The sequence below is a fragment of the Phoca vitulina genome, unplaced genomic scaffold (assembly GCF_004348235.1).
Source record: "Phoca vitulina isolate PV1807 unplaced genomic scaffold, GSC_HSeal_1.0 scaffold49, whole genome shotgun sequence".
NCBI lineage: Eukaryota > Metazoa > Chordata > Mammalia > Carnivora > Phocidae > Phoca > Phoca vitulina.
In genome coordinates, this window is record NW_022589752.1 from 5,428,556 (window position 1) to 5,493,830 (window position 65,275).

The 65,275-nt window shown below is 38.9% G+C and overlaps 1 protein-coding gene across 1 annotated transcript; it reads left to right on the top strand.

Annotated features, from left to right (window-relative positions):
- Window positions 1-19,390: 19,390 nt before the first annotated feature.
- SMCO2 (single-pass membrane protein with coiled-coil domains 2) lies at window positions 19,391-47,260 on the top strand. The gene is made up of 9 exons (XM_032387470.1): window positions 19,391-19,718; window positions 23,952-24,089; window positions 26,624-26,741; window positions 32,244-32,380; window positions 33,588-33,737; window positions 36,926-37,020; window positions 41,484-41,536; window positions 42,526-42,701; window positions 46,999-47,260. The coding sequence occupies exons 2-9, from the start codon at window positions 23,962-23,964 to the stop codon at window positions 47,195-47,197; spliced, it is 1,056 nt and encodes a 351-aa protein (XP_032243361.1). The 5' UTR covers window positions 19,391-19,718; window positions 23,952-23,961; the 3' UTR covers window positions 47,198-47,260.
- Window positions 47,261-65,275: the final 18,015 nt, after the last annotated feature.

A 65,275-nucleotide genomic window follows, 5' to 3' on the forward strand; every position in this document is an offset into this window, starting at 1 on the left:
ATGAAAAAGTGCTCAACATCACTCAGCAAACACAAATCAAATACAAATACAAATCAAAATCACAATGAGATACCACCTCACACGGGTCAGAATGGCTAAAATTAACAACTCAGGGAACAAAAGATGTTGGCAAGGATGTGGAAAAAGGGGAACTGTCTTACACTGTTGGTAGGAATGCAAGCTATTGCAGCCACTCTGGAAAACAGTGTGGAGGTTCTCCAAAAAGCTAAAAATAGAGCTACCCTACGACCCTGCAATTGCACTGCTAGGTATTTATCCAAAGGATACAAACAGTGATTCGAAGGGGCACATGCGCCCCAATGTTTATAGCAACAATGTCCACAATAGCCAAAGTATGGAGAGAGCCCAGATGTCCATGGACAGATGAATGGATAAAGAGGATGTGATATATATATTCCATTCCGTATATATATGGAATATATCATATATATGATGGAATATAATGGAATATTACTCAGCCATCAAAAAGAATGAAATCTTGCCATTTGCAACAGTGTGGTTGGAGCTAGAGTGTATTATACTAAGCAAAATAAGTCAGTCAGGGAAAGACAAATACCGTATGATTTCACTCATATGTGGAATTTAAGAAACAAAGTAGATAAACATAGGGGAAGGGAAGGAAAAATAAAATAGGATGAAAACAGAGAGGGAGGCAAACCATAAAAGACTCTTAATCCTAGGAAACAAACTGAGAGTTGCTGGAGGGGAGGTGGGTGGGGGATGGGGTAACTGGGTGATGGGCATTAAGGAGGGCACTTGAAGTAATGAGCACTGGGTATTGTATGCAACTGATGAATCACTAATTTCTACTTCTGAAACCAATAATATAGTATACGTTAATTAAATTGAATTTAAATACAAAATTTTTTTAAAAAGTATAAACTGTCAGTTATAAGACGAGTAAGTTCTGGAGACCTAACATACAACATGGTGACTATAGTTCACAATGTACTGTATATTTAAATTTGCTGAGACAGTAGATCTCAAGTTCTCATCACACACACGAAAAGTGGTAATTGTGTGAGGTGATTGATATTTTAATTAGCTTGGTTATGGTAATCATATCACAATGTATATATATATCAAAACATATACACCTTAAATATATGAAATTTTTATCAAGCATAGAGCAACTAAACTAGAAAGAATTGTTGGAAATATACTAAAAATAAAACCCAAACCAAACAGTGAATCACTTAAGAAATGGTAACATGTGTAATTTACATTTTATTTTAACCTAAAAAGTGTGCCTCCATTTGTTAGTCGTCTGAGTTAGGACCATGGCATTTTGGAGGGATCTGTTAATGGGAGTTCTGCAGAAATCACACCAATGATTTCTCATTTGTGTGTCCAGTTTGAATTTCTGTAGGTGAAGCAATATGAGTGCAAAATCCTACTAGGCTTTTTCTTTTTTTTAGATCCAAATGTTTACAGTTGTGTTATCCACACCTACTTTAACAACAAAAAAGTGCAATTTGCCATTTTAAGATTTTTCCAAAGCTTAGCTTTCATAAAAAGAACGATTTTATTTTAAACTCTTATTCCATCATTTTACATTATTCAATACAATGAGCACAACCAGAATGAACAGGTCACAAAGGGAAAAGGGTTCCTTTGGCAAAAGATTCTATGCAGAGCTCCTGCCACAAGTCCATTTCCTTCCACCAAGCCTACCAGCTAACCTGCATGCACAGCCATCCCTTCCACCCTCCTTCCTGTCAAAACGATGGGGGCTCCTCTTCTTGACTGAAGAGCCCTTCTAGGCTTACATCTGGTCTCCCAACACCTCAGATTCTTCAGTCTACATCCTATTTTCAACATCTCCCTCTTTTCTACCTATTTTCTGGGATCTCATCCACTCCTAGAGCTTCCCTACCACCTAATTGCTTATGATTTTTAAACCTGTGATTCCATCCTGATCTTTCTCTTTAGTTCCAGAACTTTATCTCCAAAAGCCTACTAATTAAATCCACCTATATATTCCAAAGGGACTTTAATCTCCACATTTCCAAAATGTAATTCATCACTTTGCCCTTCGTCCCCAATCAACTCTCCCTTCAGGGTCCCCTATTTTCCTATAGGGTATCAAGATTTACCCAGTTTCCAAACCAGAAACTTTCAAGGCATCACTGACTCATCATTCCCCTTACTCTATACATCTAATCAAACACATCATCTGATAAATATTTCTTGATCTGTATTAATTTGTCACAGGTTAGAATTTCCAATTTAGTAAATAAAAATACAGGACATCCAGTAAAATTTTAATTTCAGACAAATGATGAATAATTTTTTAGAGTAATTATAACCCCTACACTATTTGGGACATACTTTTACTAAAAAGTTATTTCCTGTTAATATGAAATTCAAATTTAACTGGGCATCCTATATTTTATCTGGCAATGCTATTATAGGTTTTCAATTCCAATTACTCATACCACCCTTAGTTTAAGATAAAAAAAAAAATATATCAAACAAAAGCCACGATTGCAAAACTGATATTACAACACAAGCTATCTAGGCTCAATTTGTTATAATTAAAACTGGTTCATGCCCACAAGTTCCAAGATAAGTATTTTAACAGTAACTCCACAGTGACCCATATGTCACAGTAAGATTGCTTACTGTTCCAGAACTGTTGTAGCATAGGCTGGCTGCCATAACAAAATACCATAGACTAGGTGACTTAAACAACAGGAATTTACTGACTCACCATTCTAGAGGTTAGGAAATCCAAGATGGAGGTACCAGCATTGTCAGTTTCTGGTGCGCGCTCTCTTCTGGCTTGCAGACAGCTGCCCTATCCCTAAATACTCACATGTGATGAGAAAAGAGATCTTGCCAGCCCTCTGGTGCCTCTTCTTATAATGGCAATAATTCTATCATAAAGCCCCACCCTAATGACTTCATCTGAACTTAATTACCTCCCAAAAGCCCTACCTCCAAATACCATCACATTGAAGCTTAGGGCTCCAACATATGAATTTTGGGGGACACAATTCAGTTCATAAGACAGAAGCTTACCTAGTTTATAAATTGGACCTATCCCTGCCCAAATGTCAGTTACTAACTTCCATCCAGAAACTACTCATGACTAACCAGCATGCTAACCTCCCTGCTTTGAGACACTACTGGGATTCCATAAAGATGGTATATTCCCTTGCTCAACAAGGTTAATAAAATAAAATCTGATGTAGGGTTAAAACAGCACCATCACCTCTCTGCTTCCTAATGGTAAAGTAGTAGCCTCTTTCCCTCTCCCTACTTTTCTCCCTCTAATCTAATGGATCTCAAACATTAGCTACATCACAGTCACCTGGGAGAGCTTCTTAAAACCCAGACTGCTGGTCCCATCCTCATACCTGATTCAGTAAATGTAGGTTGGAGTTAGGGAATTTGCATTTCTAACAAGGTCCCAAGTGATACTGATGCTGCTGGTCCAAAGACCACATTTTGAGAAGCTCTGCCTTAAAGATCCTCTGTGTCTGATGTGGGGATTGAGCATTGGTATTTTTTTAAAGCTCTCAGGTGATTCTAACAAGCAACAGGGTTGAGAATATTGTCCTAAAGCATTTTCCATGCTATAGCCAGTATGCTTTTTGGAAAGCCTAAATCTGAGAAAGGAACTCATCAGTTGAAAACATTGACTGGCATCTCATTTGCCCTGAGCATTAGACATAGCTTCTTACCAAGTCTTACAGAGCCTGTATAATGTGCTTCCATCTTACTTGTTTGCTGTTGCCTCTAGTCTCATGTCAGGCTAGCTCACCATTTCATGACATATAATCCAGGCTTACTGGATCAATGGCAGTTCCCTGAAGTTGATCTTGTTCTTTTTCTCCCTGAGTCTTTGCACGTTCTGTGTCTTTCCTGGGAAAGTTCTCACCAACACACCTCTTCACCTGGTTAACCTTTCCTTTCCCTTTAGATCTTTACAACTAAGAAGTGTGATCCATAGACCAGCAGCATCAGCCTCTCCTGGGCACCTGTTAGAAATGCAGAATCTCAGGCCTTGCTCCAAACCTACTGAATCAGAATCTACATTTTAACAAGATCCCAGAGTGATTCATTTTTACATTAAAATTTGAGAAGTACTGTTTTTTAAACTCCTGTAGATGTATTTTCTCTGGCTTGATGTTTCTGAGCCCCCAACACTCTGGCAGGTGCCTCTCCTCTGCGCCTGCATGGTAGTCTTCACTAGCACCTAACACACTGCACCTGCATGCCCCATCATCCACTGGCCTGTGAGCTCTCTCGTGGCAAGACTGTATGTTTACTTATCCTTGTATTCTCTACAGTAGCACAGGACCTGGCACATAACAGATGCTCACAAATAGTTGTTGATTAAATAAAAGCTTTTTATTTAAAAGATTTATTTATTTATTTACTTACTTACTTACTTACTTATAAGAGAAAGACAGAGAGAGTGGGGGGCAGGAGAGGGAGAGAGAGAATCTTGAGCAGATTCTCTGCTGAGCAGGGAGCCGGATGCAGGGCTCGATATCAAGACCCTGAGATCAGGACATGAGCCAAAACCAAGAGTCAGACACTCAACCAACTGAACCACCCAGGTGCCCCTAAATTAAAGCAAGTAGAGAAAGCATTAGTGTTCCTAAGAGATTAGGACTTAAATTCTTGCTTTGCCACTTACTAGGTGTAGAATCTTGGACAAGTGACTCACCTTAGAACTTGCTAGCCACTGGTAAAATGAGAATCACATCAACTATCCTATAAAGTTGTTGTCAGGATTAACAGTATAATACATATAAACCCAGAACACAATTCCTGCCACAGCAGAATTGCACAGGAAGTGGGAGTGGTCTTCTCCCTTAGTTCACCCAAGTGGTCAGACTTGACTGAGCTTAGTAGAATACTACTCATTGATATAGAAAGACGGGCTATACTTGAGTGAAATGCCATTTTTCTTCCTGTTCTTTTCCCCACTGCATAAAAGCAAAAACAAGTCAGTAAAAGTGAGAATTGACCTGGAGTCAATGTTCTTCTCTGCTTTGTGTCAGAAAGACAAAACCCAAACTTGGGCCACCAGACATGCTGGTCTTTAAGGACCTACATAAGGGATCCCAGCCAGGTTCTGGGACCCCTGGGTTTAGTTATTTAACCCTCTCTCCCCATTTCTGTCCACCAATGTCCTAAAGAAAAGTAAATAAAGGAACTTTTTATAATGTGATTCAAGGTGGGGCAGCAAACAAATGACCTATAAGCAGAATACTGTGCTTTAGATATATTAGCTGGAGGTTAAAATTTGCCCTAAGAAAAGTCACCATCTTTTTGATAATCCACCCTGAGGCCACTCTTATAACCTGCTCCCTCATTCTCCAACCACATGATTCCAATCCCCTCGGTCTCTGGCTCTCAAGCTTTTTCTAATAGTTGAGCTAATAAGCACAGAGGGGTGAAATTATCAACACCAGAATCAAAGGGTTAAAAGGGCAGAGTGAATTAGAGGGGAAAGTGGATAAGAGGAGAAAGAGAAGGCAAGGAGGGAATACTTTTCATCTACCGAAGACTTGACAATACGTTGGCCATAAGGCCACCCCCAGTCTTGGCTGTGCTCTGGTTTTGTATGGGTCAGAAAACTGTAGGACCTGACCTGAAGTCACATTCTCCTGAAGTGTTGTGCTAGACTGGCTCACCTGAAGGTGGTTTTGTTGTAAATCATGCCACCCCCACTTCCACAAGAGCAGAATATAAAGCTAGAGTGACTAGATGAACCATAAATGTCTGAACAATGTTTCTTTCAACTGCTATATACAAACCAAATACTTTGCTAGGGTCTTGGCATAAACAACATTTGGATACACAAACGTTTTATGTTTTAGTTATCTTTATCTGTGTAAGGGACAAAGTAATCCATCATCCACTGCATACTTTTGAAAAATTAATGGGTAGAAACAATTTCACGAGCTTTCTCAGCTACAAAAGCATCTCTGCAAAAAGTAAGTTATTGAAATTAATTATAAATAATATAGGGTGATGGTTAATTTTAGGTGTCATCTTGACTGGCTATGAGGTGCCCAGATAAAACAATATTTTTTTTAGATTTATTTATATTTTTATTTATTTGAGAGAGAGAGGACAAATGGTTGGGGGGGCAGAGGGAGAGAGAGAAGCAGACTCCCCGCTGCGCAGGGAGCACGATGCTGGGCTCAATCTCAGGACCCTGGGATCATAACCTGAGCTGAAGACAGATGCTCAACTGACTGAGCCACCCAGGTGCCTCTAGACATTTCCAAGTGTGTCTATGAAGTGTTTCTGGATGAGACTGATATTTGGATTTGTGGACTCAATAGATTTCCCCCTCCATTGTGTGTGGGCACCATCCAATCCATTGAGGACTGAAAGGAACAAAGGTGGAAGGAGGAATTAACCCCCTTTTTCTGCCTCTCTAACCTGGACATTTCATCTCATCTTCTCCTACCCTTGGACTTGGATTTACACCGTTGGCTCCCCTGGTTCTCCGGTTTTTGGACTTAGACTGAATTACACTACAAGCTTTCCTGGGTCTCCAGCTTTGCACATGGCAGATCTTGGGTCTTCTCATCCCAAGATTTATTATGAGGAATTGGCTCATGTGATTGTGGAGGATGAGAAGACCCAAGTCTGCCATCTACAAGCTGGAGACCCAGGAAAAAAGCCAGTGGCATGATTCAGTACACCCATAGGATAAAACATATATATCCTATTGTTTCTGTTTTCTCTGAAGAACTCTGACTTATAAGACAGGAAACCGCTTATCGAGATTGGATTAAAAGACTGACAGAAGAGAATAATGAGGCTCTTCTCCCTGCTTTGCCTTCCTGGAAACTTCCTGCACAGAAGAAATTTGATTTAAAATCTATTGTGCCTTGATTGAGTTAAGTATAACTCTAGAGGATTTATGCAGACTTAGTTCTCATCTGCTTCCCTGAAGGGGGGAAATGTTAAAATCCCTGATATAAAGCCATCAAGTAATCCACCAGTGACATAAATATGTCTCACCCCCCACCCCCTTGCACATTGTAATTCCTTTTCTCTGGCTAGGTACTTCTATTCCTCCCATAGTAGAACCACATTTTTTAAGAAAAAAAATCAAAGAAGGCAATGGCCCAGTTGACTTAAATGCCTGACTGATACCTGGGTCTCACATCTCTAGACAAGCCACTTCTACAGAATTTTTCAGGCCAGAGCAGCTGGCTCCATGCTTTGCTGCCTCTTCTCTCTCACTCACCTCTGTCTTTCCTTTTATCGGCCAGCTTTGGCTCCCGGCCGGCCCCTACTCCAACCAGAACAGCCTCTTAAGGCAATCTTATCAAATGCAGCGAGGAATGAATTATGTGGACCTCGTGCAGGGACACAGTGTTCATCCAGGGCTCAGCTCTGTTCCTTTTAGGAGAGAAGTCTATGGAGGTCAGTGCCCCAGGCAGCCTCAGCCAGTGCTGTCCCGAGGGCCACTCAAGGCTGTTGAGCCTCTCTCTAGTGCTGATTTAGGCCTTATGGCTTCCTTGAGTATGAGACAAGTACCCTATTTCTTCGGTGTTGGCCAACCCCACTCCACCCCACAACCCCGCCCCTGTGGACCCGGCTGGCTTGTCTGATGGGCACCACTTGACCTGACCTCTGTTTCTTCTGATGCCTGGTTTTCACTGAAGCACTTGTGTACTCATCATAAATGTATGTTATCAATTAGCTGAGGCTTCTTGTCTAGATAAGCTTGTTAGAGTCTAACACTACAAAGTTTAGGACTGCTGCTTCAGTATAAATTGCCTGATGGATATGCGGGTCCATTCACATTCATCTACGCATGCCCCACCCCCACCCCTGGGAGTCCATACTTTAGGCCTTGTAAATTAGCACGCGCAGGACTGTAATCCGGGGCCCTCACAGAAAGAACAGCGCTTTGAATCTTCATCTATGTCTGGAACAGAGAATTCCTTAATTACTGAGGAGATATTAAAATAATGTTTATTGGTGACGGAGTATTCCTATAGTTATTTAAAAATGGCATTTCAGGCAAATTAGACTGCCATATAAATAAAATAATAAAATTTTAGGCAAATGTTAAGGTAAAATGGGCTAAATCTTTCTAGGTAGAAGTTTCTTGGTATTTTTGTATTACTGGCTTCGTACAGTAAGTACCCCAACAGGATGTCCGTGAAGGAGGTTATCCTCACAGCGAAAGAATCACTGCCCTGAACAATTCCTTGGGGGAAGTAAAAGAGAAATTTTAGAACCTTTATGAGATATTGATATATTCCAAGGAATTCTAGATTTTGATAAGCTTTACAAACAGCTACACTGAGGCTCTCAATAATCTTTTCTCATGTGAATAATAGGAAGATGCAAATACATGTCATTTATTTTATTACTAAAGATAGCTATTTACCAGTTGCTCTTTCTTCTTCCAAAATGTAAGATCCTGGTTGATTCTCATTATTTGCAGTAGTTATATTCTATAAAGTCTCTGAGAATGCAGCAATTTAACAAATACTTGACAGTTTTCCTAGGGGAAATACAGGGTTAGGTTCCTGTGAGCTTCTGGTCACAACATTTTCATCAACCAGTCAATACATAACTTTGTTTTTCGTGTGTTTCTGTTTAAAGATACCATATTTAATGTATATTATTGATTTATTCACATCGAACCAGCAGCCAACAGCACTATATAATTCATGCCTGAATGAAGTTTCCTTCACACATGTTTTTTCTCTGTAAAGTACACGACAGCCTCCTTGTGCGAAGGAACACCAGACAGCACTTTAACGCTACACTCGAGGGCCATTTAAACCATAAAATCACCAACCAAAAAAAAAAAAAATCACCAATGTAAAAATCGGCACCATTATAGTCTGCGAAAAGGACACTTCATAGTATGAGAGCTGAAACAAGAAGGTAGAGCACCACCTTGTCCATCCTCAGCTTGGAACATGTCAGGTGACTCAAAGTTTTCATTGCTCTGTGAAAACCCACAAATGACCGCAAGAGCACCAAGAAGTTGATCTGGGGGGTTACGAATAAACTTTAGTGAGTAGGTCAATTCACAAATAAGACACTTGTCAATAATGAAGACTGACTGTCTATTCTTGGTCCCCAGGCCACCTCTCCCTTAAATTTCCTCATTCTTGGACTACTCAGTGGGTTACCTGATGGATTTAAATAACTTGCTTCTGGAACCCTACTGGGCCTGCTTTCCTGAAGCAAAGTCTTTAACAGGATCTCTTCCCTTACCCCAGTTAGTCGCCTAATAACTATCACTCTCTGCAGCCAGGGAACACTTGTCAGCTAGCAGGAGTTAGATACGGTAAATTCAGTCACATTTAAGAGGTTGTAGCAGATATGACACCTGTTCCAGAGAGCACAATAAATTTGCAAAATCTGTTTGTTCCTTAATCATAGAGAATGAAACTTTAATAGGATTTCAGAGCGGTGGGTAGATAATAGAGGAAATGAAGGTAAAGAAGGCACATTTCTGATATCATATCATATAAGGGAGCACCTGCTCTGGGAACTGAAGTTTCCCTCCTAGGCTCATGGTTATAAAACATGTCCTGTGAAAGTCCGTGATTCTGGACTTCTGTTTGGTGTCAACAGTCTCAGAACATGAGAATCCACTACCAATTTTCCTGGGGTCCCATGAGTATTTCAAGCTTCCATCCCAGTGTCCAAGGATATTGGCCCCAAGTTTTCAACCAGGCTGGGGCTGAGCATCTATTATACCACAGGAGATGCCTGGCCTTGAGAGTATCTCTTCCAGGAGCTGGCTGGACAGGAAACTGTGTTCCAGGACAGCTTTCAAATGTGGTCAAGATTCTTTAGCATGGTTTGGGCCTGCCACCTATTGTTTAAAGGTTTATCATTATGAAAAGATGACTCTAACCAGAGCCTGCCGAGATAAAAGCTGCTGCCCCATCCCATGCTGGGAACTGTAAGTGGTATTTCAGTGGCTCTGTACACAGCTCTGTAAATCTATACCTTGGAATCAAGCCCAGCTAGAGAGTGAAACATTCCCTCGTAGGTTCTCCCTGAAAACCAGTCACATAGGCTCACACATGAAAGAACAGCTTGGCAGCTCCCCACCTTGCAGAATTTCAGAAATGCCTGTGGCCTCACCAAAATGAACTTCCTGAACAAAAGGAGGTAGAAAGAATGAGAGGAGACTGGATGCTGGCTGATTTCTTGGCCTCTCCTTCTTCCCGCCCCCAGCCTCCTTCGCTACAGATGTTTTTGCTGAGCTTCTGTCAAGCCTTCTTGGCTTACTCTTTGGCTTGCTCCCCGGGGAACTCTACTCAAGCGAGTACGGCAAATCTTGCATGAATCAAGAAGAAAGATTGCCCTTTCCTAGCTAAGTAACTGTAGTTTTAGTTTACTTTCCAAATAACACCGTTTTCTAATTACGAAAGTTGTCAGGCCCATTGCGAAAAAAATGTTGAAAAATGAAGATAAATAATGAAACAAATGACAGAAATCAAGTATGATCCCATTATGCAAATATAATAATTGTTGACACTTTTGTTGTTTTCTCTTAGCCTTTGTGAATCAATATGAATAAATATGTTTCCAATGGGATTATATTGGGTATAATGTCTGTATACTGCCTTTCCCCCCCACTTGGCAATACATTCTACATATTTTCCATGATATCACGTATCTTCAGACCATCATTTTTTTTTTAAATAAACTTTATACTGTAGAGCAGTTTTTAGGTTCAGAGCAAACTTGAGTGGAAGGGGCAGAGATTTATCGTATGGCCCTGTGCCCCCACATATGCGTAGACTCCCTCATTATCAGTATTCTCCAGACCACCAAGCTGCATGACCTTCTCATTTCCTAATTCTCTTAATCAATCGCTACTGTTGAGTTTTCACCTGATTTCCAGGGGTTATACTCAAAACACATAGAAGACATTTAAAACCAACAGGCATAGACCAACTAATCAGAATGACCAGCCCGTCAGACAACAGCTGGGTTCTGGAGGCCCCAGGCTGTGCCAGGCAGGAACTTCAGTTCAGTGTTTAAACAGCAGGGGTCTATAGAGCAGGATGTAGAAAGCAGAGGAGGGCTTGCAGGGAGGGCTTCAAATAGCTCTATTTATCAGCCTAACAAAAGATTTTCAATATTTTAAGAATCCATAGGTGTTAATTTCCTGAATATCAGAATATTTGTTAAAATTTGTTAAAATTACAAATACGACAGCTATGAGCATCTTTGCACAGAAATATCTTTGTATTGATCTCTGGTTACTCCTAGATGGACATCTATTGGATCAAAACATGTGATACATTCTTAGGCCCTTTAGGATATACTCCTAAATTGTTTTTCAAAAGTTAACACAATTTATACCTTTACCAAGCTTAGTATCTTTTTTTTTTTAAACTGACTTTACCATTAAAACCTGTGTGCTGTGGAGTAAATTTTTGGCCTCTTAATTCCTTTCAACCCAGTATTTCCACTTATAGATATGTATCCAAGAAAGTAGTCTTGTATGTACACAAAGAGGCATGTACAGGGACATTCACTGTAATGTTGTTCATAGCAAGAGCAACAACCCAACTTTGTTCTTCTTTCTCAAGTTCGCTTTAGCTTTTCAGGGTCTTTTGTCGTTCCATACAAATTTTAGTATTACTTGTTCTAGCTCTGCGAAAAATGTTGTTGATATTTTAATAGGAATTGCATTTAATGTGTAGATTGCTTTGGGTAGTATGGACATCTTAACAATATTTGTTCTCCCAATCCATGAATATGGAATCTCTTTCCATTTGTTTATGTCATCTTCAATTTCTTTCATCAGTGTTTTATAGTTTTCAGAGTACAGGTCTTTTACCTCCTTGATTAAGTTTATTCCTAGGTATTTTATTCTTTTTGGTGCAATTGTTAATGGGGCTATTTCCTTAATTTCTCTTTCTGCTACTTCATTATTAGTATAAAGAAATACAACAGATTTCTGTATATTAATTTTGTATCCTGTGACTTTACTGAATTTATTTATCAATTCCAGTAGTTTTTTGGTGGAGTCTTTAGAGTTCTCTCTATGTAATGTCACATCATCCACAAATAGTGAGTTTTACTTCTTCTTTACTGATTTTGATGCCTTTAATTCCTTCTTCTGGTCTGAGTGTTGTGACTAGACTTCCAGTACCATATTGAATAAAAGTGGTGAAAGTGGATGTTTTTTCTTGTTCCTTATCTTAGAGGAAAATATCTCAGTTTTTCATCATTGATTATGATCTTAGCTGTGGAGTTTTCATATTTGGCCTTCACTATGTTCCCTCTAAACCAACTTTGTTGAGAGTTTTTATCATGAATGGATATTGTACTTTGTCAAGTGCTTTTTCTGCAACTATTGAAATGATCATATAGTTTTTATTCTTTCTATTGTTGGTGTGATGTAACATACTGATTGATTTGCAAATACTGAACCACCTTTGAATCCTGGGAATAAATCCCACTTGACTGTGGTGAGTGATTTTTTAAAACATATTGTTGAATTGAGTTCGCTAATATTTTGTTGAGAATTTTTGCATCCATGTTCATGAGAGAAATTGGCCTGTACTTCTCTATTTTGTGGTGTCTTTACCTGGTTTTGTTTTCAGGGTAATGCTGGCCTCGTAGAATGAATTTGGAAGCTTTCCTTCCTCTTCTATGTTTTGGAATAGTTTGAGAAGAATCAGTATTAACTCTTCATTAAATGTTTGGTATAATTCACCTGTGAAGTCATCTTGTCCTGGACTTTTGTTTGCTGGGAGTTTTCTGATTTCAGATTCAATTTCATTGCTGGTAATAGGTCTGTTCAAATGTTCTCTTTTTTCCTGATTCAGTTTTGGAAGGTTATGTGCTTCTAGAAATTTATCCATTTCTCCTAGGTTGTCCAATTTGTTGGCATATAATTTTTCTTAATGTCCTCTTGAAAACAAATTAAATATTCAAGAATATGGAGACTGGATGGTTAAAATACTCTATGGAAGTTGATGGTATGAAATATTACACAATGATTAAAAAGAATGAGGAAGATGTACAAGACTGACTTAGAAGGTTCTGAGACATATTAAAAAAGGAAAGCATGTATGGGACATAATATACAGTATGAGCACAGTAATATTATATAAAAAGCATTTGGATATGGGGGCACCTAGGTGGCTTGGTCAGTTAAGTGTCTGACTCTTGATCTCAGGATCATGAGTTCAAGCCCAGTGTTGAGCTCTGCACTGGGCAGGGAGCCTACTTAAAAAAAAAAAAGAAAAGCATTTGAATATGTAAGGTAACGTATATATGAGTACATGAGTATCTGGAAAGAATACACATCAAAATATTGATGTCTCTAAGGAGGAGAAGGATTATAAGGCAAGTTTTCTCATTTTTAGTTTATGTTTTTTTATAGTGCTTTAATTCTTCTTTTTTAAGATTTATTTATTTATTTATTTATTTATTTATTTGAGAGAGAGAGAGTGGGATGAGAGACAGAGGGAAAGGGAGAATCTCAAGCAGACTCCATGCTGAGCATGGAGCCTGCCCTGGGGCTCAATCTCATGACCCTGAGATCATGACCTGAGCTGAAATCAAGAGTGGGACGCCTAAACGACTGAGCCACCCAGGCGCCCTGAAATCATAGCTTTTTTTTTTTTTAAGATTTTATTTATTTATTTGACAGAGAGAGACACAGCGAGAGAGGGAACACAAGCAGGGGGAGTGGGAGAGGGAGAAGCAGGCTCCCCGCCAAGCAGGGAGCCCAATGCGGGGCTCAATCCCAGGTCCCTGAGATCATGTCCTGAGCCGAAGGCAGATGCTTAACAGACTGAGCCACCCAGGTGCCCCAAGAAACCACAGCTTGAAATGACTGAGGATTGCAGGCAATATATGGGCTCTCATCTTTGCAGTCAAAGGCCTGCCAGTGCTAGAAACATCCATCCCACTTGTGTCGCACAGCCTTTCTTTCCAAATGTCTTCCTGATTTCTGTAGAAATTCCCTAAGATTACAGGTAAAGCCAAAATCTGCCTATGACATAATAAATGAAAACTCTAACTAGAAATCTTGATTAAACTTGAAATGTAATACTTTCATGTTATCTCCTCTCAGAGGAGGTAAGATGGCTGATGTTTCAGGGAGAGGATGACTAAGAGAAAATCTGCATGCTACGGTAGAATTTTTTTTTCCATTAGCAGAAAAACTAAATTTCCTTCTTATGGCTTACTTTCTGGGGCTTCCAAATGATTCAATTTTTCTCATTCTGTGTCAGTTGAATTGTTAAATGTTTGAGAGAAGATTTTGTGCACAGAAAAGATGAATTGCATCTGTCATACAAAAGGAAATGAAATGAGTCTCACAGGGCTTGTCTTGGAAAACCCACATCAGTGCCCAGAAACCACTGCTTCGTTTGCTAACAGCTTGCTTAGAAACCATCTATTCCTTTCTAAAACGCTGCCTGAAATTGCTGTGTTCCTAGAGCATGACTTGGGTCATGGCATGTCCTTTCACAGGAATCTTTGCTAATTCCCCATCACCGGCAGGCATGTCTGCCTTCCTTCCTTTCTTACCTCCTCTCTGAAATCTGCACTGGACAGAAAATCACAAAAATTCCCATTATTCCAAAAGAGCCACTTTTAACCTTTGGATGAACATCCTGTACATTATTTCTCTATGAAAAGAAAAAGTATCAATATGGCTATAAATATGTATTGACGTAAATGTGTCTTTCATCATTGCCTTCTTTTCTGTTAATTGGTTAAAACAGCAATTAAATTATATCTGGAAAAAATACAATGAAATTTGTCAGGAAAACATCTCATCAAATTCTGGTTAAGCTCGAACTCTCTGCGTTGGCATGCCAAAATGTTTAAAACAGGTCCCACTCCCTAGAAAACTTTCTTCCCTATTCTTCATTTATCTGAACAACATTTGATGCAATCACACTTATTATGGGAACCTCTTTAAAAGTAGTAGAAAAGCCACCCTACCCCTAGGTAGGCGTCCTTCCAACAATCCCTTTGTTCCGCGATGCTACAACAATTTTGTAAATGCCACTCAACTCTTGCCATTCAACATATATTAAATGTTACTGTTTTTTTCTTTCTCTAAGCTGAAGGTAAAGACTGTCTGGGACATCCTTTCTTCCCCTGCCTTACTTAGCCCAGTGCCCTAGATTCAATAAGCAGCTGATAAATATTTGATAGTAGAGATGAGGATGCTGTTACCACCATATAAGAGGACTTCACACTGATGTTTTATTCCTAAATATCTGGGAAGCTGTAGGCACTACTTTACTTAATCTTTCTCATTATATGTGTTCTCTACCACTTCCTGTAGCTCCAAATCTGACATCACTCTTGTTTAGGGTCTCATAAGAGAGTTTTGGCTTCTGAGACCTTTCCTGAATATCACAGGACACAGTAGTTTTCCTTTCTTTCTCTCTTTCTTTCAACTTTTTCTTTCTTAAAAACAGTGAGAATCATTTTATTAAAGGGCTGGGAGCCAGGGGCTTCCCAGATGTAGGATGACTAATGCTCTTCTTATCTTGGCGGTCAAGACCTTCACCACCTGAGGTTTCACATATTGTATTCCTCCAAGCTGTCATTTCTCTTTTTCAGGGCCTGCTGAATTCCAGGGACTGGACCAAATGCTTTATACACAATTATCCCGCTTCCTCCTCACAATAAGCCTGCGAGGTAGACATTTCCCTATTTTGTTCATGAGAAAAGGGAAGCTCAGAGATATTAAGTAACTCGCAGATATCTCTCTGTCCTGGCAAAGTTTAAAAAGAGGCACATTCCAGGCAGATTATTTGATCTGACTACTGGCTTCATAACAATGTTAGTGTGTTAAAATAGTACAAAACCCTCCATGGAAAGGTATTCATTAAAAGGTTCTGATTAATAAACACGTATTTACTCCTTTCTAGGTTTAATTCCTGAAATCTCTGGGTTCTCAATGAGGCCTTTTGCCAATACATTCACAGCGTAGGGTTTTCACAGCAATCTAATGCCCCACACTTTTTAAAAGATTTTATTTATTTATTTATTTGAGAGAGAGAGAGACACAGAGCATGAGCAGGGAGAGGGGCAGAAGAAAAGGGAGAGGGAGAGGGACAAGCAGACTTCCCACTGAGTGCAGAGCCTGACATGAGGCTTATCGTGAGGCTCAATTCCAGGACCCTGAGATCATGACCTGAGCTGAAATCAGATGTTTAACTGACTGAGCCACCCAGGTGCCCCTGTAACGCCCTTCTTGATGTAAGTGTCACATCTCTAGGCTGGAGGTGGCCTGGTGATGGACAGGGAGGTTAAACAAGGATCAGAACCAGAACCTCTTCCTGGGGTGGAACAAATGCTGGGCAGTTAGACCTAGCCTCAGGCCTCGGGGGAAGGCTTTTTGAGCATTTAGAGATTATGACACTGGACTAGAAATAGTTCGAGAATGCTGCCCAGTCATGATATCCAAGATGCAACAATGGGGATGCCCTATGAGGTCAGTAGTGGTTGCTACAGCTTACGAGACCTTCCTGTGTGCCTGGAACTTCACTTACATTACCTATAAGTTTTAAAAAGGACTTCCTGAAGTGTGGTCCATGAAACACAGTGCTTTGAGCATGGAAAAACCTCTGGGATCAAATAAGTGTGAAAAACAAAGTATACTATTTCCACTCATCAAAGAAATTGGATTATTAAAGTAAATGCAAAAGTAAGCATCCAGGGTACCTGGGTGGCTCAGTCAGTTAAGCAGCTGCCTTCGGCTCAGGTCATGATCCCAGGGTCCTGGGATCAAGTCCCACATCAGGCTCCTTGCTCAGCAGGGAGTCTGCTTCTCCCTCTGCCTCTCCCCCTGCTCCTTCTCTCTCGATCACTCTCTCTCTCAAATAAATAAAATCTTTAAAAAAAAATAAGCATCCACTCCACCAAAGAAATTAGATTATTAAAGTCTCTAAAAATACAAAAAAAAAAGCAAAAAAACCTTGTAATCAAGAAGCCATATTGGAAACATTTAGGGTAAGAGTATGTAACAAACAATAGAAATAGCAACTATAGTCATCAACATTTTAAGAAATTTGTGTTAAAAGGAGAGAGCTAAGATGGTAGTTCAAATACAGAGAGTGAAGGACTTTTTTTCTACAAGAGGGGAAGCAAGACAAGGTTTTCCCACAGAGACAAAGCAATACGCAGAGGCAGAGATTGATAGATAGGCAGAAGATATATGTCTGTTTCCTCAAAGAAATTGCGAGCTCCTTAGGGGAATGCCAGAAATGGAGCTCAAAAAGAGTTTTTGAGATTGCAAAAGAATGGATAATTAACGGAAGATAATCCCCAAGAAGGAACAAGGGTCTGAATCAAGGGAGCCTGAGGAAGAAGAGTGGAAAAGTACTTTCTCTGAGCTCGAAGGGCATAGGAGAGGATGAGGAAAACATACGGATGTTCTGAATGGAGACGAGGCTACACAAAGGAGCTGTTTGGCAGCGGAGAGCACTCCCATCAGGTGGCCTCCATCAATGCAGTAATGCAGGAGGCTGGGTCACTGCTCACAGAGGGAGCTGGCTGCATTTTGGGAGTGGGGCAGAGAGGGAAAGGAACCAAGCAAGACAGAAAACAGCTGTTGGCCCCATATGTCTGGGAGGCAACAAGAGATGTGTAAAGTTTTGCTGGGTAACAGTGAGAACCCAATGTGAAGAACAGTCATATACAGTGGTGCTTAAGGGTATGGTCCTTGGAGCCAAACTAACCAGGTTTGGGTTTGAATCCCACATCCTCCCTTTTTGAAAGGTGGTAAGAATTGGATTAGGTAATATATGTAAAACACTTAGAAGAGTGCCTGGCACATTAGTAAGTACTCAGTAAGTGTTAGCTGTTATTGTTGTTGTTATTAAATTGTGGTGGAGCCACTCATAAGAATCTTGTGATTTTTCTTTTTGTATCTGTTTTTTTTTTTTAAGATTTTATTTATTTATTTGAGAGAGAGAACACAAGCGGGGGGGGGGGGGGGGGGGGGGGGGGAGGGAGCAGAGGGAAAAGCAGACTCCCCCAGAGCAGAGAGCCCGATGCAGGGCTTAAACCCCAGGCCCCTGGGATCATGACCTGAGCCGAAGACAGATGCTTAACCAACTGAGCCATCCAGGCGTCTGTGATTTTTCTTAAAGAAGCATAGGGTTACTTGGGACAACCAAAGGTATGAGCGTAGTTGTGATATGAGGCAGGAACCCAAGACTGAAGATTGGCCCAGCAGGTACTATGGGAGGTTACAAGGTAATGGAGTCTGGGTTTCTAATTAGGTGGAGAGCATAGAAAGCCCAGAAGAAGAAAGGTGAGATATCTGACCTTGAGCTTTTAGCTGAGGAAATACTCAGGGTTATGACAAGGCCTAAAATACTGACATAGAAAACATGGCTACCATATATGTATTCATTTCATTTCTTTGGCAAAATTTTTTTGAGTGCCTAGTAGCAGCCACTCGCCTCGTGCTCGGGTACAGCAGTCAAAAAAGTACCAGCCATCGCTGTCTTCATAGAGTCTACATTCTGGCCAGAGCACTAGCAATCATCCATTATTGCCTTCATTATTGCCTTAATCTTCTTGACAAACCAAGTAGGCAGGTATTCTCAAACATGTTTTTTAGACAATGAAATTATATTTTGCCACAAACCAAATAGCTAATAAAGGGCAAAGCCAGGTTTGAAACACTGACCTCATTCTAAAGTTCATGCTTATAAAAGTTGTTCTGATTTCATCACCATGCTGCCGAATAATGTTGGTAGTTGTAGAGGAAAACTTTAAGAGTTGGTGGCTTAGGACCCCTGAAGTCAGAATGTTAGCCCCCTCCAATGGGTGCTGAGTTCCCCAAGAATGAGGGGAGAAGATGAGGTGCCAAGGAAAATGTGAACTTGGCACTGAAGTCTTGGAAGAAGTGAAAGTGCGTGGTAGAGAATGGTAAGAGGAAGTACGGATTTCAAAGATGAATCGATGACAGAGCCATAAAGTAGGAGTGGCTCTGGTTTGCCAGATCAATGGCTTCCTCATTCCTGCTAAGTGGGGGGAAATGGGAGAAGTCATGTCCTCTATTGCAGAAGGTCTGTGATGCCTTGTTCAGACAAGGAGGTGAAAGGAGCGGGCATGGCAGAAGCAGCTGAAGTTGGAAGAGCATCCCAGAGCATCATGTCGGTAGATAGATGGGCAGAGGGCTGGATTTAGTTTCCAAAGTGTTGACAGGAGAAGCAAGGAAGCTGGGAGACAAGCTGGAGATATAAGTTAAAAGAAAGCAGGAGAGCTCTGCACCCCTGGAACCTGGTGAGAGGGGGTTGAAGGGTCGCATGTGCCACATTCCACGTGGAATGTCAGAGAGGGCAAGTCCAACTGCAAACTCACCTGCCTAGCTGTGTACCACTCATAAATGGCCTCATCTCTGCCTTTGGCACTAGGGAAAGGCGGATCTGGCATTACCAGAACTTTCCAGGGAAACTTAACCGTTGTTAGTCTACCCCACTGAATTGAGAGGTTATTTGTGATTGCCTAATCGGGAAGAACAAGATATCACCAGGCATAGACACATTTCACAGCTCTACCATCTCACCACCACCTCACTCACCTGGCCAGAAGCCTATGGTGACATCAAATCCTTGATTATTTCAACCATGCTTTAAAATTTCTGGGAACCCAAATTGTCTGGCTAGCAGGTACTGAAGAGGGTGATCTGAGTGGTTAGGCCTGGAGAAAATCCCCCATGAAATGTAAGTTACAGATTTCACCGGCTGTCTTTTAAAATAGTTTATCTGTTCCTTTTGAAGAATGCTTGTCCAAATTTGTAATTTTATTTGTATTTTTTAAAGATTTAATTTTTTATTTTAGAAAGAGAGAGATTGAGCATGGGGTCAGGGGAGAGGCAGAAGGGCAGAGGGAGAGGGAGAGAGAGAGAGAATCCCAAGCAGACTCTGCACTGAACATGCAGCCCAACATGGGGCTCGATCTCAGGACCCTGAGATCATGACCTGAGTTGAAACCAAGAGTCAGATGTTTAATCAACTGAGCCACCCAGGTGCCCCACCAAATTTGTAATTTTAAAGGTTTTGATGAGGTTGGGGAAAGGAGAAGGGATTCATTCCAGTTGTACCAAACAATCCTAGAGGTCAATGGTGTAAACATATAGGAATGAAGAGATAGGGTGTAGGATGGAGAAGACAGATTCGAGTTTCAAAGGTCTAGAGTTTGAATACTTCCAAACTTCAATACATATATGAATCCCCTGGGATCTTGTGAAAATGCAGATGCTGATTCAGTGAGTTGAGGGTAGGACCTGAGATTCTGGGTGTTTATAGCAAGCTCCCGGATGGTGCTGATGCCGCTGGTCTGCAGACCATACTTTGAGTAGCAAGGATCAAAACTACATAACTAGTCAAGAGTTGGCTTCAGGGGCACCTGACTGGCTTGGTGAGTAGTGCATATGATTCTTGATCTCCAGGTCTTGAGTTCAAGCCCCATGCTGGGTGTAGAGATTACTAAAAAAAAAAAGGTAGCTTAAAAAGTTAGCTTGTTTTTGAGGTGAGAAGGCTATTAAGTAACCCATTAAAACATATTGGGCATCAAATGTATGTATAATAGTAGGATAATTGCCACACTTGTAGCCAAAACTTGCAGGTTTAAATCCTGATTCTACCATTTTCTAGCAACAAAACTTTGGGCAAATCATGGGCCCTCTCTGAGTCTCAGTTTCTGCATCTAAAAAATAGAGGTTATAAGATCTGCCTGGGTTGCCTGACCATTCAGGGCAGATGTGAGAATCAAATGAAACAACTTAGTGAAAGTTTTTTATAAAGTAAAGTTGCTGCATATGTGTAAGCATTATTTATTATTATTATTATTATTATTATTCTATTTAGAGCTAAAGAAACCTTACTAATAGCTCCCGTCTCTACTGTTTTTATTTTAATAGATAACATTGCTAAGTGTTTGCATCTATCTGACACTGTGTTAAGTACAATAAGAATTATTTGATTTACTCCTCACAACTCTCTTAACACTAGTGATAGTAATGTTAGCTCAATTCTACCAATGAGAAAAGTAAGACCTAGAATATTAAGATTATGCCCAGCTGCTAAGGGTTGATGCTGTGATATGAACTCAGCCTGACTCTCCAAAACTCAAATTCTTATTCACTACATCCAGTTGATTCATTGTAGAAAACACCCATCATCACAGAAGAAGGTGATGGTCTAGAACAGGGGTTGGCAAACTTTTTCCATAAAGATCAAGATCGTAACTATTTTAGGCTTTGTGTGCCAAATTTACATCCCTTGCAACCATTCAACTCTGTCTTTGCAGCACAGAAACAGTCATAGACAATAGGAAAAGGAATGGGTGTGGTTGTGTTCCAATAAAATGTTATTTAAGAAACAAGTGACTGGATGGATTTGGCCTATAGGCTATAGTTTGCTGATTCCTGGTCTAGAAAATTCTGAGTTGTTCAATATGGTAGCCACCAGCCACACATGGCTATTTGAATTTAAATTTATTCAGGTTAAATTAAAATTTCAATTCCTCAGTTGCAATAGCCACATCTCAAATGCTCAATAGACACAGGGGGCTGGTGCCTACTGTACTGAACAGTATAGAGATTTCCAACATAACAAAGTTTTATAGGGGAGCCCTGGTCTAGATCAGGGTGGAGGAGAAACCCCTCACAAGTAGCTGTGAGGACATGGAAATTCTGAGTCCTAGTTTTGCTAGTTAGCCAGCTGTATGACTCTAAGTCAATCACACCATCTCCCAGAGCTCCAGACCATACACATGTAAAACAGGAATAATACCTTCCTCACCATGTTGTTGTGGGAACTGAATAAGATAATATGTAAAAAGCACTGTAATCTATTAGGAGCTGTACAAACATAAGCCATCATTAGGATTCTGTTGTTTGAAATAAGAGAAAATGTATGGACGTAGAATTTGTGTAGGTACTTGAACTGAGAGAAACAGATTTTCTTTTAAATCACCCAATGGAAGCTATTAGGATGTCAAAAAATTACCAAAATAAGGAAATATTATTTGCACAGTATTCTAATTTTTGGACAGGAAAGAGACATGAAACCAGGCAGATTTCATGGCCATTCATCTTTCAGAGCTTGCATTTGCCTTAGTAATGCTTAACATTTTCAGGAAACAGATGAAACTGTCCAGATAGGAACAGTGATGAAATTGGGCAGGTCACAGTGTCCCTCCTGAAAGAGATCAAATTTTTATTCTTTTTTGTCACGCTCAGAGTTAAGAAGGATGGAGCTATCTCACATCAAACATTCTAGTCTTTCCCTTTCCTCCTCCTTCACAGGAGTCCCCTTTGTACTACATCCACTGCAGATCCCCACACTGGTCAAACACAAAACAGAATTTTGCCACTGAGTGATGGACCAGGCCATTAGCTGCCCAGATCGTTCCAAAATCTTGAGTTCCCCAACCCTCGATACTCCTACCATTCCTCTTCCAGGGAAATCCCTGCTATTCCTTCCTTTCCATGAGTCTATAGTCCCCTCGGTCCCTCAGGGACCCTGTCTCTTAGGGCCCTGGGGCCAGGCCACACTCCAGAGGAGAAAGTTTCCTCCTGTTTGGTGGTGGGTACTCCCTGTGATTCCTGCCAATAACTAGGAGTTATGTTTCATATGGATCCTTTCTTATAGCTTTTCATATGAGCTTTCTAGAACCTGTCTCACACCTCTCTACCCCCTTTCTATTTCCTGTCACCTTTATATCTCTCACCACTTCAGTACTCTAACAATTCACTCCTCTGCCGCCCGCTAACACTTGCCCACCTGGCTGGAACGAAAGTTCCCCTTCTCCTATACAGCTGCCGGTGGTGTATAGTGGTTGAAACTTTAGAAAAGTAATTTGGGAATATTTTTCGAAATCTTTACAGGGACACCTGGGTGGCTCAGTTGCTTGGGCATCCGACTCTTGACTTCAGCTCAGGTCATGATCTCAGGGTCATGGGATCAAGTCCTGTGTCAGGCTCCATGCTCAGGGGGGAGTCTGCTGGAGATTCTCTCTCTCCTTCTCCCTCTGCCGCTCCCCCTGCTCTAAATAAATAAATAAATAAATAAATAAATAAAATTAGAAAAGCATATACACTTTGGGGTGCCTGGGTGGCTTAGTCAAGTGACTGACTCAGTTTCAGCTCAGATCATGATCTCATTATTGTGAGATCAAGCCCTAAATTGGGCTCCATGTTGGGTGTGGATACTGCTTGGGATTCTCTCTCTCCCTCTCCCTCTACCCCTCTCCCCTACCCCACGCCCTCTCCCTCTCTAAAAAAAAAAAAAAAAAAAGCATATACACTTTGACCCAGTAGTTTTACTTCTAAAGAAGTATCCTAAGTAAATAATAGAGATGCACTGAAAATTACTAAGCAAGGATATTCATTACTGTATTATTTATATTAGTAAAAACTTAGGTATAACCTATTTGTCAACAATAGGAAAAGAATAAGGCAAATATCAAATTTAGAAATGGAAATAAATACAACACAATATCAACAGTGGTTTTGTCTGGATATCTCCCTGGTGTCTCTGGTTATCTCCAGAGTACCAATGATTTCTAGTTCCTTCTTCTTTTCTATTTTTTTACAATGTACATATATATATGATCAGAAAGAGATTATGAAAGTGAAGTTTCCCATCTCCCTAGCCTGGTTCTTTTATATTGCTCTCTAATAGTCCCATTCAAAGATTCAAAATACACATTTGCAGGCTCAGACAACCCTCATGTTCACCAGAGACGTCCTAAGGAACAGCCACACACAGAAACTTTCCTGTATATATTTGAACAGAGTAACTTAAGAACTTACTCTGGGGTCCCTTACAACTGATGGCCAGTTTGGGTAGGAGAAGGGTTAATACACCTGCTCTCAGTGTATCAGCGAAGGGAATATAGTTGCCAATCCTGCGGTGAAAGCCATCTTGTTGCCATCATTGTCCCCGCAGTGCTGAAGAAATGGCGCTCATGAAGCTAAGTGACAGGACATCTCTGCAGATGATGACAGTTGGGAAGGAACAACAGTTGACTAAGAAAAACAATGGCTTTCTCCAAAATATGGATGTGGCTGAAGGTGCAATGCAGAAGTAAGTGAAGCCTGGGCCCTGGGGGCAGTTTTTGTGGTCCTGTACGGACACTTCCTTGGGACAGCAGGATGCAAATAATGAGACTGCCAAGTTCAGGGGTGGGGTTGACCGTCTTCTCTACGATTCTTCTAATTTTGACCTCATGAATATTTTTTGTGAGACACTAAAGGGGCCTATGGTCATGAACCAGGTGGACATCAGCTGAATAGAAATGGTCAAGGCTCTAATCTCAATTTGCAAAAATACTTTGATTGTTTTGTGCCTTTATTATCTTCACCTGCAAAATATATAAACCATTTACAATGCTTTGTATAGTAGACAAAGCACAAAGTGCTCATGTAAATATACATATGCATTTGTTAGTACATGATAAAAATGTGTTCTAATATAAACCAATGGTTAACAACCTTTTTAAATAGGGTGAAATTTATTAAAGTAAAAGATTTTCCAGAACGCTTGTATGTCAAAAAAAGCTATTATGACATCAAAGATGTTTTTATTTTTATTTTTTGAAGTAGCTAAATAATCCTTTAATATAGGATTATGAATTATTAGTAATTATTTCCACAAGTGAAGATGAATCTATCAGTGTCATTAATGGTACTACATAACTTACTGCATTAGGGGAGATAATTTTTTTCATTAAAAAAATTTTTTTATTATGTTATTTTAGTCACCATACAGTACATCATTAGTTTTTGATGTAGTGTTCCATGATTCACTGTTTGTGCATAACACCCAGTGCTCCATGCAGAACGTGCCCTCCTTAATACCCATCACTGGGCTAACCCATCCCCCTACCCCCCTCCCCTCTAAAACCCTCAGTTTGTTTCTCGGAGTCCATAGTCTCTCATGGTTTGTCTCCCCCTCCGATTTCCCCCCTTCATTTTTTTTAAATGCATTTGTAATTTGTTAATAACAGTTGTATATACATTTGGAAACTTTGAGCGGTATTTATTTACGTAAGCAATATTTATTCAGTCTATAGAAATATTTATAGATTCCCAAAACCCTTTCTGTGCAGGGTAAGCGTAAAGTGCGCCCCACCTCTGGGTTGAAAACCCACAGACTGGAGACTCCACCATAGACCTCCAACACAAATTGACTATGATTCACTCAGAAGTATATGTGAGTGTGTGAGCATGTGTGTGTGTGTGTACATATACACACACACATGCCCTCCAGAAAACAACAGTGGTCCAATAGGAAATGGGCAAAGGATATTAACACACCATAGAAAACGAAATACAAATGAGTTTTATACACAGAAGCAAAGATGCTTAACCTCGCTAATAAAAAAAAAGATTAAAACTAAAATGAGATACCAGTTTAAACATATGGAATTGGCAAAGATTAAAAACTTTAATAATACATGATTGTAGAAAAAGAGTGGAAAACAGGCACACTCATCATTTTTGCTGGAAGTGTAAATGGGTTCAACCTCTTTAAGGCATAACTCGGTAGCATTTATCAAAATTTAAAATATATGTATCTATTGACCCAGCAATTCTATTTGTAGGGTTATTCAATAGATATACTTGTACACATATACATCGACACATAGATGTGTCGGGATGGTCATTACAGCATCGTTTGTAGTAGCAATTAACTGGAAAGAATCTACGTATGCATTAATAAAGAATTGATTCGCAAATTAGTGTATGGCCCCACAATGGAGTACCATATAACCATTTTTAAAATGAGGCAGGGGCACCTGGGTGGCTCAGTCAGTTAAGCGTCCTACTCTTGGTTTTGGCTCAGGTCATGATCTCAGGGTTGTGAGATCAAGCCCCACATCCCGGCTCCAGGCTCAGTGGGGAGTCTGCTGGAGATTCTCTCTTCCTCCCCCTTCCCCCACTTGTGGTCCTTCTCTCTCTCTCTCTCAAATAAATGAGTAAATCTCAAAAAAATAAAATAAAATAAAATGAGGCAGCTCTGCATGTACTGATATGAAATGGACGCCAAGAGGCTGTTAAAAAAGAAATATAGGGTACAGAATAGTGTGTATAATATTCTCTCATATAGATTTAAAAGACATATATATTTACATAAACATAGCTGCTTATTTAGGCATAGAATCTCTGTGAAAGAAGAAAGAAGAAACCAGCAAATGTTGTGGGGAGGACATCTGGGGGCTAGAGATCAAGATGGGATCACAGACTTACTCCGTTCTGCATGGTCTTTGAACTACATGGCACTTTTTAACTCTACTTTTTTTAAAAGAGTGTTTATTTATTATTTGTTTATTTTACACACACATTTCCACACACAGAGCTACACAGCTGCAATGGCTTTGGAATTTGAAATCTCACTGTTAAATCACTTCTAGATTCAGTCAGCAAATACTTACCCAGCCTCTCTATTCCCGTTTCCTGCAGCGTACTATGCCCGACGTGATTCACGCGGAGGCAGATCAGGTGGTCCTGGGGCCCGGGAAAGAGTCCAGTGTTCTCCCTCCAGAAATGTTTAGGGCAGGCCTACACTGTACTCCTAAGGCGTAATAACAGCATCTGTTTTGACTGTGTGGCTTACAGTTTGCTAAGGGATTTTACCAAAATGGACCACATCTTGGACAGATCAGATGATAAGGACAACATTTTCTCCGAGAAGCCGCAAACCGACTTCCTTCATGAGACAGAGACTACAAAATGGGTAAGGGGGAGACTTAAATGTCACGGTGGGTGAAGAGAGTAACTTGACATCTCCTACCTCAACGCGGTAAGGAAATACCTGAGGGTTTCCCTGTGGTCGGTGCAGGGTGTTCGGAGCTTGAAACCAGGAAGGAGGTAGTGTCTCCTCTGAGGGTTGCTGCTATCACATGAGGGACTTGCTAACCCTCCCACACAATGACTTGTACATTATATGTTACTTCGGGCCTTGGGATTTGTGAAAACACTGTGACCTTTTTCACCTCGGACTAAATTGCCATGTGTCAAATTGCCCCCTGCTCACAGATTGTCTTCCAACAGGAAGCATGAGAGAGATCTAGTTACTCTTCATTCAGTCTGAACATCTCTCGGTCTTTGAAATTCAGTCACCCAGCTGACGTGGAATGGAAGAAATTTCAACAAACGCCTGAGATTATCCTGGAAAGGGTTTATGTTTCCACCACCATTTAGATCAAAGCAAAGTCATGGCTGAGACAGACCAAGTTTATTATCATTGAGGAAATCTCTCCGTAAATTCCCCAGGCCATTGACCATTGGTTTCAACCAGTCCAAAAAACATGAAGGAAGGATAGTGTGGGAATGTCCACTCCCAGGCCTATGCAGCCCCAAAAGGAAGCTCAGGATCGAGCTCATTGTCTACTTGAGTACTTTGAATATATTTTGGATTCAGGGATGGCTAATTCTGTCAATCCATAGAAGGAAAGGCCACCAAAGAATATCCTAAGCTGGACCTTATCTTTAAGGATTCTTCAGTAAGCAAACAAAGAAATAGAAGGGGCTAGAAGGCATGAGGGGATGGAGTTAGAGATGTGGAGAATAGATAAAATGAGACAGACAAGAAGTGAAAGGACAGACAGACACCTTCTATGGGAAAAAAAAATAGGAACTGAATGAGAAGGGGAGACTTAGGATGGGGTTTTTAGGAAGGCTGAACATGAGAAAAGGAAATAGGGCAATTGAGGTATGAGGCCCTATGATCTTAGGGAACAAATGAAGGTATTATTCTATAAATAATATCATCTGATTTTTTGGGGGGGGGCCTTGTCCCTGGCCTCCACGCAGGGGCTGCTGCCATTAAACCCACTTTGCCAGGACACCTTCCCTGCATGCACAATGTAATGTGCCCTGCTGAATCCTGTCCATCAGTGAACATCACCTGTTGACCCAGTTCAGATCAGAGTAAGTCTAATTAGAGAATAAAATTATTCACTCTGTAAGAGTGAATTATTTTTTACCAAATAGTCCACATTCTCATGGTATAAGGCAAAAAGACTATTTCTTACAAACTTCAAGTCAGGGTATAAGGTTTACCAAAAGGCTTTTTAAAAATTTTGGCTATATTTCTTTATATCAATTTATTTATGCAGCAAATTCTACAATTATATAAAAATAAATCACGTGCAATTATATAATTAACAGAAGTATTAATAAACTAGGCTCTTTGCTAGTAAAAGGACAAATATATGACTTCTTGAGAAAGAAATGGTTTCTTATTCTCTGGAAGCAAAACAGAAGGTCTTTAATTTGTATAATCTTACATTTGTTTTTTTAATAAGACCATACGATTTAAAGGTTCAGAAAAAGGACAGAATTAACAGAAGTTTTTAAAAAAAATCATTTGGTTTAATTAACAAAATAGACTTTAGCCAGGCTGCCAAAATTGCCATAGCTAACCATCAAAGCCCCCAACATGTTTAGAAGTGAATAGTTTGCTCTGATTTCGCATTTTCCAATCTCTGGCATGGTATGTATAGTGTTGATTTCAGGTGCCCAGTGAGTGAGCAGACTTTCCTATTTCCTGCTTTTGTCTGCATCTCTCACAAGCAGAATGTATTTCCTTACTTCTGTAGTCTTTTTATTATTTTTTTTCATAACTGGAAGTTTGTACCTCTCCATCCCCTTCCCCTACTCCACTCCTGCCCTCTGGCAACCACTAGTTTTTTCTCTGTATTTATAAATCTGTTTCTGTTTTGTTTTGTTTATTCATTTGTTTTGTTTTTTAGATTCTACATGTAAGTGAAATCATATGGTATTTGTCTTTCTCTGACTTATTTCTCCTAGCATAATACCCTCTAGGTCCATCCATGTTGTCACAATTGGCCAGGTCTCATTCTTTTTCATGGTTGAGTAATATTCCAGTGTATATGTGTGTGTGTGTGTGTGTATACACACACATATATACACACATATATATGTGTATATGTGTATATATATATACATATATATATATACACACACCACATCTTCTTTATCCATTCATATATTGATGTATGCTTAAGTTGCTTCCATATTTTGGCTATTGTAAATAGTGCTGCAGTGAACACTGAAGTCTATTTATCCTAATACCACGTATTGAGCAACCACTATGTTCTAAGCGCTGTAAAGTGTTGAGGATATCTCTGTCTAAAATCCTTTGCCCTCAGTGAGCTCACACACCAGTAGGGACTGAGACCAGACAATGGCTCTGCCTGATAAATCCACGCTAGAAGTAGCAGGTGTGCTACAAAGTACATGGCGGTGCTCTACAGGCAGGGAACGAGGAATATGAAAACTGGGTTTTGAAGGATAAACTGGATAGAAGAAAAACATTTTAGAAAGAAGGGACAGTACATGCAAAGGCAAAGAGGCCAAAGGGAACTTGTGTTCTGAGAGGAAGTGTGAAAGAAAAGGCGTGATGAGCAAGCAAGCAGCAAGGACCCTAAGGAGGTGGAGATAGCACAGGATGCAGGCTGGAAACCAGGATGTCACTAGCAGGCAAGAAGTGATGAGGACCGCAGCAAGGACTGACTGACGGCCATGGAGATGGAGAGAAGAGTATACAGGTTTAAAAGATAGGTGCTATTGGGCTTGGACACCAAGTAGATGTGACATGAGTAATGAAGAGGGAAAAGAATATCTGCCATGCAAACTCAAGGACTCCTTTCCAGGTTCCTGCAGAAGCATCTGGATAAATCGGGGAAACATATGTAAGGATGGGGACCTGGACAAGGTAGAGGGGAAATATGATGAATTCAGTTCTCTGCTTGCTGAGTTTGAGGTACCTATGGAACACTCAGAGACATATGAGCTTTTCAAAGAGCTGCACAAAAATGGAAAGTAATGCCCTTAGGCTTTGTATTTCATGCAAGCACACTTTTAGTTTGTTAGCACACGCAACTCTTTATTTGTTCAATCCTGAAGCTTTTAAAAAATATTTTATTTCTACTTCCTGACTTTTGACTCTTTTGCAGTGTACTAACCATTATGGTAAACTGACTGATGAAAACAAGAAATGTCATTGTAGATTTTTTGGACATAGACAGAACTCTGGAGATGATCTGGTTCCCTTTTCTTCTTACAGAACAGGAAACTGAGCTTTAGGGTGGTTAGGTGGCTCAAGATCCACAGGAATAGAACTAGGCTTAGAACTCAGGTTCTCCATACCCGATAAAGTGTTTTTCCTCTATATCACAGAGTTCCTGCTGCCTTGGTAAAAGATAAGGTGGGAAGAAATTGAAATTGTGAATGCTGTTTATTCACAAAGAAGTAAGATATAGTGGAGTCATCTAGTACTTGGAAAATCTAGCCTTAATTTCTTCATCTGTAAGTGTGATAATAAACCTTACCTCACTAGTAAAGTGCCACTGGGTTGTGGAAGTGACAGTGGTAGGGACTAGATATTTCTTAACGTGAATCCAAGGACTAGATAAGATGAAAATAGTCACGGTCTTGGAATCAGAAAATCTACTCCAAGCTCTAGTCCACACCCTTCCTGGCCATATGTACTGGTTACCCAAGGCTGCTGTAACAAATGGCCACAAATTTGGTGACTTAAAACAACACAAAATGTATTCTCTCATAGCTCTAGAGACCAGAAGAAATCAAAGACTCAGCGGGGCCACGCTCCCTCTGAAGACTCTATAGGAGAATCCTTCCTTGCCTCTTCCAGCTTTTGGTGGCTCCAGACATTCCTTGGCACGTGACTGCCTCTGTCTTCACATGACCTCCCCCTCTGTGTAGGTGCTTTCTGTCTCTCATTAGGACACTTGTCATTGGATTTAGGACCCAGGTAATTCAAGATAATCTCATCTTAGACCCTTAACTCAATTACATCCACAAAGACTCTTCCAAATAAGGTCACATTCTCAGGGTCTTAGCATTAGGACATGGGCATATCTTTTTTGGAGTGACCACTTAACCCACTACACCATATGACCTTCGACCAATCATTAATGTGACTGAGCTAGGGGATTTCAACACCTGACTTTATCCACCTCAAGTCTATCATGGGAATTAAAAGAAAGAAGGCACATGAAAGAAGTTTGTAAAGAGTTACATAAATGTTAGTTATTCCTGGTGATGTGGCCAGTAATTTATCCAGACATTTCAATAACAGACTGATCTGCACTCCAACTTTTTCTCCTTCCAGTTTAAAAATAGTTTTGCTGAAACACAAGGATTTCAGACCAAACTTCTTCAAAGGACAGAGAAATATTTCACAATGTCATTACTAAAGAAGAGAAATGTTCAAAGATAAATTATTGTCAATTGTGTGCATGCATAGAAGTGAAATACCAGAAAATGCCTTGAATATTTTTCTAGAACAAGCCAAAGAATAAAGAAACAAAAAATAAATTTTGTGGGTCAAGCTGATAGAGTAGGCTTTCCCTCCCTTATTACTTATTATGAAAAATTTTAAATAAAAAGAAAACTCAAGTGAATTATATGAAGATCAATCATATTCTCACACTTAGATTTTAAAATTGTTACCATTTGTCACATTTGCTTTATCTTTACATATGTAAATAGATGGAATTTTTTGAACCATTTAAAAGTAGGTCAAAGACAGCATGAGACTTTATCCCTGTTTATTTTCAGACAGCATTTTTAAAAATAAAGACTTTCTTCTACATAGCCAAGATTCCATCATCACATCAGGGCAACTAACAATAATTCCATGATGTAACCTAATATCCTCAATTTTTTGAGAAATCTAATTTTTTCAAGTGTCCCTCAAATGCCCATACTTTTATTTATTTATTTATTTAAATTTTTTTTGGTGCCAAAACCCAGGAAATGCCTGTACTTTTAAAATCAGCATCGAAACAAGATCTATGCAATGTATTTAGCTGTTCTATCTCTTTAGACTCTCTTAACATGAAACAGTTCCTTCCCCTTTTATTTTCCCTCACATTGACTTTTTGGGAAACCAGTCATCTGGAGTGGAGTGCTAGAGTCCATGGTCAGGTGGAATTCTGTTACTCATCAGCACTGAAAAGAGCTCTGCACGAGGACACTGATGTTCTATGCATCCCCACCCCAGCCTTCCTCTGTCAGCGGAGCAGGAGGGCATGTCTACTTATTTTATAAATGCCGTAGAAAACTCCAGCCTCAGAGAGGGCTGTGTGCTTGCCCCCAGAGAAAGGGGCATAAATAAGCTAAAGAGATCATCACCTCTTGTTATAACCCTTTTTTCCTGCTTTGCTTCTTTCATGATCTTTATCAGAATATGTTGGAGCTGGAGGCTGAGCATCACCAGGACCTACAGAATGAACAGGATGAACAAGAAACAAATCAGGTTCAACATGAGGATCCTCATGTATCCACATCTTTGCAGTTTTCCAAGGAGAACATCCCTGAACTGTAAGCCTTGACACATGCAAAAGGAATCATTTAATAATATTTTGTGGGTACAATGCTACGTGAAATAAGCCAGAGAAAGACAAATACCATAGGATTTCACTTATATGTAAAATTTAAGAAAAAAAACAAATGAACAAACAAACAAAAAAGACTCTTGAGTACAGGGAACAAACTGGTAGTTGTCAGAAGAGAGGTGAGTGGGGGGCTGAGTAAAATAGATAAATGGGATTAAGGGTACACTTATTGTGATGAGCACTGAATAACACATAGAACTCTTGAATCATTATATTGTACACTTGAAACTAATATAACACTGTATGTTAGTCATACTTTAAAGAAAAAAAGAAAATAATAATATTCTGTGGAGAAAATGAAATTTAGCAGAGCACTTAGGGAAAGCCTGGAAGATTTAAAATCCATATGTCTTAAACCTTTAAGCACTCATGTGCACAAGTAACTACCTACATATTCTAGTAAGAATATGGAGTAGAGGTTATTTCTAGAGATGTAGGCCGAGCCACAGGTTTCTCTTTGCAAACTCTTCTTTGGAGAGTGGAATTAATGCATATCTTGTCACTCTCAGATAATTTTCTAGATATGAAAAGAATTATGGGAGCTCCTCAGTGAAGCTCAGTGGGGTAAGCATCTGCCTTCAGCTTGGGTCATGATCCTGGGGTCCTGGGGTCCTGGGATCAAGCTCCCTGCTCAGTGGGGAGTCTGCTTCTCCCTCTCCCTCCCCCCACTTGTGCTCTCTCTCCCTCTCTCTCTCTCACTCACTCTCTCTCTCAAATAAATAAGTAAAATCTTTTAAAAAAAAGAAAAGAATTATAATTCTCAATAGAAATGTATTGTTAAACCCTTGTAGACCCTTCCCCTGTTGCATAGCTCTCTGCTTCTAACAAGAATATTCATTAGGATAGTGTAATTCTTAACATTCATTCCATGCAGGGAAATTAAAAATATATCATTATTTTTTACTAAATGTAAAATACATTTTATTTTCTCCAGTCTTATGAAGATCTGCTAAAATGGATATCAAATAAGTGCTCAAACTTTTTTCTTGAGGCCTAACTGCTTACCTGGCCCATTTTGGTGACAGGAAATGAATCAGCATACCAACTTGCCGTTCAAAGAAAGAAGGTTTGGGGCCATTTGAAGATGTTTCCCATTTCTTACCTTAAAACTGATCATAATAATATTTCTGCAGGAGTCAGGAGAACACTTTCTTCCAGCTAAACTACTGGAATACACAGATGGGTCTACAAGTGAAAGAACTTGGAGCTGATCACATAGGCTGGATGGAGAAAATCAACAATATTATACAAAAAATAAACCTAACAGAAAACACAATGAAGAGGTAATTTTAGGGTATTGGGTTTGATCAGAAAATATTGAAAATTTTCATAGCTTCAGAAACTCTGGGTTTAAGGTGGTAAAGTCTTTTAGGCATGCCTTCAGAATAAGAAGTACCAAGTCTTACGTTTTGAAGTCAATGTCACAAAATCTCAAAGCCTGTTTCAAAGTTATCTGCATCTTTGCTCTCTCTTCTCTCAAGGAAAGGACTTCTCTCATTGGCTTTTTTTGGAAACTGTGTTAATGGCCATCCGAGGAAGGACTTCAAGTCTCCAATAACCCCTTGAGCTTTAGCCAGTATTGTCCAAAGGGATCCAACCTGCATGACATGAAAAAAGTATTAAAAAGTATAGTTGTTAAATTAATGCATATCTGAATTTAAGTGGAAAGTTTTAAGATGAAACTGAAAAGATAAGAGTAATTATTATTTTTCTAGTCACTGGTATAAAGAGAAGGGGCTTTGGAGTCAAAGAAATTCCTTTCATCGGTGTTTTATATGTTCGGGGTACAGATATATCACATTTTGTTAGATTTGTGCCGAAGTATTTCATGCTTTTGGTGCCATTATACTTTAAATTTTAAAATTTCTAATTATTAATTGCCAGGATATAGAAATGCAATTAGTTTTTGTATATTGGTCTTGTGTCTTGTGACCTTGCTAACCTCATTTATTAGCTCCAAGTAGTTTTGTAAGTTATTTGGGATTTTCCACATAGATAATCATGTCATCTGCAAATAGAGAGAGCTTTATATCTTCTTTTCTATCTGCATGTCTTTTACTTCTTTTTGCTGCCTTATCATATTGGCTAGAACTTGAGGTATGATGTTGAATAGGAGGAATGACAGCAGACACTAGACATATTTACCTTGTTTTCAGTCCTACAGAAAAAGCATTGTGATGTAAGGTGTTTTGCTTTTTTTTTTTTTTTTTTTTGAGATTGAGAAAGTGTTTTCTAATCTTAGTTTACTGAGATGTTTTTAAAATCAGGTATTATACTAAATTTTTTCAATAGCTTTTGTTGCATCTATGAATGATCATGTTGTTTGTTTGTTCATAGTCTCTTGATATGGCAAATTATAATGACTGATTTTTCAATGTTGAACCAGCCTTGAGTTTCCAGAATAAACCCCATTTGGTCATAATATATTATTCTTTTTATATATTGTTGGATACTGTTTATTAAAAGGGAAATTTTGGATGAATGTTAATGAGAGATATTGGCCTTTTTCTTTCTTGTATTACTATCAGAAAACTTGCCTTATAGTAAAAATTGGGGCATTTTCCCACTTGTTCTATTTTCTGGATGAATTTGTGTAGAACTGGCATAATTTCTTCCTTAAATGTTTGATTGAATTCACCAGCAAAGCCATATTGCCTGGATATTTCATTAGAGTAAAATTTTTAACTACATAGTTAATTTCTTTAATGATATATAGGGCCATTCAGGCTACTGAACTGTTGGGTATATATTAGCAGTAGATTGTATCTTTTGAGGAATTTGCCCATTTCATCTTTCCTCAGCTTTTCCAAATGGTAATATCTTGTCCAACTCTAGCGTACCATCAAAACCAAGAAATTGACCTTGGTACTATGAATAGAGCTTATTTAGATTTTACCAGTTATATGTATTCTCACTTGTGCATGTGAGTGTGTGTATAGTTCTGTGCAATTTTATTATATGGGTAGCCTTACATAACCACCACCACATCAAGAATCTGTTGTACCATTGCACAAGACTCCTTTGTGTTAGCCCTTTGTAGCCACACCTAAGCCAACCCGTAATCTCCAGCAATGACAAATCATTTCCACATGTCTATAATTATGTTATTTCATAAAGGTTAGCTATATCAAATCCTGCATTATGTAACCTTCTGAGATTTATTTTTTTCACTCAGCATAATTTTCCTAAGGTTCATCCAAGTTGTTGCCTGTATATCAATAGTTCCTTTCTTTTTGTTGCTGAGTAGTATTCCATGGTACGTGGATATATATAGAGAGAGAAAGTTTGGTTAACCATTCACCATCAAAGGACAAGTGTGTTATTCCTAGTTTTCAGCTATTATGAATAAAGCTACTTTGGATATTCATGTACAAATTCTTGTGTGAAAATAAGTCTTCATTTCTCTGGGATAATTTCCCAAGAATGAAATTTCTGGGTCACATGGTAAGTCTGTTTTTAGTTTTGACAGGAAGTGCCAAGCTATTTTCTGGAGCGGCTGTCCATTTTATGTTCCCACCACCAATGTCTGAGTGATCCAATTTCTCCACATCCTCACTAGCAGTTGGCATTATCACTGTTTTGCATCCTAGCCATTCTGATAAATTTGTAGTAATATATCATTATAGTCTTAATTTGAATTTCTCTAATGGCTAATGGTGCTGAGCATCCTTTCATGTCTTTATTTGCCATTTATATATCTCCTTAGTGAAATGTCTGTGCATGTGTTTTGCTCATTTCTTAATTGGATAGTTTGGTTTTTTAATGTTGAGTTTTAAAAAGTTTTCATATATTCTAGGTGTAAGACCTTTGCCAGATATTGACAAGTGAATCCATTTAACAGTCTTTGGCCAAACAAAAGCTTTAAATTTTGATGAGATACAGTTTATCAATGTTCCCTCTTATAGGTAATGTTATTAGTGTCAAGTCTAAGAAATCTTTGCCTAGTCGTAAGTCCCAAAGATTTTCTGTGGGTTTTTTTTTTCTAGAAATTTAGCTAAGCTTCCATTTTAATCATTTAAATTTTCTGCTCCTGTATCCAATTAGACCTTACATTTCTTTACTATTATCTAGATTATTTAGTGTTTTCTACCTTCTTGCATTGCATTTGTGACATCTCATTCCAACACAACCACAACGCAAGAGTCCTCTTATGTAAGAATAGGATATCATTCTTGAAAAATCACAAAAGATTGTCTATTGGGTGATTTTTCTTTTTTTTTTTTTTAAAAAGATTTTATTTATTTATTTGAGAGAGACAGAATGAGAGAGACAGCACATGAGAGGGGGGAGGGTCAGAGGGAGAAGCAGACTCCCCGCCGAGCAGGGAGCCCGATGTGGGACTCGATCCAGGGACTCCAGGATCATGACCTGAGCCGAAGGCAGCCGCCTAACCAACTGAGCCACCCAGGCGCCCTATTGGGTGATTTTTCTTAATCCATAGGATTTAGTCCATCTCTTGCTCTGTTTGCAGCTTATTAAATGAGGTGATGTCTCTGGAGGACCAAATTGAAAAGCTGGAGTCACACCAAGACCTTGACCCTGATCAGGGAGCAAACATTGAGGTAAGCTGGAGGCTTGGAAAAGATAATCGGGGAGGTTGTGGGGACTCGGCCACCATATCCCACCCCTTCTATTATTTAACAGACCACAATAAGAATTAAAACCCATCTTTTGTCATGAGGAGGATTGCTCTCTGGTGGTCAGTTCTGAGCACCTGTCATGTGGGTACCACCACTTCTATTCTCTGACAACGCAAAAAGACGAGTTTTTAATTCTACCTATAAACTCAGTTTCATAGGCTTATATCTTGATGCCATCTTAAGACCATGATGAGTACCTTAACAGAAGACTTCTCTTCTTGATCTTTGTATCCCAGCACCTAACAGTTCAAGGAGACATCCAGGGATTAAATATTTATGAATAACTGCAACCTTAAAATGTAAGAGATATATTTGTGTTCATCTTTGATGCTTTCATGAAGAGTTCTTGTGTTGGTTTTCACAGTCTCCAGTTTTTCTGTTGTTTTCTTGCCTTGCACTGCCGAGAGACTCTTTTCTGAGAAAGGTTGAATTTCCCTTTTTTAAAGAGTCGTAGGATGTTAGAAAGGTAGTGACCAACTTTGGATAAGAATTAGACTTCAGAGCCCTGGCTGACAGTATTTCTAAACTTCATGCCTTTGAAAAACAATTCTCTAAGAAAGGAGAAACCTGTGTCTATCTACTTCCTCTGCTTTAGCTCAAGCCAAAAAGCTTAAAAGCAAGTGCACAAGCAGGGGGAGCAGCAGGCAGAGGGAGAAGCAGGCTCCCCGCGGAGCAGGGAGCCAGATGCGGGACTCGATCCCAGGACCCAGGGATCATGACCTGAGCTGAAGGCAGACGTTTAACCAACTGAGCCACCCAAGCGCCCCATAAAATGAATTTTATTTTATTATTTTAAAGATTTTATTTATTTATTTGACAGAGAGAGACACAGTGGGAGAGGGAACACAAGCAGGGGGAGTGGGAGAGGGAGAAGCAGGCTTCCCGCGGAGCAGACAGCCCAGTGTGGGGCTCGATCCCAGGACCCTGAGATCATGACCTGAGCCGAAGGCAGACGCTTAACTGACTGTGCCACCCAGGCATCCCTAAATAAGAAATTTTAAATATAAGTATTACAGAAGCAAAGTCAGTAGGAATGGCTGTAGTTTCACTCTGGTAAAGGGAAATGAAGAGTTTTAGATATGGAAACAACAACCAAAGTGTGGTGTGGGCAAATTAAAGGAGAAATAAGCTAGTAAAGTTAAAATAAAACCACATGTATCGGCTCATTTATATCTTGTGAAGAAATGGAATGACTCAGAAAGGAATGAAAGAGAGAGGAGGGAAAAATCGGTAAAATCATTTAAAAAATACACACACAGCAGAAACAAAATTAAAAGACCTTTAAGGTGAAGAAAGGACTTTGAGGTGGCCTTTGGCTGTTGCCTGATATTTAACCCCCAAATTCACAAAGCTTTCTGAGATCTCCATATCAACATGACTTGATATGAATGATAGACTTTCATTCTGCAACTGACTCCTATCTATTATCTTTGATGCAATTATCTTAGATAAGTACCGTGTAAAGATATTTCTATATAAATAAACCAGGGTACCAAGTAAAATGTGATTAGAAGATCACAACTCCTTTCTAAATATTTAAGTCACACAATTCAGCGATTGGGGATGGATGAACTTGGTAAAAGAAGGGTGTAACTATACATTCTCTGGAAGCTGGGTTTTTTTTTTAATTGAATAATACATTTTATTTTATTTTATTTTTTAATTTTTTATTGTTATGTTAATCACCATACATTACATCATTAGTTTTAGATGTAGTGTTCCATGATTCATTGTGCATAACACCCAGTGCTCCATGCAGAACGTGCCCTCCCTAATACCCATCACCAGGCTAACCCATCCTCCCACCCCCCTCCCCTCTAGAACCCTCAGTTTGTTTTTCAGAGTCCATTGTCTCTCATGGTTCATCTCCCCCTCCGATGTCCCCCCCTTCATTCTTCCCCTCCTGCTACATTCTTCTTTTTTTTTTCTTAACATATATTGCATTATTTGGTTTTGTTTTTTTTTTAAGATTTTATTTATTCATTTAAGACAGAGAGATACAGAGAGAGAGTATGAGCAGGGTGAGAGGCAGAAGGAGAGGGAGAAGCAGACTCCCCACTGAGCAGGGAGCCCAACACGGGTCTCAGGATCCAGAGATCCATGACCTGAGCTGAAGGCAGACGCTTAACCATCTGAGCCACCCAGGTGCCCCTTTCTGGAAACCGTTTGAGGGCAAATGCTCATTACATGTTTCCAACTAGCACAATGCCTAGCTCAAGGGCCACTTAACGTAGGATGTGGACAACTGTATCTTGTTGATTCAACTTAATATTGATTTTGGAGATCAGTACCCAGAGCAGTATCAAAAAAAAAAACACACAAAAAACACAAAAAAACAGCTGCTATTAAATCTCAAACTTTTTGATCATGAATGAGCTTTCTTCTAAAAATCTTCACTTTGTTTCAATTCCGCACATCATTCATTACAACTTTTGATTTATGCCCTTTTGTTTTAAAGGAGAAGATCATGGAAATTAAAAAGCAAATAGAAGAAACAGATAACAAATATGTCCAGGTAATAACATAATGGTGTTATAATTGAGGAAGAAAACCAGTTCTTCAAGGGAATCTCAGATCTAGGGAATTTTAGTGAATGGAATCCAAAATTGGATGAAAGATAGACTCAATGTTTTAGACCTAGCAGGGAACTGTCTTGTAGTCTATACCCTCATTTTCAGAGGAGAAAAGCGTAACTCAAAAACATGACGTGATTTGCCCATATTTCTAGATGAAAAGACTAGTCTCATTCTTGCTCTCCCGCTAAAAAATGAAAATATGTGTATTTTTTCTAACAAAAGTAATGCATGCTTATTTTAATAATTAAAACAAAACTATTTCATATAAAAAATGAAAAATAATCCCACTCCCTCAATGATAAACACAGTGAATATTTTAGTATATTTATATTCTTCTAAATTTTCCTATACATGTACTTACATGTTGTTGTTATAATTTTTTTTTTTTTTTAAAGATTTTATTTATTTATTTGAGACAGAGAGAATGAGAGAGAGAGCACATGAGAGGGGAGAGGGTCAGAGGGAGAAGCAGGCTCCTTGCTGAGCAGGGAGCCCGATGCGGGACTCGATCCAGGGACTCCAGGATCATGACCTGAGCCGAAGGCAGTCGCTTAACCAACTGAGCCACCCAGGCGCCCTGTTGTTATAATTTAAATAGGATTATATTATATATATTGTTTTGCAACTTGCTGTTTTCCCTTGGCATTTTTCTTCAGCAACTTTCTATGCCACTAGTTGCCATTTTACCTTTTCACTGTTTATATAAATGCAGGATTTGATTTTTGGATTTATTAAATTTATTTCATTGCATACTTGGGGCTTTATAATAAATGTGTGCTATTACAAATTTTGCCTCACCAATCCATATCTTTGCTTGCTTTTGCAAGTACTTGTTTAAGGAAAATTTCTAGAAATGGCACCTCTAGCACCCATCTTTCTTGAATCCCAGAACACTGTTCTTCCCGCTATAGCTTTGCCTTTCAAAGTATCCTGCAAGTCTATTATAGAATGATTAATTAAAAACCTTACAAGAGTTATTTACTCCTGACATATGTATATTTGGCATCCTTATCTTAGAAAGGTTGCTTTCAGCCTGTCTCTTGAACTTACTGATAGAAACCAACCAAAACCATCTGTTATCTCTACCTGATGACCTACAGGAGATGGGAAGAAAAGAGGAACCAGACATTTTTTATGGATAGCTCTTTTGCTAAACTATAAAGTCCAAATATTCAAACTAACATAACAAGAACTTATATTCATATATTATAAATTTTAAAATACTTAAAAGAAATACAATTTTCTTTTTTCTCTGAAACATACTTTTTCTCCAACTAGTGTCTTAGAAGTTTGTTTTCTTTTTAGAGAGAAGGAGCACGCATATGCACACAGGTGTGGGGAGAGGCAGAGAGAGAAGGAGAGGGAGAGAGAGAATCTTAAGCAGGCTCCACGCCCAGCATGGAGTCCAACATGGGGCTCAATTTTACAACCCTGAGATCATGACCTGAGCCAAAATCAATAGTCAGACGCTTAACCAACTAAGCCACCTGGGAGCCTCTAGTGTCTTGGAAGATTTTTAAGGCACAAGGAAAGAATAATGAATAGAGAAAAAGATGATTTATCTCTGCTATTGTATAAATTTATACTTCTAAAGTGTTAAAAATAATTATACTAATCTTTTAGTTATTCCTCCTGCAATTTATCATGATTATATTACGAATTTGCTGTAAGAGGAAAGATTTTACTGAGTAAAAGTAGGCTTCAAAGAAGCCACTTTACAACTAAGTGGTGTCAACATGAGTGAGGTTTTATGGTATAAACCAGAAAAATATATTTCTATTTTACCCAAAATTGTGGGTGTCTTTTCAGGAAGATGCTTGTAACGAAGCTCATGAACTAAAGGAGAAACTCATTGCAAGAATAAAGGTAAGATTTCACAGTTACTCAAGTTCAAATAATGATAAAATCTAAATATAGGGATAATTCTTTCTCTAGAAGTTAGGGTTTTCCACCTACTGTTTTCTTTCTCTTTCATTATCACTTTTTTCTCCTCTTCCTGGCCCTCTGCTTTGGGTGGACAGAACATCTCATGGTCTGCTTCTACATTTTCTCCATTTAGAGCTTAGCCTCTATGTCGACATGTTATGTATTCTTCAAGGCTCAGCTCAAATGTCATCGCCTCTTCCAGACCTCCCATAATCTCCCCTAGCCAGAAAAATAACTCCATATCTGAACTCCTCCCACAATATGTTGATGTAAATGTGAATGGGTGAAAGAAGCAATGAATGAGTGAGTCAACCTGTCACTTGTTCAGAGGTGCCTAATCATCCCACCTATCTGAAGTAGGTGTCCCACCAACAAACCTCAGCTACTCTATCTCATTATCTTATTTATTTTCTCTTTAGCATGTATCCTAATCTATAATATCTAATGTGTATATATATATATATGTTTAGTAGTTTATTGCTTTTCCCCCAGTCCCTATAAACGTGCGTGTAATTCCTTATCCATTTGGTTTAAAAATGCACATGTAATAGAATGCACATTCCTTATCTATTTTGTTAACCACAGTATCCTAGAATAGTGCCTGGTGGGAGTCAATATGTTTTTCATAGATGAACAAATTGAACAGATGAATTCAATATAAGGATAATTATCTTCCTACATGAATAAGTCAGTAGTTAGAGATTAGCATGTGGGTCTACCATGCTGCTACCTTATTTTGTGAATGTGTAAGTCTCTTTCTACTAGGTGAGTATGCACTTGCCAATGATCTCCTCATGTGACTCACATGGGATTGGCAATGTGGGCTCCTGAGGTGTTCTGGAGGAAAACCACTGTGCATCATCTACAATAAGACTAGCAGACCTCTAAAATCATTTTTTAAAGTGACAGTTGATTGCTATTTTTTTCAGAACTTTTACAAAGGCATGACTCTGCTGAGTACAAAGTTGGGAACGTACCAAGGGCAAGAAGGGAAAACAGACTTTCAGAGTCCTGAAGAAATGGATATGGAAGAAATTGAGCCCCAGCTTCCTGAGGCTCCACCACCCCCTTTAGCGCAGAACACTCCTGCCAGCATTACAATGTGGTAAGTCAGAGAAAGGGGACTTTGGGGCTGGACAAAGGCCCCAAAATGTACGAAGCATAGTATGATGAATTTCTTCAAGGAATGACTAAAAATTTGTTTTACCTTCCTTTATAAATTATTTCTTCTTGTTCTTTATAAGTCTATGTGTTTATTGGAGTCATAGTGTTTTTCATATTATTTTTAGCTGTAGATCTATTGCATTAGATATATAGATATAGATTTCTTTATTATTGCTTTAGGTAACTATGTGTACATAAATCTTAAAAGATGGTGTCTGCAATCTATGATGCAGCCACCTCCACCAAAGGAACCTTCCTGCTAAGCAGATTTGGAAACCTTTGTTCACTGGACAGGATGCCTCTCACTTGTATGGTATTAAAGACATACATCTTAGCAAATTCTGACTCTTTGGATCCCTTTCTGAAGATGCCACACCATCATATATTCCTGGAGTAATACCCTCCTCTAAGAAAACTTCTCTGATTCTTTAGCCCCAACTACCAATCCAAGTAGAATGTTCAGCAATCTCTCCTGTGTGTACACTCTACCTTAAACATAATCCTGATGTAGAACCCACAGTATATTATTGCAATTAAATTATTTCAAATCTGTCTCCTCCTAATAATCCATGAGCTACAAGATGGCAGGCATCTTTATCGTTTTGGGACATGAAATATAAAACATCTTCACCATGCTGAGCAGATATTAAATTAATAAGTGAGGAGTGATGTCAATGAAAATAGTGGAGTAAAAACCCCAGAAAATTTCTTCCTCCATAAAAATCAATGAAAGAGCTTGAAAAAAATAGTCAGAATCAACTTTTTCAGAACCCTGGAAATTAAGAATTTAGTATCCAGAATAGATAAAGAAGTCTTATAACTCAACAACAGAAAAGGAAACAACCCAACTTTTAAAATGAGCAAAGGACTTGAATAGACATTTCTTCAAAGAAGATACACAGATGGCAAACAAACACATGAAAAGATAGTCAACACCATCAGTGATTAGGGAAATACAAATCAAAATCATGAGCTACCACTCTACATCTCTAAGATAATTATAATTGAAAGGACAGGCAATAGCAAACATTGGAGAGGATGTGGAGAAATTAGAACCCTCAGACATTGCTAGAGGGATTGTAAAATGGTGCAGCCATTTTGGAAAACACTTTGGCAGTTCCTGAAAATGTTAAATATAGAGCTACCATCTGACCCATTCCTAGGTATGCACCCAGAAGAATTGAAAATATATGTCCACACAAAAACTTGTACATGAATGTTCATAGCAGCATTATTCATAAAAATAGAAACAATACAAATATACATTGACTAATGAATAGGTAAACAAAATGTGGTATATCCGTACAATGGAGTATTGTTCATCCACAAAAAAGGACAAAGTCCTAATGCATGCTACAATGTGGATGACTCTTGAAAACATTATGAAAGAAAGTCAGACACAAAAGGCCACCTATTATATGATTCCATTCCTGTGAAATGTCCAAAATAGGAAAATCCATGTAGACAGTAAGTAAATGAATAGTTGCAAGGCCTTAGGGTAGTGGGAAATAGGGAGTGACTGTTCATGGGTACAGGTTTTCTTTTTGGGGTGATGACAATTTCCTGGAGTTAGATAATGGTGATGGTTGTACAACCCTGTGAATAAACTAAAAGCCATGGAATTATACACTTTAAAGGGTAAATTTTATGGCATGCAAATTATATCTCAAAAATCAAACAAGTAAGTAAATCTTTGTGTTTTTCTGGATCTTCCAGATCTTCTACCCTAATCATGTATTGCATTGATCATCACTTGATTGTGTTAAGTGGGCAGATTACAATCCAGTTGAGTTGGCCATCTTTCATCACATCATTATATTCTAGTTAAGACTGCCTAAGGATTTGACCAATTTCTTTCTAAGAACTGGAAACGTACTGGTTCCACTGAAGCATACTTATACATTATCTTTTTGAGGAGGTTTATCTTGCAGACTTAGTCAATCATTATGTCTCGGTTTTGTTGTTTTTAGGCTCAGAAGGTACCTCTTCCTGGCATAATCCCCAATTCCACAGTTCCCTTATAGACTTTCCACAAACAATGTGAACATTTTGGAAAAGATTAAAGGTTTTATGCATGGCTAATCTTGAAAAATAAACGTGTAAATAGGTACATAAACAGTATTTAAAAAGTCAAAGGAATAATTTTTATTCTTTAAAGAAGGTAAATTCAAAATGAATAAAATATTTAATGACACTAATATTTGGTTCCACACAAGTGATATGAAAGAAATTATTTTGTTTTTTTCAAAGATTTTATTTATTTTTTCGAAGTCTGAGAGAGAGAGCACAAGCAGGGGGAAGGAGAAACAGGCTCCCCACTGAGCAGGGAGCCTGATGCGAGACTCAATCCCGGGACCCTGGGATCATGACCTGAGCCAAAGGCAGATGCTTAACTGACTGAGTCACCCAGGCGTCCCTCAAAGAAATTATTTTGAATTAGTAGCTATGATGTTTTCCAAAGAAAAATGTCTGCACTTTAAAAAATAAATATTGCACATGTTCTTTTGTTTTATAATAGAAAATCTGAAAAATATTTTATGTTATATTGACTTGTAAATCAAAATCAAATGATTTTTTATTCAAAAATAAATCTGAAAGATAAATATATATAAATAAATACATAAATCTGAACTCAACCATACCTAGAGTGTTCAGTGAAGGAAAGAAAAAACTGGAAGAACACACTCTAAGCCAAAAGCAAAACAAACAAAATAAAACAAAAAATTTAAAAAATTAATACAAAATGAAAGAAGAAAGAAAGAAAGAAAGAAAGAAAGAAAGAAAGAAAGAAGAAAGAAAGAAAGAAAGAAAGAAAGAAAGAAAGAAAGAAAGAAAGAAAAAAGAAAACTGAGCTAATGATATTAGGGTGATGAGATTATAATTTTTTCATTTCTCTGTTTTCCAAATTATCTGTAATTTAGAAAAACTATTTTTCTCTTTAAAAAATATGTTAAAATATTTCTCTTTGAAAATGTTCCAGTTTGGTATTTCCAGAGATGATTGGTTTTAGAATTTAAGAAGAACAGTGTTTATTTACTAGCTATGTTTTGGTAGTGAGTCATTTTTCTTTTCATAAGAAAAAACAAATCTAGATTTAGCACTTCTCGAGGGCAGGGCATCTCTGCTTCATCTTAGCAGCCCTCAAAGCTTCTTCTGACTAGAATATTTTTCAAAACATTGGCTCTTTCATAAAATGTGTGATAGGGCACCTGGGTGGCGTAGTTGGTTACAACAACCAATTCCTGGTTTCAGCTCAGGTTATGATCTTGGGGTCGTGGAATTGAGCTCCACATGGTGGTCCACACTCAGTGCAGAGTCTGCTTGAGATTCCTTCTCCTTCTGCCCCTCCCGCTCATGTTCTCTCTCTCTCCCTCTCTCTCTGAAATAAATAAATAAATCTTTAATTGAAAAAAAATGTGTGAAATAGAAGCAATTATTTGTGTAACTACCAAGAGACAACCAGTGGCAATAATGCCAAACAACTTGGCTCAGGTTTACAGAATCCACTGAGTTGGATCACAAAATAGATCCATAGCTAGCTTTAACTGTGCTCTAAATTTTCTCTTCTAAAATACATTATTGATGGTCATTATCTCCAGGTAGCTGGATTATCTGTGACATTTCTTTCCTTCTTTGTGTTTTTCTGGGTCTTCCATCTAGACCTTCTACCCTAATCATGTATTGCATTGATAATTAGAAAATAATAATGGAAGGATTTAAAAGCAAATAAATGAAATAGATCATAGGTCCAGCCTAGGAGGAGGAGTCCTGAAAGACTTGAGAAAGTTTATATTACTTTAAAAGGGTAAGTCTGGTACCAGGATAAAACTAGTGGTAGAGCTAGACTCCATTTGTCACATTGCATTTTATATCCCCAGAAAATCTAACTGCCTGGTCCTTTATTTCCCTCCGAATCTGTGTCAGATACCTCACAAGTGAGGAAAAGATGTCAATAGTCTGCTAGAGTGTGAGAAGAGTATTTCAAAGGAAAGAGTCTCATAATTTCCAGGGTTTCATTGTTTCATGGCTATAAAACCTTAGAATTCCAATACCAGCCCTAGGAGGGACTTAAGTGCTCGACTACTCCAAGCTCCTTCTTTTGTGGATGTCAACTGAGGTCAAGAGAAGTTCAGTTACTTCCTTGACATTATAGAACTAACTGGGTGGAGGAACCAGGAGTCTCATCAGTGTGGTTTTCTTCAGAATGTTCTTAACACAGATGTTCTCTTTCCTTGCAGGAAACGTGCACTGAGGATTTTCATCATGTTTTATGTCCTCACCTTCACTGGACTTTCCTGTTACATACTATTTTTTGATGCTACATTTATCTTTGAAAGCTTACTCCCAACAATGCTTGGACGCCGCAGAATGTGGGAACTACGGGAGCTCATTGCTCCTTTCTTGAACTTGGAAGTGGAAGACTTGTTACCCTCCTAAAGTTATAGAAGTTACTGTTTCCCTACTGACTGTCTCCTTAATAAAATTCTGGCTGTTCTTGTATTATGGTGGTTAACATATTTTTCAAAAAATACTATTGGATGTTTGGCAAAGGACACTGTAGTTCTATGGAAATTGCTTGTTCACAGACAGAAAATATGAAAACTGTTTATCTTTACCCTTCTGACTCACAATTACTTCTTGAATCATTCCACACGTTGTTTACACATTTACTTCAAAGCACTAGCCTCTTCTCCTCCAACCCTGAGAACACTGAGACTACCAAGAATTAGCTTCCTTGTTTTTTTCCCCATTTTCCTCAAAAAGGAAAGCACAGAACTTCTATCATTGTCAGTTTTACTTCAGTTGGATTGGGGCCATATTTTGGGAGTAGTGGACATTTCTTGGTTTTGATCCTAACATTCACTTTCCCTTTTGGTAACAGCACCCTAATTTTGTTTTCAAAGAACTATCTTTACCCAGTGAGCATAATTGTAAGTGGTCTTTCAGTCAGTGTTCCCTGTCTTTCTATTAATAACAGTTGGGAATATGTCAAATTAATCATTCTCTAAGAATGAGAATTTTGAGAAGAATCATACAAAGAAGGGAAATGATTGAAACTTCAATTTTGTGAACAGCCTATACCTTTTTTCTGCTTAAATTAGTCAAAGTTGGTTCTATTGCTTATAACAAAAGGAAGTCTAATTGATAAAGAAGTTTGAATGCTAGACTGGAGCATTTTTATCCCTAATTTTGTCGGTAATGGGGAAACAGTAAACTTTATTTGCAATATGAAAAAACAGTTATAATTGAACTGTGCAAGATTAAAAGAACCATAAAGAATACATTGGAGTTAGGAGGGCAGATGGAGCGTGAGGGATGAGTTAAAAGGCCATTCAGTGGTTCAGGTGAGCTAATGAGGGGGAGATGAGGCTAAAAAGGAGATGAGGGGTGATGTGGATATTGTAAGGGTGGATTCTACAATATTGGGTTGTGTAATGAATGTGGGGTTGGAAGGGTGGTGATAGGGAATGTGGTCCCAATTCTTCCCACATTTGAATGGATCTTGAAGGACAGACAATATTTTCATGGCAGAGATGAGGAAAAGACATTTCAGAGAAAGAAACATCTGAGTAAAACTTAGAAGCCATGAATATAAGGCAGAGTCAGGAAACTTGCTCAACATACCAGTTTATACATTCTTTTTAAAAAACTCTGCCTCACTCATTTTTGTGGTCTCTGGAACAGTGATTCCCAAATGACTGGTCCATTGACTGGATGCATTGAAATCACTACAGGAGCCTTGTAGACTAAAGATTTTCAATCTCACCTCCAGATATTTAGACTCAGTAAAGCTAATGTGAGGTTCAGGAATTTTATTTTTAAAAAACTCCATAGCTGGGGGCACCTGGGTGGAGCAATTGGTTAAGCCTCCGATTCTTGATTTCAGCTCAGGTCATGATCCCAGGGTTGCCAGCCCCACTTTGGGCTCTGCACTCAGCAGGGAGTCTGCTTGAGATTCCCTCTTTCCCTCTGCTCCTCTCCCCACTCACATGTGTGCTGTCTCTCTTTCTCTCTAAAATAAATAAATAAATCTTTTTAAAAAATCTCCCCAGCTGAACATAATACAAATCTAGATTTGGGAACCATGCCCTGGTACACTTTAGGACAATGCTGTGCACATAGTAGATACTCAATAAATACCTATTGAAGTAAATTAAATTATGTGTTTTTATCTTTGTGGCCTCCCTATCACCTCATCCTGTGCTACATTTAATATTTGCTCAATAATTTCCATCATAGCCATTTTCCCAATGGTACCTTCAACTCCTTTACTATCTTTTGGCTTTAGCATTCTAGAAATCACCTGGTCCTTCCAATTCTTCTACAGCAGTTTTTCTCATACAGCTCCCATTCTTTACATTTATAATGTTTCTATTCTGATAGGCTTTATTATACAAATGGATTACTTCTGGGAAAAGTCAGCTTATTGTTTCCTCCTCCATAGACTATTAGACACACAATGCTAGAAAAGAATAGACCCCAAATGCCACCTTCATCCCAACATTCTATGGCCAGAAAACTCTATCAGTTGCTAGAAATGTGAAATTTACTTGTGAGTGGTTCTCAGGCTGTGATACTTAACAGAATTCCACAAAGAGAAATTCAGTTATACATTTGTCTGAGCATCACCTCCAGAAATGCTGAATCTTTAGATCTAGGATGAATCTCTAATATCTCCTGTTGTAATAGATTCCCCTGACAAGTCTTAGGACTCAAAGTTTAAGAACCACCACGCTATGCTATGGGCAAAAGCTACCTGGGATTACAATTTGGCTGAGATCCCATACAAGGTTAATCATGAGGTGACTCCTTTTGCAGAGAGGGAGAAGGAAGTGAGTATGGATGAGGGAATTTCCAGGACTAACAGAAAAGGGAAAAAGCCAAAAGCTCTGGGAATGATGAGTAATATATTCAAAAGGTCATGTGATTGTGAGAGACTATGCTGACAGACTTTTATTTTTCAAAATTTTAGATTTATTTACAAATATTAAAGGGACTATTCAGACTAATTGGTAGACAGAACTTGGCATATGTTTTTTGATAATCTTCAGGAAAATTCCAATTACTGGATACAGTATCAGCTGCTTTGTTTATAAAACCAAAAAAAGAAGTATTGAGTTTAATTAGCTCAAGTAAACCTAAAAGTCCTACAATAATCATATAACACTAGTGATGAAAGTAAGGTAGGGAACTAGATTCTTTTAAGGATAAAATTAATATTTTATTAACTTCTAAGATATGTTTTATTAATATCTAAACTAAGATGGAATAATTTTCACTAGGGCATGTATAGCCTTAAAGTGGGAATGGTACTATTTTCTCATCAATTTATTTTCAATTTGTCAACATCTCAAGCTGGAAAGCTGGAGGTCACAATGTTCTACTCTACTGAGTAGAGTAGAACATTTAGGAAAGTACCATAATATTAAGATGATATAAATGTCTATATGTGGTAATTCAGTTAACTGCTTTGGTTGGTTGGGTTTTATTTCAGATCTTTAAATACCATATTCAATTGAGTCAACCACTATGCACACAATCACTTACTAAAAATGTCAGAATCATTTTACAAATATGGTCTTGGTTTTGGATTAGGAGGACAGAAAATAAATGGTCACAAAATCTCCATTTGTCACTTTTTTTTTTAAGTGAAAACAGCTATACTGTAGTGAAAGGAGCTTTAAACTTGGATTCAAAGTTTACGTTAGAGTCATGATGTGCTGCCAACTGTGTGTTTGGTAGGGTCATCTACTCTCCACCCTCCCCCGCGCTGAAGGTGATCCAAGCACTTGTTCCCCAGCTGCCCAGAGTGTTGGCTGCTGAGAGTTTACAGCTAGGTTCTCCCCTTGGACTTGCCTTTGGTCAAAGAGATCTCCTTTGCCTAAGTTCCTCTCCTTTCCCAAGGGTACCTTGCGTCCAACAACTGATCCAGGCCAGGGTACATTTCTAAAGGGCCAACCTGACTCAGAATTCCCCATGAGATTGGTTAAAGCTCTAGTGCAACTGTGTCACAGTTCAGCTTCTCTGTCTGCCCCGTCCTGCCCCCATCATCCCCTTCACGAGGGGGATGTCCCCAATAAATCTATACTTGAATCTGGACTTCAAAGTCCATTTCCCAGGGAACCTGACCTAAGACACCTGTAGAAATAAATGAAGACAAACCAAATGAGGACACCCAAAGACCAGTTATTTCAAACTTGCTATAACAAGGAAGTCAGCCACCATGACTTATATCTTAACAGAGACTCAAGAAAGGCAAAAGAGTGGGAAAACTTTACAGTGAAAAAAGAGGAAGACTTAGGTATGTCCTGATTGAAGGCTATTGGCATGAGGGAAATGTAGGTGGGCTAACTAGAAGGGGGGCATCCTACATAATGGTTAGGGGTGCATATTTGGGCTTTGCTGGTTGGTCCTAAGTTGGAAGTGAGGATAAAAATTAGGGAAGCTGTCAGTTATTAATCTTGTCTTTGTTCACACATGTAAAAATAGTGGAAAAATAATACCTGCCTCATGAGATAGTCGGATTAAAGGACTCAACACTTAATAGGTTGTAGGGTATTATTATTATTATTACCATGGACAATATTTTTAAACATGTGAGATTACCTAATTAAGAACTTTGGATCTGGGGTGCCTGGGTGGCTCAGTTGGTTGAGCGTCTGCCTTTGGCTCAGATCATGATCCCAGGGTCCTGGGATCGAGCCCCACGTCCAGCTCCCTGCGTGGGGAGCCTATTTCTCCCTCCCCCTCTGCAGCTCTCCCTAATTGTGCTCTCTTACTCTTGCTCTCTTTCTGTCAAATAAATGAAATCTTAAAAAAAAAAAAAAAAAAAAAAGGACTTTGGATCGACCTAATAGGGAAGAAGTGAATCTGAATACACGTCCTGATATACTATTTCTAGAAATGAAAGTCACAGGGGGTGCCTGGGTGGTTCAGTCGGTTAAGCACCAGACTCTTGATTTTGGCTCAGGTCATGATCTCAGGGTCTTGAGATCAATCCCCACATCTGGCTCCGTGCTCAGTGGGGAGTCTGCTTGAGATTCTCTCTCCCTCTCCCTCTGCCCCTCCACTCCTTCTCACTCTCTCGAAAGAAAGAAAGAAAGTCACTGAGCCACAGATTTTGATTCCTTTCTTTCTCTTGTTCCACTTGAGTTCTGGCAGGAAATCTTTTGGTTCTACCTTAAAACATATGCAGAATTCAAACACTCCTCACCACCTCCCTGATATCAACCGCCCTGTGTGTCACTGTTATTGCAAAAATATACCAATTCTCTCTTTGATTCTTCCTGATTCCACCCTTGTCCACATATAATTCAGCAGTCAGAATGATACTATTATGATGTAGGTCAAATCACATCACCCCTCTGCTCCAAAATCCTTCAATGGCTTCCCACTGCTTTTAGAGTGAAACCAAAATCCTTACAATGGCCTTCAACAACCTATACTTGGCCCTCCGTTGCCTCTCACCTCATTCTGCTCTACTTGCCCCCTCGATCACACCACTCCACTTTCACTGTCCATCTTGCTATTGCTGGAGGCACACTCTCTGGCACACTCTCACCTCAAGGGCTTTGCCCTGGCTGCCCCTCTGCCTGCCAGTCTCTGCCCTGAATACTCAGATGGCTCACTTCCACATTGCCTTTAAATTTTAGCTCAAATGTCATCTTCTTGGCTATAATAAAAAAGGCAGATAATAACAAGTGTTAATGAGGATGTGGAGAAATTGGAAACTTGATGTATTACTGATGGCAAAGTAAAAAGAAATAGTCTCTTAGAAAAACAGTTCCTCAAAAAGTTAAGGTAGAGTTACCATATGACCCAGTAATTTTACTCCTGGGTATAGAGCCAAAAGAATTAAAAACATAAGTCCACACAAAAACCTGTAGATGAATGTTCCTAGCAGCATTTCATAACAGCTAAAAACTAGAAACAATCCAAATATCCATCAACCGATAGTAAACAAAATATGGTATATCCATACAATGAAGTATTTGCTCAACCACAAAAAAAGAATGAAGTACTGAATTATGCCACAACATAGATGATCCTTGAAAACATTATGCTAAGTGAAGGAAGCCAGACACAAAAGGCGACATATTGTATGATTCCACTTACATGAAATGTCCAGAATAGGCAAATTCATGGAGACAAGGTAGATAAATGGCTGAGGGCAGGTGGGGAGGGAGTGACCACTAATGAGTACAGGATTTCTTTCTAGAGTGATGAAATATTCTGGAATTCAATAGTGGTGATGGTTGCACAGCCTTGTCAACATACTAAAAATTACTGAATTTGTATACTTTAGAACAGTGAATTTTATGGTATGTGAATTATATCTCCACTTTTAAAAATGTCATTTTAATGAGACCTATATGACCATCATGTTTCATATTGCAATCCTCCCATCCCTACTCCATCCCTCCCAATTGTTCTTTTCTGCTCTCTTTATTTTGCTATGATTTCTAACATATATAATTTATTCATTTGTTAGGTTTATAGTTCATCTGTCTCTTCCTGTTGAAATGTAAGCTCCACAAGAGCAGAGACTAAACTAGGACTAAATGGATACCACATTACCTATACAAGTAGTATCAGAAAATATGTCCATGTGAAAGTGGGGACACTAGCATCATAATTACTAAGAAAAATTCCCTGAGAGATTATTTTGCTCTGAATGCTAAGAGGCTGAAGAGGAATGAGCTATATCTAGGGTGAAGGAGTCAAAGTTTAAAAAGGATACGTAATCATGAAGGAAGAAAAGGGCTAGATCTGTGAGAGATTTGCACCTGAATAAAGGATTAGAGGAAGATGAGAAAAACATGCTCCATGTAGGGCAAATGAGTTTCCCAGTTAAGATGACTAAATTCATTCACATAGACTATGGAATCACCCTACGCTAGTGAGGAGAGAGCAAATTGGTGGGAACAAACGTACTAAAGTGTCTGGGACTTATTAAGTCCCAAGGAAGCAAAATTAAATTCACTGGCAGGTGGAATTGAGCCCAAGGTTACACTGCTCACCTTGGAGTAGAAGTAGATGAGACAGTATCATCAAATTAAGGGTCCCCAGGCCTGTCGCCCAGCAGAATTAAGGAAAGGTAGAGATTTCCACAGGACATTTAGTTTGCAATGAGAGGTGATGTGTGTGAGGGTGGGTGGGTGTAAGAGAAGACAGCCCCTCTGTCAGAGGGCCTGTTAGTCACCTAGAAGATTAGCTTCAATTTTGTCATAACTTCATGAAGTCTGAAATCATCTTAGTATTTAATTATTTATTATTTTTTTTAAATTTCAGTTTTTGAATCTCTTTTTCTACATGTATTTGAGAAGACTCATTAATATTCTATGTCATAGAATAGTTACTGACCAAGTGACACATCAGTTTTGTTTGCTTGGGATGATGGCTTTTTCTCTCTTTCTCCTCAATTTAAAATTGACTGATTTTACTGGTATAATCTGCAAGTGATATAGCCTAACAAATAAGGCAAAGTTCAGAATAATGTAGCAATGCCTATCCAACCACCACGACTCACTTCCCCTTCTTACTGTTGTGAGAGGTACCCTTGCCCTGTGCGACTGGGGATCAGATCCTAATTGGCCTAAGCAAGGCTCTGATCCCTTTGTTAATGATTGGTTTAGAAGTAAACATGTGATTCAATTCTGACCAATGAGACCTGAGGGTGTATCTACTAGGGGAGGGGAAGTGTCTGAGCAAGTTTCCTTTACCTTAAAAAGAGATAGAAGGAAAAATCTCTTATTTTATTTTCGGATTTCACTGTGCACACATTTGATGCTTGAAATTCCTTAGGTTGTCTTGCAACCATGAGAGGAATGTACAATCTAGTTTGGCCGTACAACCCTTAGGGCGAGGCTGAGGGATACCACAAGAGATAAAAATAGCCTGGATGCTCAATGCCATCAATGAACCACTAACAACCTAATCTACAGTCTATTGTATAAGCCTTCTTATTGTTCCAGACTCTTAGTTTTAGATCCAAAGAGGGGAACTGAGAAGGTGGAGACAGAGGTGGATCAGATAATTACTTTTCAAAGTCCAGTTTGATTTTTTAAAAAATATATACATAAATAAAATGAGTGAGTTTTACTTTCTTTCAGGAGTAGATCCAGACTAATTTTACTTTATGGGTAACAGCCATCTTGGAATTAAATGGTAGCAAATAAAAGTTTTAATAAGTGTGTCATCAAGTACATAATTAAATGCATTTGAGGGACGCCTGGGTGGCTCAGATGGTTAAGCATCTGCCTTCGGCTCAGGTCACAATCCCAGGGTCCTGGGATCGAGTCCCGCATCGGGCTCCCTGCTAGGCGGGGAGCCTGCTTCTCCCTCTGCCGCTGCCTCTCTCTATCTCTCTCTCTGACTCTCATGAATAAATAAATTAAAAAAAAAAAAAAAAAAAAGACTTTATTGGTTGGTTGTGATGAGGTTTTAAAAAAAATAAAAATAAAAATAAATGCATTTGAGTGAGATATGGCCTAGGTAGAGGAAGAACCTATACATGTTTGAATTAAGGGAGTTCCTTTAGTCCTTTACCAAATGCCTGTGTTGTTTGTGTGGTTATTTTCCTTTCCTGAATAAGAGCAAGTAGTAGTGTCTATTGTGACATTTGAGTTTCCCAAATGAAGAGCTCTTGACTAATAAGCAGTCTCATACATGGCCAAATGTCCTCCTGTACTTGTAACTTGATGAGATCCAGGCCTTTTCAAAATAATACCACATGTGATATTCTGTCCACACTGCACAGTGAATGTTATGTGTGGATGTAAGAATAATTTGTTCTCATTTTCTTATTTTCTTCCTCAAAAATATGGTCAGTAAAGCATTAGGGAGAAATAGAAAGATCTTTCATAGCAGATCAAGTGACTGAAAAGCCCCTGGCTTTTGGAATTTTTAATGACACAAATTCCTTCCCAATGTGAATGGTATTTTCTTCGCATTTGGAAAAATGCATTGCTACCTCTCAGATGGAAGTAATCTCTCCAGGTAAGAACATGGCTGATTTAAGGAAAGAATAGTCCTAGGGCTTCTGAGACCCTCACAGCCTCTCACACTCAAGCTTTCTTGTGCTTATGTGAAAGGTGTTGAGGAGAAAAGGGTAGTGAGTGCTTTTTGACGGCAAGACTATGAACACATCAACCTAACCTCTTTGGTGGCTTTACAGATAAGGCTACACTCAGCTTTATGAGCAAAATTCTATCCTTCAGCATAAGAACACAAATGTAAATAGTAACAGTAACAATGATTGTTATTAACTGATAATATAACAATAACCACACATACAATAATAAAAAAATTAAAATAATGTTGCTTATCAAACGATTACTATGTTTTATGCACTATGTTAAACACTTCATATACATTTTATTATTTAACCCTCAGAGTTAATTGATAAGCCAGGTATTGTTATCCCCATTCTTTTTTGGTTTTTTTTTTAAAGATTTATTTGTTTATTTTAGAGAGAGAGCACATGCAAGCAGGGGGTGGGGCAGAAGGAGAGGGAGAGAAAGAAGCAGGCTCCCCACTGAGTGTGGACCCCAATGCAGGGCTCGATCCCACAACCCTGAGACCATGACCTGAGCCAAAATCAAGAGTAGGATGCCCAACCGACTGAGCCACCCAGGCACCCCATTATCCTCATTCTTCTACATGAGGTAACTGAGGCACAGGGAGGATAAATCACCTGTCCATGGTCCCACTGTAAATGGTAGAGTCAGGATTTGAATCTAGATCTGTCTGAGTGCAGTATCTATAGCCTTTTCATGTGCCACACAGCCTTCCAAAAATGGATTGTAAATTCTGTGAGAGCAGGAACAATGCCATGTTAAGCCCTGTATTTTCAGCATCTAGAACATTACTTAGAACAGAGCAAGTGTTCGATAAATGTTTATTAATGAATCAGTGAGCTAACATTGACTGTCAAGTGCAGCCTCGACCAGTGCTGTAGCTTTCAGACACCACCTGCCACATTGCCATTCTCTGGCATCATCTCTGCCACTGATCACTACATCCAGAAGTCACACGGATGCAAAGGTCATAGGCTTGGAATGGCCAATGGCCTGCTTTTCACCCAGCCTATATGTGAGACACAGATACTGAGCTACAGTTTTTTCTGCTTCCTCCACTTTGTCTACTCCCCACATTGAATCCCCCTCTGGAAGCCAAAGCAAGTCTAAATCCCATTAATTATTCGAGACTCAGAGGTGCACCAGAGAATAAGTTTGGCCCTCCCATTCTCAATTTCTGGGCGTGAAGCCCATACCACCTGTCCCAATCTAGAAACTTGTGTTCCCTTTAGCTTCTGGCTAGTGACCTCACCACATGCTCAAAACCCAGATTTGGTCCCATGACTTTTTCTTTTGGAAGAGCTTTTGCTACATGTGATTGATAAGTGAGCAGAGCAAATGGCCACATTATCTTGTTTAAAAATAGAGATTTAACTGTTGGGATACTTTTGTCTGTAACAGAATACCTAAGCAATATTGGCTTAAAGAATAAGGACATTTATTACATCACATGACAAAATGTCTGCAGCTAGGCTGTTTCCAGGGTTGGTTAATTAAGCAGCTCAATGATACCGGTGCTCTGAATCATCTTATTTTCCATTCTCTTGGCTTTCCCTTCATGGTCCCAAGATGGCTACCGTTGCATCAAACATCTTTGTGCATTACAACATGCAACAAAAGAAAAGAACAGGAAAAAATCTTTCCTAGAAGTTTCCAGCAGACTTCTTGAGAACCATTGGCCACAGTAGATTACAGGCCCCCCAAACCAATTACCGGCCCTGATCTGCCACCCTTCCTACTCCTCTGTCCTTGTGAGCTTAAGCACAATGAACACTTTCCCTGTCCAGCTGTCATGAAATAATTCTTTCCTGTGAAATAAATAAGGTATACATAAAAGGTCAACAGTTATCTCTGGGTGGTGGGATTGCAGGTGATTTTTCTTCAGAAAATTTTATGCAATGTACACGTACTACTTTTTTTAAAAAAAGTTTTTATTTTAACATAATTTCAAACTTACAGAATATTTGCAAGAATAGAATGAGGTACTCCCACATATCCTTTGCCAAATTCATCAATATTTAATATTTTTTTAAGTATTTTTATTTATTTATTTTTTAGAGAGAGGGGGAGAGAGAGAGAGAGAGAGAGAATGAGCAGGGGGGAGGGGCAGAGAGAGAAGCAGACTCCCCGATGAGCAAGGAGCCTAAGGTGGGACTTGATCCCAGGACCCTGGGATCATGAGCTGAGCTGAAGACAGACACTTAACTGACTGAGCTACCCAGGCGCCCCTTGCCACATTTGTTTTATTAATTTCTCTCTTTTTTGGGAACCATTTGCAAGTCTGTATATATCATTCCCTTTATTTCATATTTGAATGTGTTTATCCCAAGAACAAGAATATTCTTTCATAGGCCAATTGTATTGTTATAAAATTTAAGAAATTTAGCATTGATACATTTCTTTGATCAACTACCCATGTTTTAATTTTGTTAATTGTCCCAATATTGTCCTTTATAGAAATTTTTCTATACAGGATCTAGTCCAGGATCATGTATTATTTATCTTTTTAAAAAATTGAAGTATAATTGACATACAACATTAGTTTCAGTTGTACAACATAATAATTCAATATTGGTATATATTGTGAAATGATCATCACAATAAGCCTAGTTAACATCTGTCACCTTACATAGTTACAGAATTTTTTTCTTATGATGAGAACTTTTAAGATCCAGTCTCTTAACTTTTCAATATGCAATACATATTATTAACTATAGTCACATATCCATTTCCATGACTTATTTATTTTCTAAGTGGAATTTTGTACCTTTTTAAAAAAGATTTATTTATTTATTTTGGAGAGAGAGAGAGAGTATGGCAGGGCAGGGACAGGGAGAGAGGGAGAGAGAAAATCTCAAGCCGACTCCCCACTGAGCGGGAAGCCCCACACAGGGCTCAATCCCACGACCCTGAGATCATGACCTAGAGCTGAAATCAAGAGTTGGATGCTTAACCAACTGAGCCACCCAGGCACCCCTGGAAGTTTCTTCCTTTTGACTCCATTTATCCATTTTGCCCACCCCCACCCCCAGCCTATGGCAACCACCGATCTGTTTCTATGAGCTTGGTAGGGTTTTTCTGTTTGTTTGTTTGTTTGTTTGTTTGTTTTCAAAGATTCCACATATAAGTGAGATTATAAGGTATTTGTCTTTCTGTGTCTGACTTACTTCACTTAGCACAATGCCCTCCAGTTCCATCCAGGATATCACAAATGGCAAGATTTCATTCTTTTTTTTTAAGGCTGAATAAGATTCCATTGTATATATACCACATTTTTTTAATCCATTTATCTGTAGGTGGACACATTTTTAAAAATCCATTCATCTGTAGACATGGAAACACTTGTTTCCATATCTTGGTTATTGTAAATAATGCTGCAATGAACATGGGGGTGCAGATATCTTTATGAATTAACTTTTTATTTTCTTTGAATAAATACCCAGAAGTGGAATTGCTGGATCATATGGTAGTTCTATATTTACTTTTTTGAGGACCCTCTATACTGTTTTCCACAGTGGCTGCCCCAATTCACCTTCCCACCAATGGTGCACAAGGGTTCCTTCTCTCCACATCCTCACCAGCACTTGTCATCTCTTGTCTTTTTGATAACAGTCATTCTCACATGTGTGAGGTGATATCTCATTGTGGTTTTGATTTGCATTTTTCTGATATTTAGTGATGTTGAGCATCTTTTCAGGTAACTGTTGGCAGTCTATGTCTTTGGAAAAATATCTATTCATATCCTCTGCCATTTTTTTTAATCAGATTGCTTTTTTGCCATTGAGTTGTATGAGGTTTTTTAAATATATATTTTGGATATTAACCCCTTACCAGATAAATGATTTCCAAATATTATTCAGTAGGTTGTTTTTTCATTTTGTTGATGGTTCCGTTTGCTATGCAGACGCTTTTTAGTTTGATGTAGTCCCACTTTCTTATTTTTGCTTTTGTTGCCATTTTTTGGTGTCAAATCCCCAAAATCATCGCCAAGACCAGTGTCAAGGAGGGTACCACCTTTTTTCTAGGAGTTTGATGGTTTCAGGTTTTACATTCAAGTCTTTAATCCATGTTGAGTTTATTTTTGTGTATGATGTCAGATAGTGGTCCAGTTTAATTCTTTTGCATGTGGCTGTTCAGTTTTCCCAACACCATTTATTGAAGAGACTGTCCTTTCCCCAATATCTATTCTTGGCTCTTTTGTCATAAATTAATTAACATATATGTGTGGGTTATTTATCTTTTTAACCTGCTTTCATCTGGATGGCTTCCTCAACCTTTCTTTCTCTTTCATGCCACTGACATTTTTAAGAGTAGGTCAATCATTTTGCAAAAGGTCCTCAATTTGGGTTTGTTTGATGTTTCCCCATGATGAGATTCAGATTAGGCATCTTGGTGCAGAATATCACCTATGTGGCGTTGTGTCCTTCTCAGGGCACTGTATCTGGAGGCATACAAAGTCCATCTTCCCCTCATTAGTCATGTTAATTTTGATCATCTGGTCACAGTATTGTATGATTTTTCTAATCTTCCAGGAAAATGTCTTTTTAAAAACTAATAAATCATAAAAGGTCACATTCGATAATTGGGAACTGAATATAAATGAAAAACTATATGCCATGCTCTCTTGTTTTTGCAAAGAGAACTTGCTACACCCCATCAACGATACTGAATTTGAGAGACAGGAATGGGACTTGAAAGCCTCGTGTTGCAGAAAAGAAGGTTGAAGTCCGGAGAGGTAAAATAACCTGCCCAACATTAGCTTCAGGGCCAGGGCTAAGACCAGAGATCTGTCCCTGATCTGCCACCCTTCCCACCCCACTGTACCTGTGAGCCAAAGCACAACATATGCTTTCCCTGCCCAGCAGTCACCAAGAACTCTTTCCTTTAAAAGAAGAAATCTGGTGCCCCACCATATTATAATACTGCCTGAGTCTTCAGTCCGGACTCCAGATCTGCTCACATTCAAACACTATCCATGTCCAAACTGGAAATGGGTTTCCTGTTTTATCATTTAAATGAGTTACCTTACTCCCCAGTTAATCTCCACAACCTCACTCCTCCCTGCTCATGCTCACAGCTTGGAGCCAGAGAAAGAATGAGATAAAACAGTGACACAATGGTATGTTGGATGTATTCCACAGAGGTGCCTTTGTGTAACTTGTGAGGAGAAGGGTAATGATTTTTTTTTCGTGGCTAGAAACAGTCATCTGTGCTATTTTGAAATCTACCAAAGGCAAACAGTCCGGAACCTATAATTGTAGAAAGGGCCCATCTCTCCTGGCAGTGGTGTCTGTGTGTATAGGTTGCGAAGGGCAGTACTGGGCCAGCAGTCGATTCCATGCCAGGAGAGCTGAGGTTTCAACCCAGTGCTGTCATCGTGCTAATACACTTCCTGTATTGCCATTTTGTTTCACGATAGCAAGTACCGACCTTTCTGGGCCTCAGCTTCTACTAGTGATAAGAAGAGACACTCTTACAACTTACATGGATATTTGTGAAGACACATAGAGAGTAATACATGGAACAAATCTTAGAGTCTCTTCCACTCACTGGTTGTTATGGGACTGTTATGGGTGGACTTGAGTCTTGGTGTGTCCTCTCCTTACCACCCCCCACCCACCCACCCACCCCATTCGAATGTCAAAGACCTAATGCCTACTACCTCAGAATGTGACTCTATTTGGAGATAGGGTCTTTATAGAGGTAATTAAGTCAAAATGAGGTCATTAGGATAGGCCTTAATCCTGAAGACCAGGTGAAGACAGAGAGGGCAACCATCTACAAGCCAAGGAGAGAGGCTTCGGAAGAAATCCATCCTGTGACACTTTGATAGGACTTCCAGAATTGTGAGAAAATAAATTTCTGTTGCCTAAGGCACCCAATCTGCGGTACTTCATTATGGCAACCCTAGAAAACTAATAAAGGGACCTAGGGAAATTTACTCCTTCTAGAAAGGATAAACTATGTAATTTGTGGGACCCAGTGCAAAATAAAAATGTGGGGCCTCTTAAGGAATTACAAATTTCGAGATGGCGACAGTAGTAGGTTAAACCAAGAATGGGACCCCTCTAAGCAAGGGCCCTGTGTGACTCCACACATCTCCCACTCGTGAAGCCAGTTCTGCTTCTAGACTTCAGTTTCCTTATCTGGAAGGTTGTGATAATAACTGCACCTACCTTTAGATTTGCTGAGAAGATTAAATCAGGTTCTAGGACTAAGTTCTCAGAAGACACGAAAAGGTTACCAACAAAGGTGTTTAAAGTTTAACGTTAAATATCTTACAGAGGTTGAGTCACAGGATCACAAGAAAGAATAGTTTGGGGTTTTTTCTCTATTTATGGTCAGTGAGACATTAGTCAGTGGGAAAGGAGAGTGTATATGGGGAGTGGGCAGGGACATTTCAGAGCTGAGAGACTCTGCTGGGGTGAACAATGCAGACTGTTTGATAACTTGCTTATTTATAGTCTTAGGATCCTTGCTGCAGGGCATATGATTTCTTTCTCCTCTCTCCTGCTCTGTAAGAAGCATGCTCCACTGAAAGTGGCATTTGGACCCTGGAGCTTCCAAGTTGCTGCCTGACTTTCTGACAAAAGTGTTATTATTTCCACACATATGACTCTTTTATTCTATAAATAAATAAAGCTTTAGAAAGCAACTGAACACAACCCTGATATCTAAAATAGGACAGGACAAACAAAGCTGATCCTTATAAGATTAATCCTCATTAGGAGGTAAGTCAGGGGATTTTGAATGGAAAGGGGTGATTCTTTTCTTTTACATGTTTATTACCTTCTAAGAGCATTTAAAAGCCAGTGCATTGAACAAATTACAGTAAAACGTCCAGCGCTAACAACTTTTCAAACAATTATATCATACGGAAATAATTTTTAGTGCAACACATAAAGTTCTAAATCTTCTACTGGTATTTCAGCAGATTTCAATTTCTTGCAACTCAGTCTAGGCTCCAACTTTTCCCCTTCTTAACACCCTGATGGAAGCACTGATTCACAATATCCACTGATTGCCCTTTTGAAAGCAAACCTCAGAACCTTGCAAATGAGCCCTGCAAGAAAGCATCACTGTCTTCATATCTGTGGTCACTCTCACAAATGTACTCAATAAAAGCAAAATGGGGTTCATTATAATTCGAATAAATCTAAACTCCTTCAATACCCTAAGTGATCTGGTTGCTATTGTGAGAAGTGGTGGAAAGATAAAACAACATTCAAGCTGCTTTTCTTTTGGTCTTTGTTCATTGCCCTTATAATCATAGCCTCTTTGCTCTAGTTGTTTAGGGAAGGAATGAGGTAGAACAGGGTCATGTAATTAATATAATTATATTTAATTAATATGTAATGATAATTACATGTTGAAAACTAACACATTCTAAAATTCCCACAGTGTGTGGAAAAATATACCACCAAGACAGACTGAGCCTGATGCAAAGCTATGTCACAGATCAATGTGAGACAAATTCGGTCTTGATCACCAGACCAGATCTTCAGAACTTTCACCTATTTCAGAATAAAGACACTTCACTTTGTCCCATTTATTTCAGGGAAGGTAGAATGCTCTCACATTTATTATCTCATTTGAAGTCACAGTGCTAGATTATTTCAAGTGTTCAGAATACCTCAGGTGGTGGAGATTTAGTGCGAGACTATCTGGGGAATGAAGGAAATGCAGGAAACCACTGAACCATCAAGCCTCCTAAGACCTAGAGCGTGGTTAAATATTCAACAGTAATGCTGTGTCTATTATTCTTGTTAACTCAGCTTTTCTCTTAGCATAGACTTTAGTGTTCAACTGGGTTGAATCATGCTAGCATGTGACTTTGGGCAAGTTACTTAAGCTTTTTGTGGCATAGTTTCCTCATCTGTGAAATGGAAACAGACCTCAGAAGGTTGGAGTTAATATATTTATAGCATTTAAAATAGTACCAGACAGAAATTGGTGTTTCCTATTATCATCATTTTTATTATTGTCATTTTTTCTACTATTTCTGCAGCTACTTTCCACTACTCTTTTGGGGTCTACGGTCTCATGGTTCACTTTCTAGACTTCATGCTTGTACTTACTCATGCTTCTGCTTCTTGCCTTCATTCTATGTCCCTCTCTGCTTCTTTCTGCTTTATTCTATTCTCTGGGATTTTTTTTTTTTTTTTTTTTTAATGTGTCTCACATTCAGTGTCTTGAGAGAGAATCTGATGGAGCTACTCAGTGACTAGTTAGTAGGCAGCTCTGCTGATGAGTTCCCATGCTTGTTTGCTCCAGGCTATTGGCAAGTTTATACTTGACTGTCTTTGATTCAGGTGGGAATCCATGGTCCAGTCAGTACCGTTCAAGGGTCTCGGGCTGTTAACTGAGAATTCTGTGTGTGAAGAACCATTTTGGACTCTGTCAGAAGGAAGCTGTGGGGGTGGCAGCATCCAGGGTTTTGTGGCTCCATTCTAGTGCTTTCTTTAGCATTATTGTCATCCCATTTATAGATGATGAAGTGATCCTACATCTTATGTCAAGTGTCAAAAATGTCAAGTGATCCTACGTCTTAGAACTCAGCGCTTTATTTAATTTTACCAAAGAAGAGGTGCTATTTCTTACACTTCCTTTTATTCAGGAATGGGTGATGATCTTTTTCAGAAACAGCATCTTGCAGTAGAGAAGGTAATTCTATGGCTATTACACTATAATTAACTCAGAATTCAAGCAATATCAGCTCAAAGGGAAATTATATCAGAAATAAGAGAAACAAGGTTCAAAGCACTTAAAGGCAGACATATTGGTTGAGATGGTTGAGATACTTCCTCTTTGCTCCCTTAATACCGTGGCTAGTTTAACAAACCACAGTACTAATTACTGGCAATTCACATGCTACACAGTCAGCATCCTTCAGTGAAGAGGCCTTTCTGGAGATAGAATCTGGAGGAGCTAGGGAAAGCAGGAGAGAGCCTCATTTTTATAGAATTTGGGAGATAAGATGGTCTAGCTTAAAGATTTGTTAATCTGCAACTTGTTTCAACTTGTCACAAAAGTTCCTTTAACGAAAGCATTTATTTAAACCAGTTGTCCCATCCTCCTTTTACCTCTGTTCTAACTAAAACTCCTTCCTCTTAATACCCCTAGAAGTTTCTGGACTGAAATCTAACATGCCATTTAAAATGTAAATTCTAGTTAAGTAGAAGAATTCTAGTTAAGGATTAGGAGAGACTGAATAAAGCAACAGTAAATTAATGATTGTCCAGGTGAAAAGGTGAGTGGGGTAGAAATTAATGGATTAGTCTGAGGCCTGGGAATCATGTGGCACTGGTCCAGAGAATGGGGTACACTACAACTGTCAAGCTGGGTAAATTTTGATTAGTAGTGAGCCACGATAAATTATTTGAAAAACGAGCCTTACTAAATATTGTGGCAGGTGAAAATCAAGGTGGGAGTTACT

Bases quoted from the DNA above. Each gene is read 5' to 3' on its own strand.
- SMCO2 (XM_032387470.1), top strand. From the start codon at position 23,962: ATGGCGCTCATGAAGCTAAGTGACAGGACATCTCTGCAGATGATGACA. The intron at 26,742-32,243 runs GTAAGGGGGAGA...GATCTTTATCAG, and splicing joins AGACAGAGACTACAAAATGG to AATATGTTGGAGCTGGAGGC. The intron at 32,381-33,587 runs GTAAGCCTTGAC...ATATTTCTGCAG, and splicing joins AAGGAGAACATCCCTGAACT to GAGTCAGGAGAACACTTTCT.